The sequence below is a fragment of the Brachionichthys hirsutus genome, chromosome 2, assembly GCF_040956055.1.
Source record: "Brachionichthys hirsutus isolate HB-005 chromosome 2, CSIRO-AGI_Bhir_v1, whole genome shotgun sequence".
Taxonomy (NCBI): Eukaryota; Metazoa; Chordata; class Actinopteri; order Lophiiformes; family Brachionichthyidae; genus Brachionichthys; species Brachionichthys hirsutus.
Window position 1 is genome coordinate 1,109,542 of NC_090898.1, and position 70,304 is coordinate 1,179,845.

The 70,304-nt window shown below is 45.8% G+C and overlaps 6 protein-coding genes across 6 annotated transcripts; 3 read left to right on the top strand and 3 right to left on the bottom strand.

The window, feature by feature from the left end:
* The first annotated feature begins 1,207 nt into the window (after window positions 1-1,207).
* LOC137904943 (natriuretic peptides A-like) lies at window positions 1,208-2,257 on the top strand. The gene is made up of 2 exons (XM_068749164.1): window positions 1,208-1,318; window positions 1,865-2,257. Exons 1-2 carry the CDS (start codon window positions 1,208-1,210, stop codon window positions 2,255-2,257), a joined length of 504 nt encoding a protein of 167 aa, XP_068605265.1.
* Window positions 2,258-17,971: 15,714 nt separating this feature from the next.
* slco4a1 (solute carrier organic anion transporter family, member 4A1) lies at window positions 17,972-31,238 on the top strand. The gene is made up of 11 exons (XM_068750558.1): window positions 17,972-18,812; window positions 20,018-20,108; window positions 20,752-20,873; window positions 20,990-21,101; window positions 21,375-21,529; window positions 23,065-23,335; window positions 25,216-25,375; window positions 25,523-25,698; window positions 26,404-26,468; window positions 26,562-26,710; window positions 31,068-31,238. The coding sequence occupies exons 1-11, from the start codon at window positions 17,972-17,974 to the stop codon at window positions 31,236-31,238; spliced, it is 2,313 nt and encodes a 770-aa protein (XP_068606659.1).
* A 3,059-nt stretch (window positions 31,239-34,297) lies between these two features.
* Window positions 34,298-45,978, bottom strand: slc35c2 (solute carrier family 35 member C2). Its single transcript, XM_068751447.1, has 10 exons — window positions 45,868-45,978; window positions 45,265-45,415; window positions 44,750-44,813; window positions 44,582-44,654; window positions 43,073-43,241; window positions 40,117-40,200; window positions 38,125-38,300; window positions 37,825-37,954; window positions 36,187-36,335; window positions 34,298-34,831 (listed from the first exon to the last, which is right to left on the bottom strand). Exons 1-9 carry the CDS (start codon window positions 45,976-45,978, stop codon window positions 36,196-36,198), a joined length of 1,098 nt encoding a protein of 365 aa, XP_068607548.1. The 3' UTR covers window positions 34,298-34,831; window positions 36,187-36,195.
* A 1,751-nt stretch (window positions 45,979-47,729) lies between these two features.
* taf13 (TATA-box binding protein associated factor 13) lies at window positions 47,730-48,509 on the top strand. Its single transcript, XM_068749976.1, has 2 exons — window positions 47,730-47,804; window positions 47,885-48,509. Exon 2 carries the CDS (start codon window positions 47,889-47,891, stop codon window positions 48,261-48,263), a length of 375 nt encoding a protein of 124 aa, XP_068606077.1. The 5' UTR covers window positions 47,730-47,804; window positions 47,885-47,888; the 3' UTR covers window positions 48,264-48,509.
* Window positions 48,510-50,397: 1,888 nt separating this feature from the next.
* tnnc2.2 (troponin C2, fast skeletal type, tandem duplicate 2) lies at window positions 50,398-53,059 on the bottom strand. The gene is made up of 6 exons (XM_068754110.1): window positions 52,926-53,059; window positions 52,255-52,306; window positions 51,652-51,795; window positions 51,266-51,380; window positions 51,032-51,168; window positions 50,398-50,873 (listed from the first exon to the last, which is right to left on the bottom strand). Exons 1-6 carry the CDS (start codon window positions 52,926-52,928, stop codon window positions 50,842-50,844), a joined length of 483 nt encoding a protein of 160 aa, XP_068610211.1. The 5' UTR covers window positions 52,929-53,059; the 3' UTR covers window positions 50,398-50,841.
* A 1,105-nt stretch (window positions 53,060-54,164) lies between these two features.
* On the bottom strand, window positions 54,165-62,693 carry LOC137899982 (troponin C, skeletal muscle-like). The gene is made up of 6 exons (XM_068744021.1): window positions 62,573-62,693; window positions 60,252-60,306; window positions 59,913-60,056; window positions 59,655-59,769; window positions 55,737-55,873; window positions 54,165-54,476 (listed from the first exon to the last, which is right to left on the bottom strand). The coding sequence occupies exons 1-6, from the start codon at window positions 62,573-62,575 to the stop codon at window positions 54,445-54,447; spliced, it is 486 nt and encodes a 161-aa protein (XP_068600122.1). The 5' UTR covers window positions 62,576-62,693; the 3' UTR covers window positions 54,165-54,444.
* Window positions 62,694-70,304: the final 7,611 nt, after the last annotated feature.

A 70,304-nucleotide genomic window follows, 5' to 3' on the forward strand; every position in this document is an offset into this window, starting at 1 on the left:
AAGACTCCCCAGTCTTCCCAGACACCATCGTTCCAACGGTCCCAGCGGGGTCATCGGCCACCACGCCATGGTACCAGTCCATGATGGGAATTATCTGGCTGCTGACGATCTCAGTCCTGCTGGAGACTTCCTGTCGTTATGACAAAGTCGTTCGCACGCCTCTCCTGATTGAAATGTTCATCTACACAAATGGAGATTGTAGAATCAAGTTTTAATAAATGCGTCATGATCTGTAAAAGAAAACTACTGTCAACAAAAAATATTTGCTATTTACGTTTGGTCAATAGTTTTAGGGAAATAAGCAAAGTGAGATTACAATGTTCTGAGTTTTACAGTGTTCCCGGAACCCCGCCGCCCCCTAAGTTGTGTTCATGGTCAGCGATCATGGACGATGTCATCATTCAAAGAGGTCATGATGACATCACTTGTATCTTTTGGTTGCCGAAGCAGCAATTATATCTTAAAGCGTTTTTGAGTTTTCAGAAAAGCGCTATATAAATAAAATGTATTATTATTATTATTATTATATTTTGGATCTTTGCCAAGTTGCTAATTATGTTCTGACCCAAACCCAAAATAAAAGCGAAGCTTTAATGAAAGCAGAGCGTGGATGTGCTCGGACCTGAAACCTTCCTCACCTCACTGCTACAAGGACAGCGGTAAGTCAAGAACCAAAGCGACCCGACTAAATATCATGCAGACGTTCTACAGGTGACAGTGACGTAGTTCCCTCCTCCCGATGTAAAGCCCCGCCCCCTGCAGCCGCGGGGCAGTATCTTCACCTACTATGGTGTTTTTCAGGCTGCCGGTGTGTACGGGTGAAGTATTTGTAAGGCTGCGTTCCTGTCAATACACACCAGGGCTCCAAGATGGCTGCTGAGGTCATGCTACTGCTGGCTGGTTAGCGTGACGACGCACACACGCACACACACACACACACACACAGTAGAAAGTCAGTGTCAGTGGTTCATCCTTTTGTAGAAAGCCTCAAGTGCATTCTGGCACCTCTGCAGGATAAGGCCCCCGGTCAGATGTTCCTTCAAGTGGTGCCTGGTGGTGGGTGACGTGTGTGTGAGTGTGTGTGTGAGTGTGTGTGTGTGAGTGTGTGTGTGTGTGTGTGTGTGTGAGTGTGTGTGTGTGTGTGTTGGCATGTATATAAAGCGTCGTGTTGCAGGCTCGGAATCGGTTCGAGCAGCAGAGGGGTACCATGAGGACCGCGGTCCTGTGGGGCCTACTGGTCCTACTATGGCAGCACACACCGGTCAGCAGCCACGTACTGGGGAGACCGTCCTCCGAGGGCGACCTGGCCCGGCTCAAGGTAGGAGCTACACCCCCCAGCGTGGGTTCGAGACACTTTATGTGGCTATTGATTGTTACGTGTGTGATCAGGCCTGCTCTGTTAGATTTTAATAATCTGTCTTCCGATTAGAACCTGCAGGAACCTGTTCTACTGATCGTTAGTCGTATAAGCCCGAGGTCCACTGATCCACTGCTGCGCTGTATTTATATTGACAGTTTTACTAACATTTGTTTTTGCGCCATTGAACTCGATGCAGACTAGTTTATGCGGGTTTCGTTCTGCCTGCATTGTTGGACTGTGGGGAACCGACAACACCTGGTCAGGTTCGAGCCAACAACCTTCATGCCGTGGCATGATGAGGCTGAACTCCTGATCCATCTTTTTACAATTGTAATGCTACCATAAAATGAAAGACAATTTTCTACAGTGAATAAAAACATTCAATCACAGTCTTTGTTAAAGGACAATAATGTCTTCATTTTAACATTTTAAAAACCTTTCGTTCCGTGAAGTGCGGGCTCTGACATGACAGAGAGTCACGTCTTTCTCCTGTCCCCTCGCTAGTCCTTACTGGAGCGCTTTGAGGAGACGCTGGCTGAAGCAGCCCAGCAGGAGAACTCCGATTATGAAGTCACAGACCAGGATCCGGAGCAAAGCCAGGCTGGCCGAGGATGGAGCCTCGACCAGGATGGGGACCAAGACCCTCTGACATCAGGCAGAGCTCAGGGGCCGGCCGAGGGCCGCGGCAGGCCGGCAAGCCAAAGAGACCTACTGCAGGACCTGCTGATGACCACCAGGAAACGGGCCTCAAGCTGCTTCGGAGCCCGGATGGACCGGATAGGGAACGCCAGCGGTCTGGGATGCAACAATGGACGAGGTAAGAGTGGAAATGATGAGAGTGACGGGAGTATTGATGTCAAATCCTCCTCAATAATCATGATCAATAATCCATACTAAGTCAGTTGCAGGACACTCAGGTACTCTGGGCCAGACGTTGCATTGCATCATGGGACTCCTAACTTTAACAAACGCTGCTTTGTTTTTCCGGTCAGGTTAGTCTGAAGGTTCCCCGGGACACGGCGGATTGTAGGTTCACGTCCCAAGGAAGACACGGCCAGCGATTGGACACGTTGGGGACAGTTTGTGTCTCTTGTATGGATTTCTCTGTTTGAAGTGACGACTCAGCTGAATGTCAGCTTCCTCTTCTGTTTCTGTAGCGTCTCCTCCTCCAGCAGGACCGGCTGCGTTAGTGCATGTGGTTGATCAATAAAGTGCTTTTCATTAGACCGACTCAGTCGTCTCTCTTTCATGCCATCGAGTCCTGAAAACTCACACAGACAGTAATCCTGACTTCTTAGAAGTGAAGATACAACCAGTGTTTTCATCTTTTCAGAATCAGAATCAGAATCAGTTTATTGTCAGTGAGGGTTCACAGACTAGGAATGTTTCTCTGTGAAGTCGTGCTACATGTAACAGTAATGACAATAATAGATGCTAGCTACAGCGCTACGCTATAGGTGTAGACGCTGTAGTGCTCCACTGGCAGGGCCTGGCGCTCTAATCTCAATGGCCCGTCCCTGCTTCTCCACATAGCGCCTTTTCAAAGCGTCCTTCTGCCACAGGACAGGTGTTGTCAATCATTGATTGCAGGGGTTGGGGCAAGAGTCATGTGATTGGCAAGGCATGGGAACACTTCAAATTAAAAGCACAGCAAACACTTAAAACCCATATGCAAAACACACTAAAAAACAAACAAACAAATCCCATGTAATTTAGCCTGATCACACTATGTGATAAGAGGGTGTCAGTGAGGATGAAGGGAAAGGTCTACAAGAGAGCATTGACATCCAAGCATTGACATCAAAGCAGATGGACATTAAAGGACAAGGTTATATAAGGAGCAATGAATCAGGCATGAATCAGCATTATATTTACATAAGTAAGCGGAATGCAAACTCAACGAGTAAACAGGAACATGGATAAAGGTCTCCGACCTGCTGAACCATCTCAGCTGAATAAGAACGTCAATCAAGATGTTACTCCTTTGACGTCGCAAAAGAACAGGAGCACATCAACGTTTGAGCCACGGGACCCACAATCCAAGCCATATGATCCCAACTGGAGTCCCGGGACAAGCCCCCATAAAATATCCACCGAGGACGTGGTGCTCCACAAGGCTAAGAATGCTTGGAAACCCTCTGTGAAAGCATCTGCTCTCAACCGTAAAGAGGAGGTGAAAGAGCTGAAAAAAGACACAATAGAGAAATCTACCTTGACTGCAGAGCAGGTAGAAAGGAAGTCAAAGGGCATCATTGAAGAATACCTCCACCTCAAAGACATGAAGGAGGCATCAGAATGTGTGGCAGAACTCAACACTCCCTCATTGCTCTACCTGTTTGTACAGAAAGCTGTAGATTTGACACTTTCCCGGCACACTGTGGACAGAAAGCAAATGGGTCTGCTGCTGCAACATCTTCTAAAGGAAAAGATAATGACACCGCAACAGTATTACAAAGGACTCGAAGAGACCCTGGAGGCAGCAGAAGACATCATCATGGATGTTCCTGACTTTTGGCGTTACCTTGCTGAGCTCATTACCCCCATGCTACATGAGGGGGGGGGTATCCCTCTGGGACAGCTCTTCAGGGAGATTTCAAAGCCTCTCGTAGCACAGGGGCAGGCTGGAACGCTGCTGGTACACATCCTCTATGTCCTTAGCAATGAAATGAAGTCTAAGGAGGTCCATGCTATATGGACAAAGGCTGGCCTGAACTGGGATCAATTCGTGCCTGAGGGTCAAGATGTCATCAAGTTTCTCAGTGACAAGAAGGAGTTAAACCAAGTAGAGGGCAACATTGTGGACGTCACAAGGCTCCAAAACGAGGTCAATGACGTCAAAGACAAACACGAGAAAGTCACGTTGGCCGTGGATGAGCTGCAGATTAAACACAGGCAGCTGAAGGAGGACACTGAGCAACAACGGGTGGAGGCTTCTGAGCGGGCGGAGCAGGTCAGCAGGGAGCTGCTCGCCAAGCAGGAGGAACATTTCAAAAAGATGCTCGCCGACCAGACAGAAGCCTTTAGGGGAGAGCTCAGTGAGACAAGGAAGAAGTTTGAGGAGCTAGCTCAAACGTGTGAGAAGGCACAACGAAAGGAGGAGTTCCCGAAACAGGAGCGGAAGAAAAAGAGCTGGATAAAGCGCTGCTGGGCTCGACTATTCTCATGCAGAAGAAAGAAGCCAGCAAATCAGTGACTGGATTGTGGCCAACTTGGATGAGGTGCAAATCACTTCCAAGGAGTTCTACGAATGCTGCTGACTTGTGAGGACAAACAAAAAAAAGAGGAATTTTGGCACACTGAACAAAACTCCGAACTCCTCCACTTGGGGCAGGATCTCCTCCCCGACCTGGAGGGTGCACTCCACCCTTTTCCGGCTGAGGACCATGGCCTCGGATTTAGAGGTGCTGATTCTCATCCCGGCCGCTTCACATGCGGCTGATGAACCGATCCAGTGAGAGCTGGAGGGCGTGGCCTGATGAAGCCAACAGGATCACGTCGTCTGCAAAAAGCAGCGACCCAATCCTGAGGTCACCAAACCGAACCCCCTCAACGCCCCGGCTGCACCTAGAAATTCTGTCCATAAAGGTTATGAACAGAATCGGTGACAAAGGGCAGCCCTGGCGGAGTCCAACCCTCAACCCGCAATGGAAATAGGTCCGACTTATTGCGGACCAAGCTCTGGCACCGGTCATAAAGGGTGGACACCCCGTATCAGGGGGTCCGACACCCCATACTCCCGGAGCACCCCCCACAGGACCAATGTTATAATAGCTTTGGATTGTTTATTATAGTTTAGTTTTAGTTATCACAGCAAATTTTGACTTATGGAATAAACTCCCTCTGAGTCAGAAACAACTAAATTTTAGAGTACATGCGTGACCAACGCATGTACTCCAGAGCTGAGTAAAAGTAACTAATTTCTTTGAGTTAATCTTGAACCCCCTTTTCTGAGTTAAACTTGCACTCCTCAGGTGTTAAAGTTCTACTCTGATATAGAGTATATGTAACACTAAAACAGAGGTAAAATATTTACTCATTACCAGTGTTTAAATGAACTCCTAAAATGTGTTTTTTAGAATTAAAAATTCTGCATTACTTATTATTATTGTTATTATTACTATTATGGAAAAAATACTGCTGGCAATGTACTATTTGCAACAGTTTTTATTTAACATTTAGACCACGTTCAAGGTCACAACAGTACAGCTCAAGTTGTATAAAAGTAGTCAATAACATACAAAATAAATAACAATTTGTCATAAGATCAATAAATACATTACAGCAGTGTTTATGCAACATTGTGTAACGTGAGAAACCACTGAAGTTATTCCTGTTGAAACACATAAAACAAGTTCATATGGATTTCATTCTAATTAGATGATACATTTTTCTGACACAACATGAAATTGGGAATCACATCCGTATGACATTTGGGCATCAAAACACTTGAAATGGAAGCACACACATCTTTCTTGTGACGGGACATTGGAATGACTGATACAGAATTTTGGCACTGAGATCAAGTTGAGGGTAGTTCACTTATAACCTGAGAATTGTTATGTGGAACACAAATATTATCAGTTAATGCATGTATCTTAATCAAATGCCTCCTAAAGCCAGAATAACTAGAGAATTGTAAACAACAACCTGTCTGACCACATTTCAGTCTGAGACTTTTCCCTGGATACATTCCATGAATTCGTTTTAGGTGCCTGAACAAAAGCACAACTGTACTAAAGGATGAAGTGCAGAGGAAGCACCTTAACATTTTTGGATGTATATCAGTTAGAACTTGTTCAACAGCCTTGCTCTCAGCTCTTTGACTCTTGGAGTTTCTTCAGTTCTGCCTATGTCAATATTGTACACAGGTGTCTGCAAAAATGTGAACAGGCTGGCAGTGACGTGCGGTGGGGTTCATGTCTGGTGAGGCACAGTCAGATTTACTAATAAATGAACCTACAGCTTATTCATCATTTGATTGGCAACATTTAATGTGTTTTGTTTAAAAATTCGTACCAGCATTTTTTACATATTGTCACAAACCTGGCTCATCAGTTTATGACAAAACGGGGAGACCACACATAATCTGCATATTTACAAAATATTTAATGAAATTATTAAACTCTGCGTATCAGTGTGTGCAGCGTTGGATGTGTGTGGATGCGTGTGTGTTGATCAGTTAAAGTTTAACTGATGTTTAACTGTTAAACACATGTTCTGAGATGTGTCTATGTGTGGATGAGGGGGCGTGTCCGCGTCCAGCTGGGGCTGCGCCAAGAGAGAGAGAGAACGGAGCGGAACGGAACGGAACGGAACGGCAGAGATATGCCAGCGATGGAGGAAAAGCTGGGCTTCATTTGACAGCTCATGTTCTCCAGAACGTTTCAGAACACTCGTTCCCATCTAATGGACTCTCTGTCAGGCCCAGTCCGCCGCGGTTCTGCTCGAATCGGTCCCAGAAACGGCCAGACGCCGGTCTCACGGGCTCGAAGCAGCAACAGTGCAATATAATATATAAATGGAATAACATCTCTCGGTTCTCCTTTTCCTTAGCTTTGTGTACGCTGATGTTAAGTCTCCGCTGTCCGTCCAAAGCCAGGTCTATCCGGGACGTCCCAAAAGTTTCTAGCGCAATTTGACCATGAATACGCGCGGTCGCTGCTCGTGTTTGGAGGCTTCTTGGTAAATTATTCATGTCGTAATATCCCATCCGAGTCCAGACATCGTCAGAAGTTGAGAAAAGAAGGCAGAAAAAGCAGGAAACACGGGTTCTTGCTTGACGTCCAGACATCCAGACAGCCAGCGCTTCCGTGTTTACAAGCCTGTCTCGAACAAGCGGATCAGCTGATGAGTGCGCTGAATCACTCACTGGTCTCCTATGGGCTGGAGACAGTATTACACATGGCCTCATTCTGCAGTATTTTAATGCCGCTGAACACAAGAACACGTGACGCACTAATTGTATTATTAAAAATGAAAAAATCATAAAATATATAATATAATATCACTGATGTTATATTATATATTATATGATTTTTATATTATATTTAATAATACAAATACATGATTTTTATATTATTTTATATGATGGCAGGTGAGGCTGTGCCTCCCCTGCCTCCCCTGACTGCACGTCACTGCTGTGAAGCGAGTGGGATGAGGACCAGCACATCCAAACCTGAGGCCAGGTTCTCGACCGTAAAAAGGTGGTCTGCCCCCTCTGGGTCGGTGAGGAGTCTTTGCCTCAGGTGAAGGAGTTCAAGTATCCGGGATGGAGGATGGAGCGTGAGCTTGACAGACGGATCGGTGCAGCAGGTGCGTTGTATCGGTCCGTCGTGGTGAAGAAGGAGCTGAGCTGAAAGGAGAAGTTCTCGATGTACCTGTCCGTCTACGTTCCGACTCTCATCTCTGCCCATGAGCTTTGGGTCATGACAGAAAGAACATGATCCCGGATACAAGCGGTCCCAATGAGTTTCCTATGCAGGATGGCTTGGTGCACCCTTAGAGACAGGGGGAGGAGCTCTGTCACCAGGGAGGAGCTCGGAGTAGAGCCGCTGCCCCTCCACATGGAGAAGAGTCAGCTGAGGTGGCTGGGCATATATTTCAGATGCCCCCTGGACATCTCCCTAAGGACAAAATCAACATTACTTCCCATTACAGAAAATTCATTGAACCCTGCAGACCAGGACCCAAACTACTATTTCCCTACGGGCAATTTAAAATACCTGGGCATAAATATTTCACCTAAATTGTCTGAGTTAACCCAATTAAACTTCACCCCACTTCTGGATAAAATCAGCAGTGATCTGAAGCATTGGAATAATCTCCCGATATCCCTTCTGGGAAGCTTAAAATGAAAATGTTACCATAAATCAGTTATTTATTTTCAATGATGACATTTAAACCAACTTCCAACTGCTTCCAATTGTTGGATTCAGCCATTTAGAGGAGTAAATCTAAAGGAGGTCTGGACGCACCAAATTGTTTGCTCTATTTCTTGGCTAACCAGCTACAATATCTTATTCTATGGACGCACCCGAATAGAGACTCTAATTACTGGTTAGAATTGGAACAGAAGGACTGCAAGGATATTAGACTCGCAGATCTCCCCTTTATCACAACAACCATTAAACGGCATAACTGTTTTAAAAACCCGATGATTTCTTCCACCTTGTCCGCCTGGTGGAAAGCGTTAGAAGTTACAAATTCTAAACTGGAACCCTGCATGTTCTCTCCAATCTGGCACAACCCTGACTTTCAGGCCAGGAACCAGCCGCTCCATGTAGGTACGTGGGAACCAGAACCGGCTCTACCCAATGTGGCGCCCTAGGCCAGATTTTAGATGGCGCCCCCCTCCATTGACAATTTACATGCACTTACAAAAGAAATCGAATGCCATTGCTTTTATCATTGTCTTTAATTTGTAAGGTAACATGTCACCAAATTTAGAGACTTAACAAATCACAAATTAATACAAACAACTCTGAAATAGAATATAAAAAAAACACAGCACCACCTCCCTCCCCCAGGGTACGACATTAACGGCTGCTCAACTGCCCGGGGCATGTAGATACTCATTTCGGGCAGAGACTTACTTTATGCAGGCTGCCCGACAGGACAACCAACTTTTATCAAATTATTTATCAAATCCGTACGGAAGCGTAGAAGTGCCAGTGTTGAGAAAATCGTTTTGTCATTTGAACGAGATAATAAAGGTGTTTGAACGTAGATTGAATGTTGTTTGGACGTAGATTGTAAGTCGTTCGAATGACTTCACATGTGAGCTTCATCTGCTAGCACCATGTAGCTGACGGCTGCAAAGTGCCTGCGCGAGTTAATAGCCCGTGCCATTATGGGAAAAGGTCATGTTTTTAGCATTTAGCGTAACTTCTCACAAGTCATTTGATTTTGAATGGCATACTATCTACGTTTGAAAGACTTTATCAAGACGTTTGGACACGAAATCAAAACTAAATACAGGAGAACTTTCTTTAAAATGTCAAAACAGCATAAATTATTTGATGTTGGTGTAACAGGGGGCTCAATGGCAACTGAAGACAGGCAGAACAAAAAGTAAAATATTTGTGGGCAACCAACAAATGGTTTCTAGCATCTAAAACAGTTAACGTGGAACCCTGCTCCCCTTACTGCAAGGCTTCGTCATCAATGCGGCAAGAGTAGCTGGAGCATAAAGCCCAGACATGAGAGGTTTTAATTGAAATGCTAAATTAATTGCAATTCCTTGTAAATGTAGTCATGACATGGTAAGGTTTGTACATTTGGGAAGCTTGGTTTGCAACATGTCACTACCCCTTTTGGGGGAAATGACCCCTGACCAGTATCCACAGTAATTCTTAAAACTCACAGTCACCGAAAGCTGACCTGACTTTGGGTACTTTTGGAAACCATGAACAAATCACAACCATCAATTAGCCCCACATTCATACCCAGATGAATCCCAGGCAGGTGCAAGCTTGACTGAGGACCCTCTTGCTGTGATGCTCCAGCATGACCCACTGTGGGTCAACCACAAATATGATTACAAAAATGCTATAGGGTGCAACTTCAGGCACTCATTGAAAATTGGATACCAGGCTCTAGTGACTCATGGCTGCATCAGCTCAATGTTTAATCTGCAGTGTTTTACACTGGCACCATTAAGTTGCTTTGGGTATTTGGGACAGGAAGCCACTCTCCACTACTTCCTGTCTGATAACGGTGATCTCTGGAAGACCAGGAGGAAACCGCACCAGAAGAAACATGGTGAGGAAAAGGGAAGGTGACGCTCGAAGCTGACCGTCCAGTTATAAAACAAAAACAGCTGGAGAAAATTGAGGAAGCTGTAAAATAATCCATTTAGAAATACTCTTTAGAAGTCAAAGAACATAATGAGACTTGACATGCTACTGTCTCAAATTAAAAAGATAAAATGCTCATTTACCTCAGAACTTGCTGTTTTTGTTTTCGGGTGACTTGATTTAATTTACTTTGTGCGGGTTGTTATTTTTGTTGTATTTATTTCTATATTTTAATTCTTAACTTTCTCTTTTTTTTTTTCTTTCTTTTCTTAGAGCGGAACGAGTGGGCGGTGCGGGGTTACAGGGTTGGGTTTTTGAGTGACGATGGTATGGAGTTATATGAAGCAACTTTATCTTAGATGGTGGTGTATATTTCTTTGTATTTTGATATATTTGATTACAGAGTGCTTGTTATTGTTTATGTTCTGTAACAAAAATTCAATAAAATCTATGTACAAAAAAAAAAAAGATAAAATGCTGTGAGAGTGTGTGTTTATGGCAGAAAAAGGAAAACAGGAGGGCAATACTTAGACAGCAGCAGCATGGCGTGAACGGTGTGACGAGATCCAAGGCCTTGTTTTGACTTTGTGAGAATCAGAGAAAAGGGCCAGAAGCAACATGACAGAGAGCGTGTGAGAAACAGGGATGAGGGGCGGAGGGACTGCAGGAAATCAGCCTCCAGAATGCGTGCTTGGTTCTGTGCCTCTCTCTCCTGCTTATCTCCAAACACAGGCTGGTATCTCTTTCTCTCTGCCTCCGAGTGTCGGCAACACAACTTTGACCTGCTTGCGTCAGCGCAGATATCAAAGGCCTTGTGGGCGTGAGAGAATCCACAGTTCAAACCACGAAGGGGTCGTCTGCACATCTGTAACACAGCTGGAGTACGCGTTCAAATACTACCACTAATAATACTCCGATTACTACTACTGTTGCTACTAGTAATGCTACTATTGTTCGTACTACTACTGTCACTAGTACTACTACTGTTTCTATTACTACTGCTACCACTAATAATACTCCTATTACTACTACTGTTGCTACTAATACTGCCACTATTACTACTACTACTGGGCATGGATCCGACCCGATACAGCTGGGCATGGATCCGACCCGATAGAGCTGGGCATGGATCCGATCCGATAGAGCTGGGCATGGATCCGACCCGATAGACCTGGGCATGGATCCGACCCGATAGAGCTGGGCATGGATCCGATCCGATAGACCTGGGCATGGATCCGACCCGATAGAGCTGGGCATGGATCCGATCCGATAGAGCTGGGCATGGATCCGACCCGATAGAGCTGGGCATGGATCCGACCCGATAGAGCTGGGCATGGATCCGACCCGATAGAGCTGGGCATGGATCCGACCCGATAGAGCTGGGCATGGATCCGATCCGATAGAGCTGGGCATGGATCCGACCCGATAGAGCTGGGCATGGATCCGACCCGATAGAGCTGGGCATGGATCCGATCCGATAGAGCTGGGCATGGATCCGATCCGATAGAGCTGGGCATGGATCCAACCCGATAGAGCTGGGCATGGATCCGATCCGATAGAGCTGGGCATGGATCCGACCCGATAGAGCTGGGCATGGATCCGACCCGATAGAGCTGGGCATGGATCCGATCCGATAGAGCTGGGCATGGATCCGATCCGATAGAGCTGGGCATGGATCCGATCCGATAGAGCTGGGCATGGATCCGATCCGATAGAGCTGGGCATGGATCCGACCCGATAGAGCTGGGCATGGATCCGACCCGATACAGCTGGGCATGGATCCGACCCGATAGAGCTGGGCATGGATCCGATCCGATAGAGCTGGGCATGGATCCGATCCGATAGAGCTGGGCATGGATCCGACCCGATAGACCTGGGCATGGATCCGACCCGATACAGCTGGGCATGGATCCGATCCGATAGAGCTGGGCATGGATCCGACCCGATACCAGAGTTGATCCCTGTGATTTAGCAGTTTTCCTTGCTGTGTACATAAAATAAAGGCTAAAATGTGTCTGTTGTGATTGTTGTTTACTTTCAGCTGGACCAGATGTAACGGAGTAAATATGGATGACGACCGTAACACTGGCATGTCTCACTTTCAAGGACACAATATGTTCTGCTATTTAAGGTAATTATTTGCTGCTAACTTATATTTAAGAAAACATTTAAGTACGCAATACCGTGGGTAATAATATTTAAGGGAATTGCTCATTTCTAGTTTAACATTTCCTCCGGGGATGTTTCTTCTCCACTGACCTTTAACCTTGGCTAGGAGGACTTGATGTTGTCTGCTGGTGCCCAACCTTAAATCGGTCTTTCGACCCTTAACCCTCGACCTGCGGACGGTGAGGGCGCACCCGGCCGTGGCACCAGCACCACCTGCTGGTCAAAGTCGGTCTCTGCGACCGGAGCACCGGCGCCGGTTCCCCGTGTCCGGTACGTGACCGTAATGTATGTGTGTGTGTGTGTGTGTGTGTGTGTGTGTGTGTGTGCTGCTTCACCACACCGAGGACCATGCGTCACGTCACGTGACATTAACGCGCTAACGAAGGGACTACACCCTGTTGCGCATTCGTAGGCTTTTCCCGGATGACGTGTCGCTGCGTGAGAACGGCTGGACCAATCGAGGCTTGGTTGAGGCAAGCCGGGGGCAGGTGGAGGTAAGAAGGATGCGCTCCAGGTAACGACTCGGACTCGGACACGTCATTGATCAGCTCCCCCACGGAGCGTCGTGCGCCGCGTGGAAAACATGGACGGCATCACGCAGACCCATCGCGTCGTTTCATCCGCGGTGCGCGTCTCTGCGCGGTGTCCGCTTCCTCAGACCCACGAGCCTCGCGCGGAACCATCAGGAGCGCTGCGTGGGCTGCGTGCGCCCCGTGCGGCGGCGCGTGCGTGGGGATTCCCTGCAGACCTTTATACTCACAGCCAGTAGCTGCATGTGTGGTTTGATACACGCACACACACACGCACACGCACACACTGGTGCGTGTGTTCCAGTTTGTGGCCTGCACTAAAGAGCCACTTTATATGAATCAGAATCAAACATGAGCTGTCTGTCCTGTCTGTCCTCTGTCCTGTCCTGTCCTGTCCTGTCCTGTCCTGTCTCTCCTGTCCTGTCCTCTCCTGTCTGTCCTGTCCTGTCCTCTCCTGTCCTCTCCTGTCTGTCCTGTCCTGTCCTGTCCTGTCCTGTCCTGTCTGTCCTGTCTCTCCTGTCCAGTCCTGTCCTGTCCTCTCCTGTCCTCTCCTGTCTGTCCTGTCCTGTCCTGTCCTCTCCTGCCCTCTCCTGTCTTCTGTCTGTCCTGTCCTGTCCTGTCCTGTCTGTCCTGTCCTGTCTGTCCTGTCCTGTCTGTCCTGTCCTGTCCTGTCTATCCTGTCCTGTCCCGTCTGTCCTGTCCTGTCTATCCTGTCCTGTCTCTCCTGTCCTGTCCTCTCCTGTCTGTCCTGTCCTGTCCTCTCCTGTCCTCTCCTGTCTGTCCTGTCCTGTCCTGTCCTGTCCTGTCCTGTCTCTCCTGTCCTGTCTGCTCTGCATCCGATCGGCACCGAGCTGCTGCTGCTGAACCAGCCGGAGCCCGTCCTCACCTTGGATGTCCAGAGAGCCAAACATCTTGTGTGGCTTTGCTCAGACAGTAATCATCTGACTTGGATGTTATTTCTCGATGTGGGACGTGGCCCAATCAACAATCCTTCAGATTCGGGTGGCGCCTTTGTGGATCTGGGTTCCTCAGCGCCCTTCACTCGCTTTATTCTGCAGAAATAAGGAACATGGCTGAAATGTTTCTTCTTCTAGAATAACTGTCAAACTCAACAACAAATTGTGTTACTCATGTGATCTCGGTGCTGTTTCATGTGAGGTTGCCACATCAGGGCTTGTATCTAATGTGGAACATGGATTGTTGTAAAGCGAGAACACAGCTGTTTCCGTGGCGATAAGCATTGTGCAGAACTAATCGAGTTCAATTTGAGGAGATTTTCTGACCCAGTTCACAGAAACAGACATTCAAATCTAGAACTGGGTCCGTTATCAAGCTAAATACTTCATCTTGATTTTGTCCTGAAGAAGGCTGTTATAGACTTGCCCTTCGCTGAAGACAGCTGTGAAGGAAACGTCTACAATCTTCTTCTCTGCTCATAGTGACTGAAAGCTCCGGTGCTGCTCGGCTTCTCGTAAAATGAAGGAAGAGGAGGGGAGCTGTGTTCAGCGGGGTAACGTGTGGATGAATCAGAACACCAACCAAACCTCAAAGAGGGTAGAGGCCATTAGGGTGTGTGTCAGCTGAGGAAGAGGAGGGCGAGCATGCCTTCCTCCATCTCTCCGGAGCTGTAGCCAAGCAGAAGACGCTCATCATACCTGAGCGGTGCGCTAATAAGCGAGCTGCTAGCACACGCCAGCGTCATCGCTCTGGAACGCCACACCCCAGAACATCAGCCTCTTTCATGGACCTTGTAATGATCGATCACCTGGTGAGACCTTTTCATTTAGGATGTTTTATCACTAAAAATAAAGGAAAGCATGACATTATATTGAGGATTAGGCACTCCCTGTGTAGAAAAACCACGGAGGGAGAGAAACGAACAATTTCTCAACGTCCTTGACGCAGAGGGAGAGGTGATGTCATTAGAAACGTTCATTCAGAAGAGATACTATGTAAATAATATTTTATAAAGACCCAGAGGCATCTCTCTTCATTCTTTCTTTGACATTTGCAGAGTAGGATCCATTTCCAGTGGGCGTCGCCCTGTGGATAGGAAGCAGCTTTGTCTCAGGTGTCAGGTGTCGCTGCGGAGACTCACATTGTTCTTCGACTGCATCCACCAGTTAAACGTTTGCCGGGTTCTTGCATATAAAAAAGGGAATCACATCAGCACTCTGCCGAAGTTGCTTTTCCAAACCAGTTAGCCCAGTTACTCTTTCCACTTTAACCATTTCACTTCATTGTCGTGGCATCTTGTTGCAGCGGCTTTAAGACTTTCATTTCAGGCCACTGGGAGACAGACTCCCCGACCCTAAAGCAAAGAAGTTCCTGCTGTGCAGATGAAGGTCCCGGAGGTCAGACGGGGGGGCCGCCACCGCCGCTTATTCATATGACAAATTCTCACTCTGATCTCACTTTGAAAGCCGAAATCAAAAGGCAAGATTATGATGCAGATCGGAACAAAGTGAGATCAAATAATCCAGTGAGCTCTGTTCCATTTATAGTCCTGTTTGATTCCTCAGCAGAAAAACAAACAGGGGACTGCAGGGACTTGCCTCGCCGCATTGTCCACAGTGTCCCCCTTTTAACTTCTCAGACAGTCCCACCTCATTGCATCGTCACCTGAAGTGAAAAACACATTGCAGTCGATCAACGAAACCTTCAATTAAGATTTCAAGTGTATTTCATTGCCTGTCATCAGCAATCAGCTGGGGAAGTAACAGCAGAACCCATGACTAACTGGACTAGTTTAAGTTTCTGTCACACAGCGTGAAAACCCCAGAATGCAGAGACGACGTCCTGAAGTACCACAAAACATTACTCAGGAAAGTATATAATAACAGACAGTAGTCAAAAATAGATACTACAACAATACACTGTCTAAAGATCTAAAATCTAAAATCGAACTGGTTGAGATTCGGGAAAAACAAGTAACAAAAAAATACAGCAAAACTAAAATACACAAAAAGGTCATTTACTAAGTGGCGTGCAGGCGCGGGAAAAAACGAGAACCAAAAAACTCTGCCAAACAAAAGAGAGACTACGACCCCACCGTGGTCTCCTCCCGGTGGGACATGCCCTGAGCACCGCACCAGGGAGGCACCTCATCTGGCTGCTCTCAACGCGGAGAGGAGCGGAGATGCGCCGCTCTCGGACAGAGGGCCTCACCCTGTCTCTAAGGGAGAGCGCAGCCAGCCTAGGAGGAAGCTCATTTCAGTTCTTTGGGTCCCTACCCAAAGTTCATGACCCTGGTGAGGGTAGGTTTTTGGTGCTCGGTCGTCTGGTCGGTTGCTTGGTTGTGTCCTGCCAACCTTCTAACCCTGCTACCATGGCGCGTTTTGTGAAGGCTTTGCTACAGCAGGATTGACACACATTAAATATCAAGCTGACATTTTTTCTAATGTGGCTAAGCAGCGCTTTAAAATGAAGTTATAATTAAGTTAAATGATTATTAACAGAATTATCTTTGAATAATACAAAAAATATTCCATAGGTTGGCATTAGCTGTTCTTATTTGTAATTACTAATCAATCAATCCATTTGTGAAGATGTTGTGCGTTGCTATGGTGATGCTATAATGGCTGTCGTGTCGTACAGCGTAAACTAATGCTGCAAGAGGACGCTTCACTGAATGCTTGCATCCATTGATTCTCTGAACCGGGTTGTCCGTTACCGGGTCATGCTGGAGTACGGTATGTAGTATTTATCTAGAGTTCTGACTGGCTTTCAGTCCTCTCATAATCAGCTTTGTTTTGAAAGCGTAAACTGTTCAGAACATGTAAGTACATAGATAACAGCATTTATAAAGCCGGGCCAAAATGCCGTCTTTTTCAGAAGCACTTCTTTTATCCTAGTTTGAATTCATGCTATAATTGCTGAGTTTTCTTAAACATGGAAATGCTGCTGTGAGTTTTTGTACACGAGATGGAGCCACAGGCCCTGAAGCAATAGTTCACCTCCAGTAGGAGGAGCCGTGAGCCGTTCTTACAGGTGGATTATGTGGCGGGAGCACCGCCCTGTTCCACACTGAGGATGTGTGCTTCAGCACTGCTTAGAAGAGGCTTTGAAAGACAGGCTCAGTGGTCGCCTCTGAATCTGATTCTCAGCGTTCAACACATAAATGTCACCAGACCTGTTGATTCTCAGAAGGTAGGAGACTCTTTATGTTTGCTGTGTTTGCTGGTACCAAGTTCCTTTATTGTGTTTATTCATGTCCTTTAGTTTTCTTCTCTTTGTGTCTTATTTTTGACATTAGACCAGCATGTGTGATCCAAATGTCAACCCATGGATTGTTCAGTATTTACGCTGCTGCCATGCCTGTTGTAAAGTAAAACAAGGGCCTTCACGCAGTCTGTCCATCACGTATCCACACCGAACGTAGTGACACCGTTGTCTGTTAACAAACAATAAAGGCTCATTTTTTATTTTGAGTTTTATTGTAGTTAAGCGTTCAGACGTGTTTCACGGTTCGCTTCCTGTATTTTACCCGTCAGTGATTCCCTTAATAGGTAAACGTCTTTTTTTTCACACTTTTAATGGCCTGACCTGGGTGCTTACCCTCTGGCCATTGATTAGTCAAAGCGGCGCTGCCTCCGTCATGTGTCCAGCAGACTCCTGGCTCTAGTACGAACCTTTGAGCAGGTCAGATCTTTCACTACTACGATGATATGAGTAGCAGGTGCTCGGTCTGTCCGTTGTTGTTGGTAATGAAGGCTGTGGCCGGTTTAGCTAACTACCAGTGTGTTATTTGAGGCTTGAGCTAAAGTGTGTGTGATTTGTGTGCACAGACAACACAATGATCATTTTAATCCCATGGCAGATGCACCTATGCACACCTCAAGCTGCCCGCTGTTCTGAAGCATCCTTCATTCAACCATTCAGAGCAGCATCAGAACAGATGAGTTCACATGAACTGATTTGTTCTCTGCTCCTTCCACAGGATGTGATTATCCTCTCCAGTCAGAACTGCCTTTCACCGTTTGCTAAATAGAGCGAGGCACTTCCCCGGGCTGCCGTTAGGAGATCATCAGCACAAGGAACTCCCTCTCAGCTCCGGATGATTCACTGTATGTGGTTCTAAACATATCAGCGCCGTCCCAGTGCCCGTCATCAGCAACATGCCAGTCTTGCTGAAGGCAGATGCCTCCTTCAGCTCCAAGCAGGAGCTCCTGGACTTACATGACTGCCCTCTCACTGGGGGTCCCGCCCTGGACAACCCCAGCCCCATGGACTCCCAGATGGGCAGCCCAGTAAGCTCAGCCCCCAGACGTCCTGGCATCACATGGGCCGATGGCTCTGCTGGACCTCACATTTTCACAGAGGCTTCCCCAGACCATTTATGTAATATCAAAACAAGACCCCATGCAGAGACCCCCACTGGATCAATGACGATATCCACCGACCCAGATCAGCTCTGTGGCTGGGGGCCTGTGACGCCAGAGGCTATCCAAGTCTTCAACACGTCCCACTGGGTTCTGTTCTTCCTGTGCGTGGCCTCCTTCCTCCAGGGGATGATAGTCAATGGCTTCATTAACACGGTGGTCACCTCCATTGAGAGGCGCTTTGACCTGCGCAGCTATCAGGCTGGCTTGATTGTCAGTTCCTACGACATCGCAGCCTGCGTTTGCCTGGCCTTCGTCAGCTACTTCGGTGGGACAGGACATAAGCCTCGCTGGCTGGGATGGGGCATGCTGATTGTGGCGCTCGGTTCTCTCGTATTCGCCTTGCCTCACTTCAGCACACCTCCCTACCAGGTCAGCATGCCCGAAGGGACAGGAATGTGCTCTGCCAACCATACCAGCCTGTGCCAGGACCAGGACGGTGGGGGGCTGTCCAGCTACTGCTCTGTTTTCATGCTGGGTCAGTTTTTACACGGGATGGGCTCCACACCTCTCTACACGTTAGGGGTCACGTACCTGGATGAAAACGTCAACGCCGACTATGCGCCTGTTTACATTGGTGAGTCAGCAGCCATCTTTAAATGTTTCTGCTTCCTGTGTTTGTCTTACGCAGACTTGACAGCAGCTACATTACTGTCTGTGGGAATTGAGGTATTACTGGTTCTACTGGTTTTACAGAGGAACACATATACTGTTAATGGGTGGCTAACAGTCATGCTAACAACATCAGTGAGTGACAACTGGACAAATAGACACTTTAATTTTATAGATTAATTTAAAGATACATCAACTCCAGACAAGGAGGATGGAGGCTAACACACTTCTGTTGATACTGCTAAAAGTACTACACTACCACAATACAGTACTTTTAAAACATGTTATCCCCAACAATGTTGACAGCACAGAATAAAACAGTTATAGAATTGTACAAATACATGAAACAAATTTGTATAACAATTGTAAGACTTTACTGTAAGTTCTGAAATGTTGTGGTTTTTTTTAACTTTAAGATTGTTAGTATCACTTTCCCCCTGTTAAAAGTGAATGCCAGCCACAATGCGATTTTGGCCAAGTTTGGAGCCTGGTTTTCAGGGACACTTTGATGTTGGAGTACCAGGAGGTGCTAGCATAGTCAAAGAGGGGCTGAACGAGGGCTCCAGCAAGCGTCCGGAGACAAAAGCAGACATTCTGCCCAAAACTCTTGTTCTCTGATTGACTTTTTTGATCACCTTAGTTGCCATACTATCACCAGACAGGTATTTGTCAAGAACACAGCCCAAATAGGTAATCTCTCCTTTGCTCGAGATTACTGTATTATCGACTGTGACCCTGAAATCTCACTTAGAGATAAATGTAATCACACTCACATTTTTTTTAGATTACTGTGTATTTTTCAGAATTTGCCACACAAAAATAGTTTATTCCTCCACACAAACGCGTTGCCAGTTATTCACCTTATTCTTATCCACCTATGACATCCAGCCAGCGGTGCTGCCCTATAATGTTGAACAGCTCATTCACTCACCAAATTGCACCTTACATCCTCTCCCATTTCAAACAGCAGGGAAACAAAATGAAGGAAATGGTCTCACCAAACACAAACACCCACAACGTGCCCTGTTTGCTAATGAAACCGCCCCTTTGTGTAGGCTACAAGGAGCCTAGAAGAACAATGGGGCAGTCTTCTGCTGTAGGACAGGAAACAGGATGCACTCCCTCTGCTCTGGCCCCGTGGCTCTGATCTCTTTCTCTCTGTCACCACAGGGATCTTCTACACAGCGGCCATCTTGGGTCCAGCAGCAGGATACCTGTTGGGAGGATACGCCCTCAACTTTTTCACCGAGATCCATCTGACGTGAGGATTCATTGGCTGGGAGAGTCGAACAGATTAGAGCAGAGCACACAAAGGTCGAAGCTCATTTTGGGTTAGGGTTAGGGTTAGAAATGTGTTGGTAAGGCGGTACATGTTTCCCCGGAATGTAGCAGAGACATTCTATAAGTATGTACCCCTCTGTGTCCAAGTCTATAGGGGGCGCCCCGTCTCTCCCAAATCTGTAATCCAGTCAGGACTCAGTAGCAGAATTGGAACAGCTTGCGGATGAAACCACCTTCCCCTAAAGAAAGTAAAAGAACATTAGTATGTTTCTTTATTTTACTTCTGACATAGTCGAATGAGGTGAAAATGATCATTTTCGTTATTTCACATTCATCTAGGAGTCCTTCACTAGCACCCTGTGGGTGGAGAGGAAGTGAACTGACTGCTAATAGCGTCTTGTTCCTGTTTACTTGTTGCAAAAAGCCTTCAGTGCTTTTCATCAGTAAATGTTTAAAATAATGGTTCATCCCTAAACAACACTATTTTTTATAAAACCAAAGTTTAAGTGTTCGTTCCTTCAGTCTCTGCTAGATTAGAACAGACTTCTAAAGGACAGTGCGCAGAATAGGACAGGAAACGTCCCATGATCCCATGTCTGTTTGCACTGCGTGTGTCTTTACAGGACAGAGATGTCCCCAGACGACCCACTGTGGGTCGGAGCTTGGTGGATTGGCTTCCTCGCCGGAGGAGCAGCAGCTCTGCTGGTAGCGGCCCCCATCCTGGGCTACCCACGGCAGCTCCCGGGTACCACTCGTCCCCACTCCGCATCTTCAGACTCTATTGAAACAGGAAGCCGCTTAAACCATCAAATATCAATTTGATTTATTAACAGGTGATTTCTTCTTCTTCTGCATCTGCAGGCTCGCAGGACTTTGCGGCCATGCGGTTGTCTGAAGCACACCAGCTGAAGGATGGGAGCCACACCCCAGCCTCAGACCCTGAGTTTGGGAAGACGGCCAAAGACATGCCGAGGTACTGCATGTACCCCACAAACAGGGATTAATACCCAGTGGGTGGTTTAACAATGCAGAACTTCCTTCCTGTCCGGTTTCATCCTCTGGACTGTCCTGCTCCCCCTCCCTCCACGGTCCCAGCTTCCCAGGACTGGTCTGGATCCTTATCATCTTGATGAACAATCCCCGCACGTTCCCAGTGCAGCGTTGTCCTTCCAGTGTGTGTTTATTGTGGGCGTGGCTTAGCTTAATTTCAGAAGAAGCTTCATACTGTTCTTCCTCATTCCCTCAGATCGGTGCTGCTTCTCCTGAAGAATCCTACGTTCCTGTTCCTGTGTTTGGTGGGGGCGACTGAGGCCACCCTCATCGCCAGCATGTCCACATTTGGTCCAAAGTTCTTAGAGTCACAGTTCGGTCTCAGCGCCTCAGAGGCTGCCACATTGTTCGGTGAGTCATATAGATCAGCGGTCCTCAACCTTTTTTGCTCCACGGCCCGGTTTCATCTAAGACAATAGAAAATCCCGCTTCACAAAGGCATGAAGTTAGAAATGGAAGCAGGACAGGCTCGATTCAACAGGTTTGTTCACAAATGGGTCGCGGATCCATTCTTTTGTGGTCGGGAAGTACCGCTCAAACTCTTTGATCTACACAAATAGCCTATCACATGAACGAGACCTGTCAAGATGCACAAACGCATGCAGTCGTCTGTGCGTCATTACGCACAGAAGTCACTTTTCAAAATAAAACCTCTTCAGACTGATAATCAATAAAAAAAATCAAACGTTCTGTGCGGCCCTGTAAAACATGCCTCACGGACCGGTACCGGGCCGCAGCCCGGTGATTGGGGACCACTGATATAGAGGATATATGATGAGGATGAGAAGTCCAAAGTTTGACCAGCTTGGTCAAGTTGTTCTATTTCTAATCTGTACTCCGCAAAGACAGACTTGTTTGGTCTTGACTTATTCTATTTCTAATGTTGGTGACATTAGTTCTCTATAATCCCAGTCTTTAATTTCATTTGTCGCAGAAAACATGAGGAGGGTGAGTGCATCAGTGGGTCCAACTCCGTAGATAGCATTTTCCAGGACCCAAAGCCCTTGAATCGTAGTAGACAAACGCTGTGATTGGGTATAAATGGTCCGAGGCGCTCTGATGACAGGTAAAAATCCTGTATAGGAAACAGGGACGCCAACGTGTCTCGACTTTACCGGGATGCCCAATCATACCGTTTTTCTGCTACGATTCAAGGGCTTTGGTTTTCTTTTCGTTTTAATTTCATTATTTGACCATGATATTGCATCATTACCACATAATTTCACCAGAGGTGGCATATGTCAAAAAATGATGGAATTCGTACAGTCTCTTATTTTAGATGATTCTGAGAGATGGTCACTAAAAAGAATTCAGTGTTTATCCAGTATTAAAAGTTTCCCTCTAAGTAAACTTGGTTGTTTATTAATTTGTTGATAATTAGACGGCTAAAGTCTTCAGATTGGAAAGGCGTCTGTCAGGAACAGCAGCATGACTACCCCTTGGAGTCCAGACAGGATGTTTGACTTTATTTGTACTGTAATAAATATATTCATCACCTTCACACTAGTAGTGGCGGTGGTGACAGATGACTCTGCTGAGACTGTTGAGTCTGATGAAATGATGAATTTGGTGAATCTTGAAGACCTGTCCATGATGGTGAGGTGGGGGGTATATAAGGCAAATATATGTGTGAGAGGTGTGAATAACAGAATGGCATACTCTCAAACACCTGATTGGACCTTTCCACAGGTCAGTTGGTGACAAGTGTTATCACGATTTGGAAAAGAAGGGGCATCATTCTTAGGGTGGCGTTATGAGTGTGGAGTCGCACGAACTCCAGAGAGATGATGACCAAAGAAGGAATTCTATTATGGAATAGTTCAAGTCTTATTATTACTGCTCATGTCAGGTGCATTTTCCTTGACCCTGTTCCTCTTCCTACCCAGGATACATGGTGGTGCCAGCAGGAGGTGGTGGCACCTTCTTGGGTGGCTACATCGTGAAGAGACTCAACCTACGCTGTCGAGGGATCATCCGTTTCTGCATGATGTGTTCAACAACCAGTCTCCTCGCTATCTTCATTTTTCTCATCCAGTGCCCCAATGTTCCCATGGCTGGGGTCACATCGCCATACCAGCCTGGTCTGTTGGAGGAGCTCAAACTGGACCAGTACAAACACCTCTATGAGCCTTCCAGCAAGCTGCAGCTTAATAACAGGTGGCCATTGTTTAGCATTTTGATGTCGTGGTAGTTGGGTTCCAAGACCCACCGCGAGATGGGAAAAATTGCCAAGTAGAGGCGAGACAGTTATGATATGATGTATGCTAAATGGACTGCACTTGTAAAGCGCTTCCCCACCTTCGCGGTGCTCAAAGCGATTTACAATTAGGCCCCGTTCACACTCCAGTGGGCGACTGCTGCCGTGCTGCCAGGCCCACTGGGACCAGGGACACACGACATACGGACAGTCAGAGCTGTCCGTATGTCAGTGGTTCAAATCCCAGCACGGGTCGTCCAGTGGCCTACTGGTCACTGGACGACCCGCTCTACCAACTGAGCCACAGCCCATGTATATTTACGTATATATTTACACTTTATTACGAACCTGTCCCACACATGATCAACCCTCCCTGTATTACTGCAGACTGTATTACCCTATTCCACGCAATTACATGAACAGTAGAGTTGTATAATGGAAATACAAGACGTATTAAACATATTAAATACATGAAATACACAACCATGTAAAACAATGTACAATACGGTAGTCCCTCATTTTCCGTGGTTATGTTACGGGTCCCGGATTGGTGGCCGCATTAACAAAAAGAAAGTCTGTAAATCCGAAACGAATCGTTCGAGCAAGAATCAGACACACCCTTTTCCTTCTCTCTTCATTTGGAACTCATTTATTTGTACAATATATATATATATATATAAACAGAGGGATCACACTCCTCAGCCTCCCCGGTAAGGTCTATTCAGGGGTACTGGAGAGGAGGGTCCGCCGGATAGTCGAACCTCGGATTCAGGAGGAGCAATGTGGTTTTCGTCCTGGCCGTGGAACTGTGGACCAGCTCTACACCCTCGGCAGGGTCCTTGAGGGTGCATGGGAGTTTGCCCAACCAGTCCACATGTGTTTTGTGGATTTGGAGAAGGCATTCGACCGTGTCCCTCGGGGAGTCCTGTGGGGGGTGCTCCGGGAGTATGGGGTGTCGGACCCCCTCATACGGGGTGTCCGCTCCCTATATGACCGGTGCCAGAGCTTGGTCCGCATTGCTGGCAATAAGTCGGACCTATTTCCAGTGCGGGTTGGACTCCGTCAGGGCTGCCCTTTGTCACCGATTCTGTTTGTAACTTTTATGGACAGAATTTCTAGGTGCAGCCGGGGCGTTGAGGGGGTTCGGTTTGGTGACCTCAGGATTGGGTCGCTGCTTTTTGCGAATGACGTGATCCTGTTGGCTTCATCAGGCCACGCCCTCCAGCTCTCACTGGATCGGTTCATCAGCCGCATGTGAAGCGGCCGGGATGAGAATCAGCACCTTTAAATCCGAGGCCATGGTCCTCAGCCGGAAAAGGTCAAGTCAGGAGCTCGGAGTAGAGCCACTGCTCCTCCGCGTTGAGAGGAGCCAGATGAGGAGGCTCGGGCACCTATTCAGGTTGCCTCCTGGACGCCTCCCTGGTGAGGTGTTCAGGGCACAGCAAAAATGGTCACAATGGGGGCCAGAGGATTCAGTTGCTCTGCCCCTAAACTCTGGAACTGGAACCTTATCTCCATCAGCTGGACTCTTTATAATAATGAAATCACATTTACTGTGATTTCATTGTGTTTTATACTTGATGTTTGATTTTAATGTAAGGTGTACTTGGGTGTCATGAAAGGTGTCATCAAATAAAATTAAATATTATTAATTATCATTTTGAAATGTCAATTTTTTTTAGTTAATTAAAAAGAAACGCTAGTAACAGGAAGAACTTATTGATTACTGATTTAGTTAGTTGAAGGTAAGAAACATATCCGTTCTTGGACCATCCCATTTCTGCGGCCACTCCCCTAATTTCTGAGACCCCTCCCCCATTACTTCTCTTTGTGTCTGCAGCTCCTCTTTGGAGGTCAATCTGACAGCGGACTGTAATGCCGGCTGTAATTGTGTCAGAGAGCTGTACAACCCAGTGTGTGGGACAGACGGCATCATGTATTATTCTCCTTGCCACGCCGGCTGCACCGCCCGTAACACCACAGACGCCGCAGGCAGAGAGGTAGGGCTTATCATTCCTGCTAACAGGTACGGCATCCAGTCCTCGACAAGCAGCATTCACGGTCATTCCATTTACATGTGCTGACTTCCAAACCGGCGAAGGTGACCTCATGGCTGCTTTGAATGGCGTGTGCCTGTGTTCTTGTAGGTGTACGCTGGATGTAGCTGTGTGGGGGGTAATGTGTCAGGAGGAGAGGAGGGCTTCGCTCTGGAAGGGAAGTGTGGCAGCTCCTGCCAACACATGCCAGCTGTCCTGGCCTTACTCTTCATCATCATCAGTTTTACCTTCCTTTGCAGTATCCCAGCACTAACTGCAACTCTCAGGTGAGCGCCCACATCACTGCTACAACCCCAAAGCAGTTTGGACTCTGTGTAAAATGTAGATACTGTAGAGACAAAATGAAGGCAGATTGCTGTCTTTACTCAGTGAAATAGTACTCATAGTCTCTCCTAATAAGACCAGGTTTTCCCCAGAATGTCTGCCAGTTATCTATGAAGCCCACGTTGTTTTCCGGACACCACCTAGACAGCCAGATTGGGCAGGGGGCCAGAGAAAACTACGGAGTCCGACATCGTCGTAGCAAAGCTACACACTCAATATTAATTTTTGATGCCAAGGTCAGCTACTGGTAAATGTTCTTGTTGTGCCGCCAAGTGGCCAAAAGTTGGAATTGTAGCTTTAATCTTGTGAAACCTCTCGTCTGTGGCCTCCTGAGAAAACCGCCATCAATTTTTTTAATGTTTTTATTTGTTGTTGTTGTTGACAAGAAAACCTTGCAAATATATATTATATTAATCTATGATATACTGATCTTGATCCTCCTATTGCAGCTGTAAGTGAATGGAAAATATCAATGCATGTTCTATAGGGGCTACAAACCACTCAACAGAGCTGCTGTTTGCTTTGCACCCTGAACAAAAAGCTTGCTGCTATGGTTGATGTCTTTAATAATGATCTCACTAGAGCGTCAAGCTTTAATGTGACCATGCAGAGATCCAGTGTTGCCTGACTCACTCTATGCCGTTCAGGTGTGTGCCACACAGCCAGAGATCCTTCGGACTTGGCATTCAGTGGATGGTGGTGCGTGCGTTTGGTACGTCGACTGTGTCCTTATTTATTTATTTGATTATACTTTTAACCCTGTGAAACACAAACGTCATAATCTCATCCAATCTTTGTGTATCAGGTAGCATTCCAGGACCCATAGCATTTGGTTCTTTGATTGACATCTCCTGCTTACTGTGGCAGGATAAGTGTGGTGAGCAGGGCTCCTGCTACCTCTATCGGAACTCAGCCATGAGCCACTACACAATGGCAGCAGGCATCATCTATAAGGTAATACTATACATCATCTCAGTGTCAGGCAACATGAGCGGAACCAGCACTCACTTTTCAGTGTACAATAATTTATCTGCTATGTGATGATAGAGCACTGAAATTTCTTCAAATATGAAGTTGCTAAATCTGAGGTTACACTATCAGTGTAACCCTCTTCAGCCTCACAAACGCTTAATAACGCTGTATCAGACTCGTGAATGCTTAATAACGCTGTATCTGACTCGTGAATGCTTAATAACGCTGTATCTGACTCGTGAATGCTTAATAACGCTGTATCAGACTCAGGAATGCTTAATAACGCTGTATCAGACTCATGAATGCTTAATAACGCTGTATCAGACTCAGGAACGCTTAATAACGCTGTATCAGACTCGTGAACGCTTAATAACGCTGTATCAGACTCGTGAACGCTTAATAACGCTGTATCAGACTCGTGAAAGCTTAATAACGCTGTATCAGACTCGTGAACACTTAATAACACTGTATCAGACTCGTGAACGCTTAATAACGCTGTATCAGACTCAGGAATGCTTAATAACGCCGTATCAGACTCGGGAACGCTCAATAACGCCGTATCAGACTCGGGAACGCTCAATAACGCCGTATCAGACTCGTGAACGCTTAATAACGCCGTATCAGACTCAGGAATGCTTAATAACGCTGTATCAGACTCATGAATGCTTAATAACGCTGTATCAGACTCGTGAACGCTTAATAACGCTGTATCAGACTCGTGAACGCTTAATAACGCTGTATCAGACTCAGGAATGCTTAATAACGCCGTATCAGACTCGGGAACGCTCAATAACGCCGTATCAGACTCGCGAACACTTAATAACGCCGTATCAGACTCGGGGACGCTTAATAACGCCGTATCAGACTCGGGAACGCTTAATAATGCCGTATCTGACTCGTGAACGCTTAATAACGCCGTATCAGACTCGTGAACGCTTAATAACGCCGTATCTGACTCGTGAACGCTTAATAACGCCGTATCAGACTCGTGAACGCTTAATAACGCCGTATCAGACTCGTGAACGCTTAATAACGCCGTATCTGACTCGTGAACGCTTAATAACGCCGTATAGGACTCGTGAACGCTTAATAACGCCGTATCGGACTCGTGAACGCTTAATAACGCCGTATCTGACTCGTGAAAGCTTAATAACGCCGTATCGGACTCGGGAACACTTAATAACGCTGTATCGGACTTGTGAACGCTTAATAACGCTGTATCGGACTCGTGAGCGCTTAATAACGCTGTATCGGACTCGGGAACGCTTAATAACGCTGTATCGGACTCGTGAACGCTTAATAACGCTGTATCAGACTCGGGAACGCTTAATAACGCTGTATCAGACTCGTGAACGCTTAATAACGCTGTATCAGACACGTGAACGCTTAATAACGCTGTATCAGACTCGTGAACGCTTAATAACGCTGTATCTGACTCGTGAACGCTTAATAACGCTGTATCAGACTCGTGAAAGCTTAATAACGCTGTATCAGACTCGTGAACGCTTAATAACGCTGTATCAGACTCGTGAACGCTTAATAACGCTGTATCAGACTCAGGAATGCTTAATAACGCCGTATCAGACTCGGGAACGCTCAATAACGCCGTATCAGACTCGGGAACGCTCAATAACGCCGTATCAGACTCGTGAACGCTTAATAACGCTGTATCAGACTCAGGAATGCTTAATAACGCTGTATCAGACTCATGAATGCTTAATAACGCTGTATCAGACTCGTGAACGCTTAATAACGCTGTATCAGACTCGTGAACGCTTAATAACGCTGTATCAGACTCGTGAACGCTTAATAACGCCGTATCAGACTCAGGAATGCTTAATAACGCCGTATCAGACTCGGGAACGCTCAATAACGCCGTATCAGACTCGCGAACGCTTAATAACGCCGTATCAGACTCGGGGACGCTTAATAACGCCGTATCAGACTCGGGAACGCTTAATAATGCCGTATCTGACTCGTGAATGCTTAATAACGCCGTATCAGACTCGTGAACGCTTAATAACGCCGTATCTGACTCGTGAACGCTTAATAACGCCGTATCAGACTCGTGAACGCTTAATAACGCCGTATCAGACTCGTGAACGCTTAATAACGCCGTATCTGACTCGTGAACGCTTAATAACGCCGTATCGGACTCGTGAACGCTTAATAACGCCGTATCGGACTCGTGAACGCTTAATAACGCCGTATCTGACTCGTGAAAGCTTAATAACGCTGTATCGGACTCGGGAACACTTAATAACGCTGTATCGGACTCGTGAACGCTTAATAACGCTGTATCGGACTCGTGAGCGCTTAATAACGCTGTATCGGACTCGGGAACGCTTAATAACGCTGTATCGGACTCGTGAACGCTTAATAACGCTGTATCGGACTCGTGAACGCTTAATAACGCTGTATCGGACTCGTGAACGCTTAATAACGCTGTATCAGACACGTGAACGCTTAATAACGCTGTATCTGACTCGTGAACGCTTAATAACGCTGTATCAGACTCGTGAACGCTTAATAACGCTGTATCTGACTCGTGAACGCTTAATAACGCTGTATCAGACTCGTGAACGCTTAATAACGCTGTATCAGACTCGTGAACGCTTAATAACGCTGTATCAGACTCGTGAACGTTTAATAACGTTGTATCAGACTCGTGAATGCTTAATAACGCTGTATCAGACTCGTGAAAGCTTAATAACGCTGTATCACACTCAGGAATGCTTAATAACGCTGTATCAGACTCGTGAACGCTTAATAACGCTGTATCTGACTCGTGAACGCTTAATAACACTGTATCAGACTCAGGAACGCTTAATAACGCTGTATCAGACTCAGGAATGCTTAATAACGCTGTATCAGACTCGTGAACGCTTAATAACGCTGTATCTGACTCGTGAACGCTTAATAACGCTGTATCAGACTCGCGAACGCTTAATAACATTGTATCAGACTCGAGAATGCTTAATAACGCTGTATCGGACTCGTGAACGCTTAATAACATTGTATCAGACTCGTGAACGCTTAATAACGCTGTATCTGACTCGTGAACGCTTAATAACGCTGTATCAGACTCGCGAACGCTTAATAACATTGTATCAGACTCGAGAATGCTTAATAACGCTGTATCGGACTCGTGAACGCTTAATAACATTGTATCAGACTCGTGAACGCTTAATAACGCTGTATCAGACTCGTGAACGCTTAATAACGCTGTATCAGACTCGTGAATGTTTAATAACGCTGTATCAGACTCGTGAATGCTTAATAACGCTGTATCAGACTCGTGAACGCTTAATAACGCTGTATCACACTCAGGAATGCTTAATAACGCTGTATCAGACTCGTGAACGCTTAATAACGCTGTATCAGACTCGTGAACGCCTAATAATGCTGTATCAGACTCGTGAATGTTTAATAACGCTGTATCAGACTCGTGAATGCTTAATAACGCTGTATCAGACTCGTGAAAGCTTAATAACGCTGTATCACACTCAGGAATGCTTAATAACGCTGTATCAGACTCAGGAACGCTTAATAACGCTGTATCAGACTCAGGAATGCTTAATAACGCTGTATCAGACTCGTGAACGCTTAATAACGCTGTATCTGACTCGTGAACGCTTAATAACGCTGTATCAGACTCGCGAACGCTTAATAACATTGTATCAGACTCGAGAATGCTTAATAACGCTGTATCGGACTCGTGAACGCTTAATAACATTGTATCAGACTCGAGAATGCTTAATAACGCTGTATCAGACTCGTGATTTAATGATGCACGTTGGCACTTTCCTTGCTACACCTGTGAAGGAGGCTGAGGATTGTGATCCCCCTGTAGTTGGGCCACACCCTCATTCTTGAAAAGGAGAAACAGGCGACATCCAAAAACAGGCAGGGCAGGTACACGATGATCAGTGTCTCGAGTGCTGCAATGGAGGAACGGCTCACGACAATCTGGCAAGCGTCTGGTGTCTGAGCTGAAGGGGTGTGATGAAGCAGACGGATCCAAAGGGGCCGGCACAGGTGACGAGAATGAACTGATGACCAAGGAGGAGACCGATCTGTGAAAACAGGACATCTTGTTCTGGGACGTGGAAAATATTAAACTAGACTAGATAGCCACTGCGACAGCTCCCGACAGCATCGCTCCTGGGATCATTCAGGAACTCAACCCTCCCCACACCACCACAATAAAGTTTCAGTTTAAGAGGGAGTTGTTATTATTAAAAGACTATACCATTTTCAAGTTTACGTACAAGCTGACAGCTGCTGATCCTCTGAATTTCAGACCCTCCTGACGTCTGTTGTCCGTCCTCTTCTTCAGGTTTTGGGGTTAAGCTTTTTCTTGTTAGCGAGCATCTCATACCGGCCTCCTCCGGAGTCGCCTCAGAGCAGCTGCGGGAGCACCGACCATGGAGGAGGGGATGGGAACGACCTGTCTGTTAAAGATCTTCTTGAAGATGGCATCATTGTGAACCAACATGCCAGGCTATGACATCATCACCTCCACCGACTATCTGACAAAGCAAAGCACACAAAAGTACACAGAAGGAGGGACAATCTTACTGTGACTGTATCAGTGTGAAAGGCTGATGATGTGTCTTTATGTGGTTAGAAATACACCTATGTGTATTAGATGTGGCATATGAATCATTTATGAGGTGATACTGTATGATGGATTACTCTGATGTATGTTCTGCACACAGATAAAGTTTTTACACTGGAGGCTCGATAGGACAGAAATAATGAAGCCAAATTCTTTCCATATCATGTCATATTCTAATATGACATAAAAGATTTTAAGGAACTTTCAAGGAAATATTCTCTAGCAGGAAGGAAATGTTCTCTAGCAGCAAGGAAATGTTCTCTAGCAGGAAGGACATGTTCTCTAGCAGGAAGGAAATGTTCTCTAGCAGGAAGGAAATGCTCTCGAGCAGGAAGGAAATGTTCTCTAACAGGAAGGAAATATTCTCTAGCAGCAAGGAAATGTTCTCTAGCAGGAAGGAAATGTTCTCTTGCAGGAAGGAAATATTCTCTAGCAGCAAGGAAATGTTCTCTAGCAGCAAGGAAATGTTCTCTAGCAGGAAGGAAATGCTCTCGAGCAGCAAGGACATGTTCTGTAGCAGGAAGGAAATGTTCTCTAGCAGGAAGGAAATATTCTCTAGCAGCAAGGAAATATTCTCTAGCAGGAAGGAAATGTTCTCTAGCAGGAAGGACATGTTCTCTAGCAGGAAGGAAATGTTCTGTAGCAGGAAGGACTTGTTCTCTAGCAGGAAGGAAATGTTCTCTATCAGCAAGGAAATGTTCTCTAGCAGGAAGGAAATGCTCTCGAGCAGCAAGGACATGTTCTGTAGCAGGAAGGAAATGTTCTCTAGCAGGAAGGAAATATTCTCTAGCAGCAAGGAAATATTCTCTAGCAGGAAGGAAATGTTCTCTAGCAGAAAGGACATGTTCTCTAGCAGGAAGGAAATGTTCTGTAGCAGGAAGGACTTGTTCTCTAGCAGGAAGGAAATGTTCTCTATCAGCAAGGAAATGTTCTCTAGCAGGAAGGAAATGTTCTCTAGCAGCAAGGAAATGCTCTCAAGCAGGAAGGAAATGTTCTCTAGCAGGAAGGAAATGTTCTCTAGCAGGAAGGAAATGTTCTCTAGCAGCAAGGAAATGCTCTCAAGCAGGAAGGAAATGTTCTCTAGCAGCAAGGAAATGTTCTCTAGCAGGAAGGAAATGTTCTCTAGCAGCAAGGAAATGTTCTGTAGCAGGAAGGAAATATTCTCTAGCAGCAAGGAAATGCTCTCAAGCAGGAAGGAAATGTTCTCTAGCAGCAAGGAAATGTTCTCTAGCAGGAAGGAAATGTTCTCTAGCAGCAAGGAAATATTCTCTAGCAGGAAGGAAATGTTCTCTAGCAGCAAGGAAATGTTCTCTAGCGTTCTCAAGGCTTAGCTTCATTAAAGGCTTCAGAGAACCAGTCATCTTCATCAGTGTCTGCCCGGGATCCAGAGTGGATCGGGCTGCAAGGGTTCCCAACTTCGGCCGCCACCCTACTCACAAAGCACCCAACCCTGGACATAGTATCCACCATGTCTCTCCGGACTGGAGGAATACGTTGCATTTGTAGCAGTGCATCCAGATTCGTTGTGTCAAACAGCCAAAATAGCCCATAACCACATCATCATGGCAAACCTCAATAAAAAATGAGACCAATATGACATTTAAAAATATGCTTCACAGATTTGTCATATTTATTTGGAAATAAATTATTACAACAATGCTATACTTGACACATTACAAAACAACTGAAGTTATTCAGCTATAAAGCAGAGTCACCGACTATCACAAAAAGTTCTTTGAAGTATTTCTGTTCTTGGTTACTGTGACATTAACAAGGCACATTATGGTGATATTGCATCCCTTCAACTATTTCATGTAATGTTATGACATTCCGTTGAGCATCTAACCCTGCAGAGAAACAGCTGACTGATGTTACAGCTTGATATTCATGTAGCGGAGCAAGGTTCTGAGGTACATTCTATTAAAATGACCATTCAGCAGTGTTCGAATGCAGGCATAAAATGGTCCTGATGGAAATTATTCTAGATGTATCGTTTTCATATTTAAAGCTTCATCGACAATATGACATTTACATAGGGCCGAGACATTTGATTCATTAAAGGACAGCTATTCAGCAAATCATTTGACATCTCACTTTGAACAGAACAAAGAAAGGGCAAATATTCCCGTTTTATCTGCCTCATGGGGCAGCGCCAGAATATCTTTGGTTTCTTGGACTGTTGGTTGTACAAAGTCATCAAGACCAGCGGTCCCCAACTTTTCCCCTTTTTCCTGCCACGGACCGGGGGGGGGGGGGTGTATACCGGTAATTAAATTTTGACTTTTGTTTCTTTTTATTAATTTTTGCGAGTTCACGGCTGTTTTTTTTAGCAACGTATCAAGAGGCGATTGTTGCGTTGGAGAAAATCCAGTCGTTTTTCAAACTATAACACCTTTTAGACGCTAATAATCGATACAATGGAAATTGTATTCATTAGGTGTTCTTTCTTTGCGGCCCGGTAACAAATGCCTCACGGACTGGTATCGGGCCGCGGCCCGGTGGTTGGGGACCCCTGATCAAGATGTCACCTGAGGGTAAGAAAATAGACCAAACCATTATCCTATTAAATAGGAACAAGAAGAAGAAAAAACAGTTGCCAGTTTCAGCTGACCAGAGCTGAAAGATCTACTTGTGGTTTAGCTTATATTATCAATAAATAATCAGCTGACAAATGGCTAAAAACATCTCCAAAACCACGAAACTGTATGACAGACTGGGTTTGAATGGCCTAGCCGGGGGTCGCAAATGAGCTCTGGCTATAAATCCTATATGCTGAGCATCTTTCCACAAACGTTACACGCGTTGTAATGACTATTGCTGTAATGCTGATGTATGGTTCCTGACAAATAAACATAATAAAAGAAGTGTGAACACAGATCTACTATCAACTCATTTTTACAGGTAATAATTTAAAGACATCACTTTATTGAGAACTATACAACTGAGGATGCTGCAGCATCCCAACTGAAATAGATAGGACATTTCAAAATAAAGTAGAATATGTGTACAAGTACAAAGACACAAGAATTACAAATATCACCTCAGTTCAAAGACTAGATGTATAAGAACAAGCAAAATAAAATAAATCACAGTAAGACATGATGAGATGTAAAGCATGTGTGAAATGTCCATTGGTTTCCGAGGCGATGTGAATAGACAATAGGTCCGTTACAAATAGTCCATGGGCCAGAGCAGATACCGGTACCACCTCAGGTGGCAAAGCCTTCTCGGTAGCAACCTGTTTGCTTGACCCAACCTGTGTGGTAGCCTAATTTCAGGACATGCTGAATCTGGCAATAAATTCTGAGCTTTCCAGTTCCATCTGCTCATGCATGTCTAGAATGACACCTGAATGGTCCGACGGAGCCCTGGAGACTTCAGTCATATCGATTGTACATTTGGTTTCAAAATACGACTAGCAGAAATAATTATTCTTGTATTTTTTTCGAGATTGCGGTCCAGTTCACCATCGCCGTCCAAATCTGAAATGTAAAGGAAAATACATCGAATTTTTACAAGACAAGAAATATTGACATAGAATTCCCATTTATTATAACTCCAAATGCATTTTATATTTGCAGAATTAATACTCTAAAATCTGAAGATGGATCCAATCCCAACTGAAGAACCAAAGGCGGCACGCCTGGATTGTATATTCACTTTCCTTCACAAGATAAAGACAACAAATTGGTATCTCCACAAGATTTATAAGACATTTGCTCCGTCAGCTGATGCGGTTTTGTCACTTGTCTTGCATGAGCGGCTAACAGTCAAAGGATTGATCGAGTGTTTGATGTCTACGGGGATAGATCCAACAGAGGTGCCACCAGTGGAACACAATGGGAGGATATTGCACGAGACTAGACCATAGCATCTGCCAATAGAGGAAATTCCTCAGCAATCCTGAAAACAAGACAAGTCTGATGAGGTTTCTGATGAGTGAGTGAAACATTCAGGATAAAAGTGCAAGAGAAGTCACTGTGTGCAACAGTTCTAGAGCTGATTTAATGAAGTTGATACAAAGATTGATTCAGTTTCTTGATCAGATGCATTAATATTTGATACAATCTGTTCAAGTAAAACGTTTTGCTCTCAGCTTTGGTGGTTTTTGTGTGACTAAGCTGCAGCTCTGAAACGGCTATCACATCAAGATATTTTCTAGGGATATAGTCCCTTTCAAAATATTTGACTAGAATTTTCCCCCTTTGGGTGGAACCGATAAGTGAAAAACCTGATCCGGTTTTTATTTTTGCAAATAGCATCTTTACAAATTGGGTTTGGGGGTCTCTGGAGATTTGGGTCAGATGAATAATTTCACGTTTGTTGTATTTTAAACTTGTTCCCATTGTCTTCAGCTTTTTGGTTGTGAAGCTCCAGAATTGTTCTCTGGATAAAGAAAGTTAACGTGTCTTTCCATCTAAATAATGAAATAAAACATTTGTCCCACTGGTCCCTCTTAGCTGGAGACCAACACGCTGATATTTCCCAACATAGACAATTGTAAACCTCATTAAGAGTTTCTCCAGCTTCTCAATACTTCATTCTCCAGGACTGTGTACCATTAATGCTACAAACACATGAATGTATAGATCAAGTTATTTCCAGGCGAAGAAAGCAAAGAAAAAACACACAGTCCCTTTAAACCTATTAACCATACATCATTTATTAAGCCTGGGATGTGCTGCTACATCTTTAACTCCTTAAAGGCAGAAGATCATAACTGTGTTATTACATTTGCGCAGCTGGTAATGCGTCCCAAGCCTGGCCTGAAGACATGACGGGCTCTTCCTCTCTTTGTAGCAAGATGATGAAACTTAGATTTTGGAAGCTCTCATACCTGGTCATGTCAGTGCAGATTGATCTCATGCTCCTCGGCATCGTTGCAATCATCAGCCGAGTCCTCTCTTTGGTCTCTGCCCTGCCACAGTAAAGGCAGCTCCAGCTCCGGGCTTTTACTGCCGAGCTGCCTTAAAGAGGGGCCTTTATCTGACGGAAAGGAAAAGGAGCATTTGTACTTCAAACTCTTTTGTATTTTTTACCTTTATTTAAGCAGGAAAATAACCTGTTGAGGTTAAGAACCTCTTTTTCAACGGGGTCCAGGCCAAGACAGGCAGCAGCAGTCACAAAACACACATTAAAAGGTTACACAGTTAAAACACGAGCAAATACAAATAGTAAAAATATGTAAATAGTAAACATATATGTTTAAAACGGACTATAAAAACAAGTGCATGCTGTGAAATCAGCCTCAAAAACTCTTAATTTAGATTTAAAAGTGCTCATTGGAATGAGATTAGTGAGTTTCCAGTCTTTCTGCACCCTGTTGCATGCAAAAGGAGCAGAGTGGACAAAAGCCTTTTTACCCAACTCAGTCCGGGCAAATGGGGCAGAGGACAACGAATGATCATGGGACCGAAGTGAGTAGGAGTCAGCAGGCATTTGTACTATTAAGGTACAGATGTAGGTCGGCAGGAGTTCTAGTATTGCCTTGTATGTGAGTATAACTCAGTGGTGTGTGGACGCTTTACAGTTAGGAATAAACCTGAGAGCTCAATGGTAAACAGTGTCAATAATAGGAAGACGTTGAGCAGATGCATTCGTGTACAAGAGATCTCCATAGTCCAACACAGACAAGGACGTTGCGTTTTGCATTGAAAGCAAAGCACACTTTGTCTCTGAAATAAAAACCTCGCTTTAGCCTCAGCTTCTCCACATGTGGCTTAGAAGAAAAGGAGCCATCAATCAAGACACCCAAGTGTTTAGACATATGAACCACCTCTATCTCATTGCCATCAAGAGTAGACACAGAGGGGATTCATTTGTGGCCAATTCCTTGAGTTTGAAAATAACATTAGCTTTGTCTTGTCTACATTGAGAACCAGGTCCAGGTGAAGAAATAAATGCTGGCCTGCAACAAAGGCTTTCTGCAGAGACTCAACTGCCTGAACAAGAGTCGCTCCGCAGCAGTAAATAACTGTGTCATCAGCATAAAAATGCAACATTATTGATATAAATAATGAATAAGAGTGGCCCTAACACAGAACCCTGTGGTACTCCCTTGCGGACAGTAGGAAAATCAGAACAGAGACCATCATATTTAATGCACTGAGTCCTATTACTGAGATAACTTGTAAACCAAGCAAAGTCCTGCGTGCTCTGAGAGTCCCGAATGAAGGAGTCCAAGTTTGAAAATGTCATGGTCAACAGTGTCAACCGCATCACTCTTTATTGACATGTCAATAAAGAGTGATGCAAAAATTGTGCATGAAAAATATTTGCACCTTCACAAATGATTGATTATTGAAGGAGGGAGCAGGAATACAAGTCACTTTCACAATGTTCTTGTAGTTTAAGCATCAGCTGCAAGTATATTATTTTATGTATTTGAAGGGTCAGGAGGGAATTAGGTATTTGATTGACTATTGACCTGCGAGAATTAATCCAAACTTAAACGTAACAAAAAACAAATATTTACTTTTGGAGTAATACGCCTTCAGTCCCACATGTAATGAAATACCACACAGACACACAGCGAATCCCAGCCAGTTAAGGAGGCTCAGTTTGTCCCCCATCAGAGATGAGGCCAAAAGCAGAATACACACCTCCTGTCAAAAATCAAGAAAGTGGAAATCATATGTTAAAGATCAGAGGCTGTGCAAGAAATGTGCACTAACGTTCACAGATAAAATTCCAGGGAAACACAATAAGCTCCACAGCCATGGCTTCTCTGGTTTTTCTTCGATTGATTGGCTGAGTGACACAGAGTTAAAGATACCTTAAATATCCCAGATATGGACAAAGTGAGGCTAGAGGTCCGGGACACCAGCAGGAACTCTGAGAACCCTAAACCGAAGGCCAGCGCTCCACCGACACTCAGCGTGAAGAGAGAATACAGCAGAGGAGAGAGCTCCGTCACCCGGAACAGCTTCTCTGAGGTGCTGAGGCTGAGCCCTGGAAACAGAGAGAAGACCGAGTCCTCAGGGTGCAGGTAGCCCTCCTGCAGTCAAAGACGGAGGCCCTGTGGGCTGTTCTTTCAAGGTCCCATATTCTACCCATTCTCCACAAGTTAACGCAGTTCCCAGATATTGTACGAAATATTTGTGCCAGTCTTTGGTTAAAATAGCAAACAGGACAGCGTCCCTCGTTTCTGTCTCAAACAGATGCTGCAGGACAGCGTCCCTCGTTTCTGTCTCAAACAGATGCTGCAGGACAGCGTCCCTCATTTCTGTCTCAAACAGATGCTGCAGGACAGCGTCCCGCATTTCTGTCTCAAACAGATGCTGCAGGACAGCGTCCCTCATTTCTGTCTCAAACAGATGCTGCAGGACAGCGTCCCTCTTTTCTGTCTCAAACAGATGCTGCAGGACAGCGTCCCTCATTTCTGTCTCAAACAGATGCTGCAGGACAGCGTCCCTCATTTCTGTCTCAAACAGATGCTGCAGGACAGCGTCCCTCTTTTCTGTCTCAAACAGGTGCTGCAGGACAGCGTCCCTCATTTCTGTCTCAAACAGATGCTGCAGGACAGCGTCCCTCATTTCTGTCTCAAACAGATGCTGCAGGACAGCGTCCCTCTTTTCTGTCTCAAACAGATGCTGCAGGACAGCGTCCCTCATTTCTGTCTCAAACAGGTGCTGCAGGACAGCGTCCCTCATTTCTGTCTCAAACAGATGCTGCAGGACAGCGTCCCTCATTTCTGTCTCAAACAGATGCTGCAGGACAGCGTCCCTCATTTCTGTCTCAAACAGATGCTGCAGGACAGCGTCCCGCATTTCTGTCTCAAACAGATGCTGCAGGACAGCGTCCCTCATTTCTGTCTCAAAGAGCTCCGTCAGAAACGCTCTAAACCCAGAAGGTACGGTCATAGCGAGCACGTGTGCTACCATGGTAACAGTGAGGAGACATTTATAGCACACAAACATTTTTGCCAATTTTTGCCAGAACATTACCACCAAAAATAAACTTGATCTACTCTGTTCTTCTTCTTCGACTCATGCAGGAGACAGAGGGATGATGAATATATTTATTAGCTAGAATGTTAGAGCAGTACAAGTACAGCCAAACAATAGTATGTAATACAGTACAAGTACAGCCAAACACTGTCTAAGAGGAGCAAAGAAGCCCTTGCGGTCTTGTTTCCGTTGAAAGTCCTTCGTACATAAATCATCCAGTTTATTGATGTGCTATCAGAACCAATCGTCCCTAGTTTATTCAATAGGATTGAATGGTTAACGGGGTCAAAGGCCTTCTGCAGGTCCAGCATGACCATGCCGCAGTATCTGCCCGAGTCTACTTCACGCTTAATGTAGTCGGTCAGATATATGAGGCATGTGTCAGTGGAGTGGGATGTTCTGAAGCCCGATTGGAATTCAAAGAGCAGGCTATGCTCGGCGAGGTAGCGGTTGATTTGCTCCTGGATTATTCTCTCCATGACCTTTGACATGGAACAAAGGATGGAAACAGGGCGGTAGTTGCCAGGTTCTAATTTGTTTCCTTTTTTATGCAGAGGGATAACCCGCGCCGTCTTGAATTCCTGTGGGACGTGGCACTGATTGATGGATACATTTATAAGATCGGTTACTATGGGAGCATAAATTTAGTTACTATGGGAGGGATGAAGTGAAGCTAGCAGGCAACGCACTGCACTGTTTAATCCAACAACATGTTTCTGGTTTCATTCTTGCTGACATTTGTGCAGATTCCAATCCCGCTGCACGGAAACAAACGGTCCTTGTTATGAGGGTAACCAACGGTGTCCGATTACGCCTACCTTCATTGTACAGGAAGAGGGGAAAGAGCCCAATGATCATTATAGGTTGGAGGTGGTACATGGCGTCTATCGGGTTCTGAAGACCTAGGAGGAAAGGAGAGGAAAGGAAAGGAAAGGAAAGGAAAGGAAAGGATTCAATTCAATTGTATTTTTATCGTGACAGATCAAAACAGGGAAAGACTACAGAGGAGAGAGAGAGATTACTGACATATATTTATAACATGAATAACCAGATAAAGGGGGAGGAGCTCAGTGTGTCATGATGTTAAGCCACCAGTGCTGGTCTATGACAGCATATTGATTATATTGATTACTGTATCGATTAACTATAAGCTTTGTTAAAAAGGAAAGTCTTTAGTCTACTCTTGAACATAGAGATGGTGTCTGTCTCAGGAACCAATCAGGGAGCCGATTCCACAATAAAGGAGCTTGATAACTGGAAGCTCCGCCCCCCTGTTTGCTCTTGGAAATTTTTGGAACCACGAGCAGGCCAGCATTTTGGGACCGCAGGGTCCTAGTGGGGCGATACGGGATAATCATCTCTGTAAGGGAAGGAGGGGCCTGGCCGGTGAGGGCTTTAAAAGTGAGTAGAAGGATTTTATATTCAATCCGTTTTCTCTCAGTCTGGTTCCTGTTAGAACACGAGCTGCTGCGTTCTGGATGGTAGAAGATTCATCATGAACACGTACAAACTGAAATCTATCAGATAAATATGATCTAAACCAGTTTAATGCAGATCCTCTAACACCAACAGATTGTTCCAGCCTCTGTAACAGAATCTGATGATCTATTGTGTCAAAGGCTGCACTGAGATCTAATAAAATAAGCAGAGACAAGTCCATTATCAGACGCTATTAAAGGTCATTGGTGACTTTAACTAATGCTGTCTCTGTGCTATGATGAGCTCTGAAACACGACTGGAAAACCTCAAATAACTGATTGTCTTGTAAGAATTCACACAGCTGACTGGAAACTGCTTTCTCTAGAAGCTTTGACAGGAATGGAAGGTTTGAAATTGGCCGATAGTTAGCCGAGACATCAGGATCCAATGTTGGTTTTTTGAGAAGCGGTTTAATGACTGCTGTTTTAAAAGACTTGGTACATAGCCTGTGAGTAGGGATAGATTAATTATATTTAGCAAAGCAATACTGATTGAGGGGAAGACTTCTTTAAGTAGCTTAGTTGGGACCGGGTCTAAGAGACAAGTGCACGGTTTAGATGAGGCAATAGCTGCACTCATTTGCTGCAAGTTAATGGGGGTGAAACTATCCAAGTAACCATCAAGAGTAACAGTCGTATCTCTACTTCCATCGCTCAGGGAGGGGTCAATGCCACACGAAGGCAGACGCTGATGAATGACGTCCCTCATAGATTCGATTTTGTAAGATCACAATGAAGCTTTAACATGCACACTGAATGTGCACATGGGATGAATGCTGCCTTCCTCACACATTTGAAAGTTGGAAAATCCAAACTCTTGCAGAAATTCGGTGTCCTGATTTACCCAACTTGAAGGTGTCCTCTATTTTGACTGGAGACAGTAATATTACAAACAGAATGTAATTAAACGTAGTTTACTATTACTATTATGAAACATGATATGTTTGCATTCTCAATATATTTGGGAATCTGACATCTATAAAAATGTAAATGAGCCAAGTCATCTACTGACGTTTTGCTGAGCATGACATGCTACCGACATGGTCGAACATCGTCCACGTTGTTTTGTGTTTTGATCACGTGATCAAAGGGTTAATAATATAATGTAGCTCCTATTTGACCCTTCGCTTAAATGTACAGTGGAATCTCAGTTCTTGAACGACCATATCGAGTTCCAAATGCCTCCGAAGTCGAACAGAATTGCGGAGTGAACACACGAGTGGAGCAGAAGCGAATCGAAAACTCTCGAACGAAGGCGGAGTCGACCGAGTCGCCCTGCCGTAGGAGAACGACTGTGGCAATGTTTTGCTTTGTGTTTGTGTTGTTTCTCTTCGTCTCTTTAGGAGTCGTGGATCCAAAGAAAGGCTACTGAAGAAAAGAGGGAGAGAGCAACTGTGGAGTATCCCAAACACTTTCCAGTTTACGTTCTGCCTGTCCACAGAGGTTTGGACCAAACGCAAGTCGTTGAGTTTCTCAAGCACGCCTGTAGCTCCGGGCTGATGCGTGTCGCGTTCACCTCGGCTCCGTCCCATACCTGGGCATGCATGTCTACCTGTTTAGACTGCAGGAAGTGATTCAGGCTTTCGTCACCATGACATATCTTTGACACTCGGCGTAAAGTGAGTCCTTTAAAGTAGGGCGCCGGTCCGATTGTACACAGATATGCGCGTCTGCATTCGACACAAGCGAATCTCGTTGCTATTTGGCTATCGGGAAACACAGCTTGGAAAATCTGGCTTTTGTCTTCACATGATTTGTATGAAAAGTGAGCAGCAGCATCCCCAACTTCCATGCAGCACACTTACCATTTACTTGGGGTACGAGTGGGTGCCGGACGGGGGGATAAGGTGTGGGAGTGCGCCGTTGCACTCCTACACCTTTCCCGTCCTACCCCACCTGCCTGTTGTGAGTGGATTTGATCTGCACCTTGCGACGCACGTCACGCGTGACCTGATGAGAGCGGCGGCTGATCTGATCAATGTGCGTTACTTTTCAATCCAAAATATTTATTGAACCATTTTCAATATAAACGTCATAGGCAGTAATTAATGTCATCATTAAGTGAGGAAAAAAATCCTTTACTTTTCCAAAACGTTTGGGGTGAATTTATGTTTCCAAAACAATAAAGTTCATCCGCTGCTCCATCAGGTTAAAGGCAGGAGGATTATCGAGTGAAATCTCTGCACACGGACTATTCTCAAAATGCTACAGCTCACCGTCATCTTTCTATTTCGGTGTTTCGGTGATTCAGGGTCTCTAAAACGTTCCAAAGCAAACCGACTGTGACAAAACTAACCCAGCTCTGCCTTCTGCATGAGGACCTGCGTGAGGGTCCAGCGGATGCCCCCAATGAAGGATGCCAGAAGCACCATGATGAAGCCCTCCAGGTTGAACTGGGTTGACTCAAACGTAAACATAAACAGACCACAGGAGATCAGCAGAACCACCAGGATCAGGAAAGGGTTCTGGTCCAGGAGAAGAAGAGACAAAACAAAGAAGTGAGAGAACGCGACAACAAAACACATTCTCGAACGTTGTTACGGCCCCCTCTGTGGCTGCTTTTTAACGCCGGCTGTCGGAGCTTTCGTCCGAATGGCTTCAGTGGGGGGGGGCGTGCACAATAAAATCTCGGGTGTGGCAGTCCAGGCGGCTGATTTTGAAGCGACTGGGTCTCCGGCGTTGGCGTCGGTGCGTTCAGGTACTCGGGTTAGGGCTGCTAACCCTAACCCTAACCCTAACCCTAACCCTAACCCTAACCCTAACCCGAACCCTAACCCTAACCCTAACCCCAACCCTAACCCTAACCCGAACCCTAACCCTAACCCATGTGTTATTTATTGATGCAGAAACGATTCATTGGGATTGCCGCCTTTGAGCGAGATATTTTGGGTGTTAATCTTGAAAGATATCGTGTAAAGAACTTTGAACTGAACTCGCCGCCCTGGTTTTTGTTGATTCTGGCAGCACCCGTCGGCCCCGTCTCCTTAGTTCATTTATTTGTTTCTACTGACTGCATTCATGAATAACTTTTTACCGATCCAGCATATCTAGTTCACGTGCATTCCCTTTTATCCCCCACGAGCCTAAAAGTAGGCTAACGAGAGTTTTGATGAGAACGTCGCTGGTGTGGTTCTCGCTGAAGGCACGGCTGACCGTCCAGCTGCTGGTTTACATCAGGCCCTGAAACGGGGAACGGAAGGGGAACAGCGGCTGTTCCATTCCTTCTCAAGGGGTACGCGAGGCGAGGTCCTCTTCCACCAGCCAGAAAGCAACTGGTACTTTATGGGCACAGGTTTAGGCAATAAGAAGAAGATGAGATGATGATTCTGAGGCCATCCGAGTTCTGAATGAACGCTGTTTTAGGATAGTTCCGTCTGTGTCCTGAGGACAGATGTTGGTTCTGGAGGACCTGATTTAATTAGGCTACAGCTGTGAGAGCTCAGCTTCACTCAGCTCTACCAGATGTGACTGGCCCACCTCCGAGAAGATGTGGCCCAGAATGGCTGAAGGATCTCAGACAGAACATTGACGTCTGAGGAAATTCCCCCAGTTCTGTCTCCTTGCAGCTGCGGGGCAGCTTTTCCCACTATGAGCATGGATAAAGGCAGATGTTGCTCCAGGCTCTGCTACACCCGAGCATGAGAATGAGAACCAGACCAAACCGGACCTGTTCCAGGATCAGCACCTCCTCTTGTCAACAGACAGCCTGTTTGCTCAGCAGTTTATTCTCTGAGACAACATGTTTAACAAAGCAAGACGAGTTTCTGTCATGTCCATGTCCAAAACCGATGAACGGGACACTTACCGGCTCCTCCAGTTTCAAGAAGAGCGAGAAAAACAGGATGAAGAGCACGGATGACGATTTGGTCATGGTATACCTTTTGAATGAGACAAAATATAACAGAATGGAACACTCAAATAAGTGCAAAGCGGAATTTGTGCTCGTGTCCTTTTTAAAAAGCTACGAACTTACAAACTAATGGTGATGAAGAGGAAGCTCCAGTTGGACAGCCCGACATCCAGGGCTGTTGCTAAGGCTGGGAAAGGAGAAACAATTAGGAAGATAAACACATTCCTGTACCGCTAAATTGGAAAATAATCCAGTTTAGATGAGGAGGTAAACGGTGAAATGTCAAGTTTGGTTCTTTAGAATGGTTTACAGTTAACCGAATAACAGGAAGAAAAGGTTCATCTAAAAACGAGTGGAAAGACGTCTTCGTCTGGAGCCTGACAGCATGAAGGCAGCAACATTAGCGTGTTAGCTCCACGCACCATGCTGCCTTAGAAAGCGCTCCAGACTAGCCATTAGCAGGGTGGCGAGCAGATACTGGCTGCACTGATGCTACAGGTGATGCCATCCAATAGGAAAACCTATTTAACCATATATGAAGCAGATCAAAGCATCCCCGCAGCCAGTGAGCATCTTTGAACCCTTAGCATCCTTCCTACACGGAACGTTTCCATTTCAACACAGTGTTAAATTCTCACCTGTGGGAGACACTTTACGGAGGTAATCCTTCCAGCCCAGAACGATTCGGGGTTTCCCTGTCCAGCAACGCATCGTCCACCGCGTCAGAGCGGACAGGCAGAAGATGATGCTGAGGTGGACCAGCGTCATGAACAGGGGGTAGTGGAAGCCCTGGAGAGGAGCAGATCGTCACTGAGGATGACCCCCCTCGACCCAAACACTGGCCTGTCTGCCCTGCGGATCACAGCCAGCCGACTCGAGGTGCATACACCCCGGAAGCGTCGCCACGCGAAGGACAAACAACCACTAACGTAAACAAATTGGTGGAACCAATTCCCCTAAATTGCATTATTTGGGAGGCGGAATGAAGCAGTAGAACCCGACAAAAGCCACGCAGACACAGGGAAATCAGGTGGGACTCGAACCCGGCACCTTCTTGCTGTGAGGCTCCTCACAAATCGCCCCACTCTACCAACTGTGGGTTGATGGTTCGAATCCCAGCTCTGACTGTCTACGTCCCACTGGAGGGTGAAGCGTGACGCGCTTTGGGCACGGCTCAGGTGCAGAACGCGCCACAGTGAGCATAACAGTGTAATAATTACCCTGAAGCCCCATTTACTCACTTTCATCAGCCATTTGTTATAGAAGGTGATGCCGATGGAGAAGACGTAGTAGAAGAGAATTAATCCAACAGTGCGGAGCGCCCGGCAGGTGAACTGGACCGGACACGCCATGGAGGAGGAGCCGGACGCTACAGAGGAACACTCGCCTCCAAAACGGGCCTGCAGAGGGGAAGCGGAGGAGCCAGGCTAGCTGATTAGCTTAGTGCTAGCAATCAACCAGGTTAGCCATGGCCCGACGTTAAACACAGCTACACAACGTTAGCCATGGCCCGACGTTAAACACAGCTACACAACGTTAGCCATGGCCCGATGTTAAACACAGCTACACAACGTTAGCCATGGCCCAATGTTAAACACAGCTACACAACAAACCACAAACTTATTAACTGTTATTTTAGCACTAATGAGAAGACAGCATCGGCTGTAACAAGGCAAAACGTAAATCACCGACATTAGCCGTCGATGATTTACGTAATAAGGACTTTCAACGGAAACAAGACCGCAAGGGCTTTAGAAATGCTCCTCTAGACAGGATGTTTGCTGTACTTGTACTGTAATACATGCTACTGTGTGACTGTACTTGTACTGTAATACATGCTACTGTTTGACTGTACTTGTACTGTAATACATGCTACTGTGTGACTGTACTTGTACTGTAATACATGCTACTGTTTGACTGTACTTGTACTGTAATACATGCTACTGTGTGACTGTACTTGTACTGTAATACATGCTACTGTGTGACTGTACTTGTACTGTAATACATGCTACTGTGTGACTGTACTTGTACTGTAATACATGCTACTGTGTGACTGTACTTGTATTGTAATACATGCTACTGTGTGACTGTACTTGTACTGTAATACATGCTACTGTTAGACTGTACTTGTACTGTAATACATGCTACTGTGTGAGTGTACTTGTATTGTAATACATGCTACTGTGTGACTGTACTTGTACTGTAATACATGCTACTGTTTGACTGTACTTGTACTGTAATACATGCTACTGTGTGACTGTACTTGTACTGTAATACATGCTACTGTTTGACTGTACTTGTACTGTAATACATGCTACTGTGTGACTGTACTTGTACTGTAATACATGCTACTGTTTGACTGTACTTGTACTGTAATACATGCTACTGTGTGACTGTACTTGTACTGTAATACATGCTACTGTGTGACTGTACTTGTACTGTAATACATGCTACTGTGTGACTACTTGTACTGTAATACATGCTACTGTGTGACTGTACTTGTACTGTAATACATGCTACTGTTTGACTGTACTTGTACTGTAATACATGCTACTGTGTGACTGTACTTGTACTGTAATACATGCTACTGTGTGACTGTACTTGTACTGTAATACATGCTACTGTGTGAGTGTACTTGTACTCTAACATTCTATCTAATAAATATATTCATCATCATCAGCTGGGCTGGAAGCTAAATGGCTAATGGCTGCACCTCCGGTACAAATGGCGGAGTCCTCTTACCATATGCATTCATTCACTGCTCAGAATCCTCGGCTCCCAAGCTAATGCTAGTTAATGCTAATGCTAGTTCTAAAAACATCCGCTTCACTGCAGAATCCAACGACTTCCTGAACATCTCGTTCAGAATCCAGCCCGGACTCACGTCAGGCAAGCGGCCGAGTGACGCCATTCCCCGTCGGCCGAGCCGTTCAGTCAGTACTCCGGGTGTAATCGCATAGCCAAGTAGCTACGTCATCGATGTGCCGAACCAATCAAAACCAGAGTTGGGCGGGTCACAGTGGTAAGATGTAGTTGAATGGGAGCAACGCCAGGGGGCGGTAGCTTCAAAAAGCAAGCTGCCTTATTACGAAACTACTTCCGCAGCCAAGGGGACGGGAAGCAGGAAACAGGAAGCAGCAAACAGCGGAGGGCCGCCGCTACTTCGTAGCTAGCTACGGTAACCAATCCCAGCATTACGGCCGTTCTGACGTCGCGTTAACTGCAGTGACGTTCGCCTCAGCCCGACTCTTTCTCCAGCGGAATGGCGGACGAGGAGGATGAGACCGGCTTCGACGAGGAGGCGGAGGAGGGGGCCGCCGGAGGAGACGTGTGCCACGGCAGGAGGAAGAGGCTCTTCTCGAAGGAGCTCCGGTGTATGATGTACGGCTTCGGAGATGACCAGAATCCCTACACAGAATCCGTGGACATCCTGGAGGACCTGGTGATCGAGTTCATCACGGAGATGACCCACAAGGCGATGTCCATCGGGCGGCAGGGCCGCGTCCAAGTGGAGGACATCGTCTTCCTCATCCGGAAGGACCCCAGGAAGTTTGCCCGAGTCAAAGACCTTCTGACCATGAATGAAGAGCTGAAGAGAGCCAGGAAAGCCTTCGACGAAGCCAATTACGGCTCCTAACGTGGCCTGGATCAATTGTTCGGCGTTAATGATTACTATTGACTTGCTATTGAGAGCTCCTATCCGGAGTCGGTGTTGAGGATGAACATGTTTTAAACCCTTAATCCCTGATGCTGTCTTTGGGCTGTCCATCAGACTCATGAGCAGAAAACGCTGCCTGACTATGAAGCGGCGTGGCCGGAGCTCCCAGCTTCAGCGGATCTCTAAATGCTTGTAAAAGAGCTTCACATTAAAGTTGTCATTGATTCTGGGAAAGTGTCGTGTGTTGCTTCAAACGGATCCGTAATGGGCCCGTTTGATCTAAAGTAAGGCTGCGGAGGCTCTTTGTGGGGTCCAGAGTCCCAAAACGACTGAGACGTGTTGGAGCAGCGTTCCTGTTCGGTTCCTAGAACCAGTATTCAGAACCGCTGCTGGAGGAGCAAAGCGTTTAGCCTGCACACTGTTGGGTTGTTTAGTTTTTACAATGAACATTGTTACAAACTATGTTTCTGTGTGAACATCTTGGCCTTTAAAATAATGTAAGTTTTCCGATGAAAGGTTTTTAAAAGGCTGACATATTTCCCCATTGCCGAGAACCACGACGAAAATGAAAGAACGGTGTGGAGAAAAAGCGCTTCAAATCTGTATGTAGGCGAAGAGCAGCGACACAGCAGGTGAGCGAAGGCACGGAACGACTTTGTAGGTCTCACAAAGGAGGTCCAGGATCTGGTTCTGTTCTGTTAGGTCACATCAGCTATGGAGTCTTGAGCATCATCTCTTACAGGAGCAACACAAAACATTCAGGAAGTACAGCAGCAGCGTGAAGAGACGATAGACAACGGTGCTGAGGGGGGGTCCAGGTGTTCCTGTACGCTGCGCCGTCTCAGGGGCACCGGGGGCCCTGTGTGGTGGGGTCGGCCCCCACCTCTATTGATCTTGTGCTGCCATGATTAGTGCCTCCGTGTCTTTCGGTCCTGCCTTTTCCAGCCACTGGGATGTTTTTAAAGGGCGCATCAATTTGTCGGTGGTTCATGCCATGCGGGGGCGTGTCCTTCAATGACGGCCCCTCTTGATGTACTCTCGGGGGGGGTAGTTTCCTCCTGGATGCTCACGAGTCCGCGGCCTCCCTTCTGCTTCGTGTTCAGCCTCTGGATGCTGGACTCAGGGTGGAACCCTCCGTCCATCGTGAGGAGCTTCCCAGCAGCTTGTGTCTCCTCCAGTGGTCGCATCCCGTTGGTGTTTAGAACCTTCCTTCCTGAGTGGTGGAGGAAGGTTCCTAGCATCCTGTTGGTGTTTAGAACCTTCCTTCCTGAGTTGAGGAGGAAGGTTCCTAGCATCCTGTTGGTGTTTAGAACCTTCCTTCCTGAGTTGTGGAGGAAGGTTCCTAGCATCCCGTTGGTGTTTAGAACCTTCCTTCCCGAGTTGTGGAGGAAGGTTCCTAGCATCCCGTTGGTGTTTAGAACCTTCCTTCCTGAGTTGAGGAGGAAGGTTCCTAGCATCCCGTTGGTGTTTAGAACCTTCCTTCCTGAGTTGTGGAGGAAGGTTCCTAGCATCCTGTTGGTGTTTAGAACCTTCCTCCACAACCCGATGATGGCACTGAGTCGGAGGCGTTCTTGTGGCGTTCTTGTGGTGTTCTTGTGGCGTTCTTGTGGCGTTCTTGTGGCGTTCTTGTGGCGTTCTTGTGGCGTTCTTGTGGCGTTCTTGTGGCGTTCTTGTGGCGTTCTTGTGGCGTTCTTGTGGCGTTCTTGTGGTGTTCTTGTGGTGTTCTTGTGGCGTTCTTGTGGCGTTCTTGTGGTGTTCTTGTGGCGTTCTTGTGGTGTTCTTGTGGCGTTCTTGTGGCGTTCTTGTAGTCGGGGCCGTGCACAGCTTGGTGCAGCTGGCCTTGCGGTCTCTGGCCGCTGCCCGTTGCTCCACTACTGGTGTTGTTGCCTTTCCCTTTGCACCCTGCTCATGTGTTGATGCAGGTGGCTGCTCTGATGCCTGATAGGAGCTTCCACGTGGTGCTGAGGCAGGTCATCGGCCGGTAGTTTGATGGTCCCTTTGCACCCGAGACGCCGATCTTATTGCTGCAGTTTAAAGACGGCTGCTTTTGATCAAACTGAGCTTGTAGGTTTATTTGTATTCCTCAAAACAAAATGTTTACACAGACCATAAATATGAGCGACGGGTGTTAGTTCATTTATTCTGTTCACTCAATTTACTTCTTTGTACAGTGAAGTGTTGACCGACTTGGTCTCAGCAGCAGATAACAAGCTGCCGTTCTATCCGGACTAGATCCAAATCTTTACCAGTAGGGGGGGGGGGTCGCTGGTGACAAGCTCCTTTTCATGAAATTCGATCCACACTGCAGCCTCCAACTGATTTCTTCATTCCATTCACAAGCGAGCTGGGGAAGGGTGTCGCCCAGCTGTCGGCCCCCACCAGGTGCCCTAGCTATCTGTCTTTAAGGATGGAGGAGGATGACCAGATGGACAGGAGGGAGGAGAGGTGTGTGTGTGTGTGTGTGTGTGTGTGTGTGTGTGTGTGTGTGTGTGTGTGCGTGTGTGTGGGGAGGGGCTGAGGAGATCTATGGCAGGAATGTCCAGGAGTCGTTCAGGTTTTACTGCACATTCTCCATCATCTTGAGGAATTCTGAACGGGGACAGAGAGTTAACGTTTGTTCATTGATCATCAGAGGTAAACATCTGAATACGACGGGGGGGGGAGGGGGGGTCACCGGTAACTAATGTGTGTTCAGGTCGTAACGACGCTTTAGGATGAATCCAGAGGCATCATCATTGTGTATGTACCGTCAAAATCCAGCATGCCGTCGGCGTTTTTGTCTCCGTCCTTCATCAGCTCATCAATCTCATCCTCTGTGATGGGCTCGCCAGTGCTGCGGATGATGATGGCGAACTCCTCTCTGTCGATGTAGCCGTCGCCGTTTCTGCACAGAAGACACACGCATGTGGGACTAGAGCCACAAACACGTGCACGAGCAGGAGACAACAGCCTGGTGCACCCGCGCAATGAGGTGGACGCACTTGTCGAACACTCGGAAGCACTCTGCCAACTCTTCCTCGCTCTTGCCGGCCTGGTCCTCCTTTAGCAGCCTCACCATCATGACCAAGAACTCCTCGAAGTCTATGGTGCCGCTTCCTGAGGGCGACACAGCAGTGACACGGCTGAGCAGGGCTCGGCCAATCAGAGGTCCGACCCAGCGCCATGTGCATCACCAGGGCCCCCAGGAGCCACAGTCAATGCTGGAAATCAACGGCCCCCATTCATAGCCCCCAAATAATATCTGTGTGTGTGTGTGTGTGTGTGCATGTTTATTTGAACTGCTAAAAAAGAGTAACAAGAATCTCAGCCGTGCATTGGCTGTGCGTTAAAGACGATCAAGTATTGATCAGTATTATCCATGACTCACCGTCCTCATCGACCTCCTCGATGATCTCATCCAACTCCTCTCTTGTCGGGTTCTGGCCCAGCATCCTCATCACTTGGCCCAACTCCTTGGTGCTGATGTCGCCGCCGCCGTCGGTGTCAAACATGTCGAAGGCAGCCTTGAACTCTGACGAGCAGAAAAAGGACAAAAATATGACAAGAACAAGTGTGACCATCGCGTGAGTCCAGATGGAGCAGAGCAGCGTCTGGTTCCGACAGAAGATCAAAGCTCTAGAAGCAGCTAAGTGTAAAACAGAAGGTTCATCGCTAGGGCTCGGTTCCATTTGAAATGAGCTTCTTTGATGTATAACACGATAAGCAGAGATTCAAACGGGATTCTAAGCGTATATCTTTTAACTTTATATTCAGAATTGGAAAAAAAAACCCAAATAGTTTATAAATAAATTTGCAACAAATAATTGAAATCACACACATTGACTCAAAATAACAACCGAATAGAAGCACAGATTTTCAACAGAACATAATTTGGTGGAAATATTTTGGATGAATTAATCATTTTGAGAATGTGGCGTTCAATGACACATTTATCATGTGATGAGTAAGTCAAGACTTATTCTGGACTCACCGGCCAACATTTCCTCACTCAGGTAGGAGCGAGCCTCTTGTTGTGCGTCAGTCTGGAAGGAAACAGGGACCAGTTCACTTCAGCATCCACCACAGGCCTCATTTCCATTTTATTGATCAGCCATACAGGAAGACAACTCAGGCAAATGAAAAGAAATGACTGATCATGTCTATTCTGGGCCTGGTGTAAACAATAATATTAGGCCTAGTTCAATACTATGAATGTCACACGAATAAAAGGCTTTTCCTACACATGAGACACGTTCTAGATTGTTCTAGTCATGGTGGCTGCTTGTTGAAGGGCTGCGGCGTGCAGCTATTTCAGGCTCAACGCATTAGCCTGGCTGTAAATGGCCTGCAGACATCCAATCCTTTGGAATCTATCGCCTCAGCAGAATCCACACCTTCCCCACTCCCAAGCTCAACCCCCTTCCCGGATCAGAAGTAAATGTGACAGATAGCGGATCAAAGCAGGAAGATATTTATTCAGACTCTACTCGTAAATGTCAGATATTTATTCTGTAGTCTCATATTTAGGGAATAATATTGTCAAATTCAGCAGAAGGAAACAAGATTCTCAAACTTAAACATACATTTATTAATCACTAGCCTTCACAGCTATCCTTTGTATTATTATGGATTATCAGATACCGCTGAATTGTTTGGTCTTACCATGTTTGCGGATTCGCTTTCCCCCCCAAATATCCAAGGAAAAAAAAGCCCGAAGGAGTGGTCAAGCCGTGTTGACCCCAACAGAGAGACTAGACGTCAAGTGAAGGCTCGGATACATTTTAAACGGGGCAGCCAGGTCCCGCCCTCTGCCTCTCACAGGCCTCCGGATTTAGTACCCTGAACTTTTAGGGTTCTGGGGTAACCGTCAGCCAATCACATTTTGGAGAAGAAAGCTCTTGTTTCTTGAAGTTGCAGGATTAAGAATGTGAAAGAATTAGAGTTGGAATTTTGTCATTTTTGTTCCAGGTAGAAAAATCAGTCAAGATTCGAGGAAAAAAAAATGATGCAGAGAATATTTTCGCCTGTTTTTTTTTTTTGCTGAGATTATCAGACAGGATGCAAGAAATACTTCTGATACACGAGATAAAATTATATTGAACATAATTGTGCTGAATATATGAGGGTCAAGAGGAGCAGATTATGGATCTCCTGAAATAGCATTTAGTGAAAGAAATGACAACAGAGCTAAAGATGAGGAAAGTGTTGGTTTCTATTGAGAACGGCCGAGAGAGAACCAGGACTCAAACATTTTAAAGTAGGTAATGGGCTTTGTGATGAGGGCATTTCAATGCGAGTGTGAAACTCAAAACCAGGAGAAAAACGCCTTGGGTTCAGTCCCCCTCCCCTCCAGCCGTGCCCTGAATAGCAGGCGGATTTTAGGCTGCGGGGGGACAGAGGAGCAAGGCGACTGCCGAACATCCCGGAGCCTCGCTGCCTGAGGAGCAGAACCGGGATCCTTATAAGGCAGGCGGATCCTGAGGGGAGAGGGGAGGACGGGGAAAAAGAGGGAGGTGGTGGGGGGCTTCCAGGCTATATACCCAGAGGAAAACCCACTTTTTCCAAAGGAGGAGCAAACTCCATGCTCCACGACCACCTGAAGACTCTCGTGCTGCCGACTGCTTGGCTTCATACTGGGGGCCTGCTAGCGTGCTGGGGGGCCGCTACGGGAAGATCAGTGACAGCTAACTGGATTAGAGATCAATCTAAACCTGATCAGTAAAGATTTCCTCCGATAGGACAGTTTGTAGTACTGAGTGAGACTGAGGTCAGGACGACGTATGCAAACAGAGGCAGGGATTGGATAAGACCAAACAAATGGAGGAGGGTGCATGTGCAGGACAGACGAAAGCAGAGGCCAGGAGACGTGTCAGCCATGTAGGGTGCAATAATTAGCAAAAATCAAGAAGGACAAAGTGGATTTATTTAGAAAGCACGGAACAGCGGGGAGAAGAGGAGGGCGGGGCTCCAAGGCTAGGTGGTGTAGCATTTCACAAGGACAGCTGGGCCGGGTGAAGGAGGCTGCCTTCGTCTTAAAAGGTTTCAACAGATATTTATAGATACCCCACGGAGCCTCGGGGTGTCATATGAGAGGGGGTCCGTTTTAAAGTCCCAGCAGTGGATTTAGAACGGGCAGAGTTTGCTTTGCATTCTCTCGGAAGAAGGGTCAGATAGAGTCTCATCACTGGACGCTCTCCATCATCTTCAGGAACTCTGAAGACAGAAAGACAGGGGGCTGCGCTTAATCAAACATTCCCCCCCCGATCAGTCACGGCAATCAATCGGCGATTGAACAGATGAAGGAACAGGAAGTAGCTAAAGCCTGACAGGGTTACATGGTGATCATGTGATGCACCTGTTTGTTTATTCGTTACCTTTCTCTTCATTAATCAAAATAAGGTTCATCTCTTCTTTGTCTCTGCATCTCATCTCTCACACACAAACCAAAGATGAGATTAAATATCTCCTCATGAAAGTCGTTTACTTCTTTACTTCTGTGTAGTGTAGTCATGTAGTCTTCTCTGAAATGTCACGTGCTGATTCAATTTAATAATAATAATAACAATGCATTTATTTTATATCACGCTTTTCTACATTATTCATTCACCCCAGACTTGGTAAGATGACAGGGTGAGGCTGCCAATCTGCACCACCACCAACATTCACACAGGCAATGTGCGTGTCTGCGTGAAGTGCCTTGCCTAAGGACACAACGACAGTGCACACATGCGCCCGAGCTGGGAATGGAACCGCAGCCTGCAAGGTTTGACTGTGGCAAATATGACTTCTGCCTTGCACTATTCTTACTGCAAAAAGAGCAGCTAAAAAGCAAGAAGTCAAGAGTGGATTTGAGGAGAACAGGAAAAACAGAGTTAGAACTGCCGTCTCACGTTGTGTCTCTTGACAAATGGGTAAATATTAGTGAAATTATGTGTCTATGCATAATTTTACTTGTCAAGGAATTTTAAAATAAGTTGGATAATAAGAAGGCAAGAAAAAAAACTTTTAAACAAAATGATTAATCACCAGGTCGAGGATTTGAAATCATTTGTGGTTTAGGCTCGATTGAAGGGGCGGCCGTGGCTCAGTGGGCTGGGGACCGGTTCACTGGTTCGCTGGTGGCTGGAGAGGGGCCAGTCTACCTCCAGAGCACTGCCGAGGTGCCCTTGAGCAAGGCACAGTCCCCCCCCCCCCCCCCCAAGCTGCTCCGGATGCACCAATCATGGCGCTCCCTATTGCCCCAGAGAGGGAATGGGGGCCCTGCATGCGTGGTTGTTTCCAGGGCCCCGTTGTAATACGGTGTAAACACGAATAAAGCTTTCTCTCTTTATCCTTGACGCATGTCCATCACACTGCTTCTACTGATCACGTTCGATTAGACGTGATTTTCTGCAGTGTCTCTCCTCTGTTTCGTACAAACAATCATGAAGACAAGTGAAGAAACTCTCCTCTTCATTAGTCGCTTAATCTTACCATCAAAATCAATCTTCCCGTCTTTGTTTGTATCTGATTCCCCAAACATCTCATCAATGTCTTCCTCTGTGACTGGCTCGCCAGTCAGATGCAGGATTTCACCAAACTCTTCCCGGTCCACAAAGCCATCTCCATTCCTGTAAATCAAGATCAGGAAAGCAACATTATTCAAGCATGAAGATTCATCCCTGACCTCCAGCCTCTGTTCTGCAATCAAACGAACACACGTTGTTTCTGTATTCTCTAAGAACACTCATTAGCCCTTTGAAAGGTTTCTATCCAGACACGTTTCCAGTCTCATATTCATTTAATGGTGAGGAAAATCCAAATGAATGCTCATTTTGCACAACTGATAAGAATTAGGAGTGTGTTGTTCAAATTCTCCAGTTTGGACAGCATTACAGTGTGGAACAATATTGGTGAGCTAAGCGACGCGCTAGTCTACATTAAATCAGTGGCAGCAACGCTTTGGCTGTCCTCTGCTTTGATAATTACATGCTGCTGTTCTATGACTTCATCTATTTTATTCAGGATTTCAAGGATAATTGCACAATGTAGACCCAAATGCTTCTTTATGCCTATGCTGCCACCTTGAGGAATGTAGCCATATAAACTACAAAGGAGCTAGTAGCAGTAGTTAAATACATTTTCCACTAGGGCAGGGAATCCCAAAGATTTTTACACCCTGACCCCAAAATGATTGTTCCAGAGACTTGTGACCCCCACTATCCCAGGTCATCCAAACATAAAGCACACACTATTAAATGTCCCATGTTCTATCCTTTTTAATGTTATGTTAAAGTTAATGCAGTTTCCAGACACTTATATAAAATATCTGAGCCAGTCTTTGGTCCAAACAGCAAACAGATACTGCAGGACAGCGTCCCTCATTTCTGTCTCAAACAGGTGCTGCAGGACAGCGTCCCTCATTTCTGTCTCAAACAGATGCTGCAGGACAGCGTCCCTCATTTCTGTCTCAAACAGGTGCTGCAGGACAGCGTCCCTCATGTCTGTCTCAAACAGATGCTGCAGGACAGCGTCCCTCATGTCTGTCTCAAACAGATGCTGCAGGACAGCGTCCCTCATTCCTGTGTCAAACAGATGCTGCAGGACAGCGTCCCTCATTTCTGTCTCAAACAGATGCTGCAGGACAGCGTCCCTCATTTCTGTCTCAAACAGATGCTGCAGGACAGCGTCCCTCATTTCTGTCTCAAACAGGTGCTGCAGGACAGCGTCCCTCATTTCTGTCTCAAACAGATGCTGCAGGACAGCGTCCCTCATTTCTGTCTCAAACAGATGCTGCAGGACAGCGTCCCTCATTTCTGTCTCAAACAGATGCTGCAGGACAGCGTCCCTCATTTCTGTCTCAAACAGATGCTGCAGGACAGCGTCCCTCATTTCTGTCTCTAACAGATGCTGCAGGACAGCGTCCCTCATTTCTGTCTCAAACAGATGCTGCAGGACAGCGTCCCTCATTTCTGTCTCAAACAGATGCTGCAGGACAGCGTCCCTCATTTCTGTCTCTAACAGATGCTGCAGGACAGCGTCCCTCATTTCTGTCTCAAACAGATGCTGCAGGACAGCGTCCCTCATTTCTGTCTCAAACAGATGCTGCAGGACAGCGTCCCTCATTTCTGTCTCAAACAGGTGCTGCAGGACAGCGTCCCTCATTTCTGTCTCAAACAGATGCTGCAGGACAGCGTCCCTCATTTCTGTCTCAAACAGATGCTGCAGGACAGCGTCCCTCATTTCTGTCTCAAACAGATGCTGCAGGACAGCGTCCCTCATTTCTGTCTCAAACAGATGCTGCAGGACAGCGTCCCTCATTTCTGTCTCTAACAGATGCTGCAGGACAGCGTCCCTCATTTCTGTCTCAAACAGATGCTGCAGGACAGCGTCCCTCATTTCTGTCTCAAACAGATGCTGCAGGACAGCGTCCCTCATTTCTGTCTCTAACAGATGCTGCAGGACAGCGTCCCTCATTTCTGTCTCAAACAGATGCTGCAGGACAGCGTCCCTCATTTCTGTCTCAAACAGATGCTGCAGGACAGCGTCCCTCATTTCTGTCTCAAACAGATGCTGCAGGACAGCGTCCCTCATTTCTGTCTCAAACAGGTGCTGCAGGACAGCGTCCGTCGTGTCAGATACCCTCAGTGTGCTGCCCCAGCGCACCACAGCAAACAGGATGGACTAGATAATAATAATAATAATAATAATAATAATAATGAATAATACATTTTATTTATATAGCGCTTTTCTAGACACTAAAAGTCGCTTTACAGAAAGTACATAAGATAAAAACAGCAAAGCAATACAGCCATTAGCATCTTAGCTGGAGGACACACCCCGCGTCTGGTCAGAGTAGCTGCTAGTCTCTGTAGCCTGCTTACATTCTTACAGCAGAATGTAAATGGGGCATCTGATCAAGTCTGTTAAAAACAATCAATGACTTTAGAAAGGTTCTTTTTATCTGACACAATAATGCAATGAAATTAAATGAAAATGCCTCAAGTTGAGGGCTTTTCTGAGCACCTTTTGGTGAGAAAGAGATTAATTAGATTAATTAATTACAGATCAAAATTAATTAATCTCTCAAATTCTTTCATCACTTGACAACAATAATTATATTTCTATCACTGTACTACGTGCATAGTCTTAACTTCTTCCACGTTTTGTTGAGTGGAGCGCTTGTTACTCACAGAATTTCCCTCTGGGATCAATAAAAGTATTCTGATTTTGATTCACGTAGGACTCCTGCTAGTACACCCTCTAGGTGAATCGTGATCAATTTTGGTGCAATGAACTCAACAGGGAGTGAAGACGATGCAGGCTGAAGGGCTGCAGTTATAAATAGACCAAGCGAGTTCTACCTCGGTTTCAGTAACGACAACAGCAGTTTATGTACCTGTAAGGTACAATTAGGGTACCTCCAAGCCTCCCTCCTCCTCCTCCTCGCACTGCTCACCGCTGTTAGCGCTATCGTCTACAGTAATACTGTATATCATTGTGTGTGTCTATATAGCAATTAAACTCATGTTTTTACATTGGTATTAGCGTTGATTTAAGTGTATCCGGCCAGAACGGATACAAAACATTGTTTTTTTACGTTATTTTACATGGAAAAAATACATTTGAGTTACGAGCTCGGTCCAGGAATGAATTATACTCGTATCTCAAGGTATTATTGTAATTGGTCACTGGTACTTGTACTGTTGGTACTGCCCACACTGGCTGTGTTTACATGGACAAAATGTATTTAATCCGATCAGAGTTTGGAGTAAAATTGTGATCGGATGCACCGTGTTCATGGACCATAAAAATATTGATCCGATTAGGACTTGCGTGTTCATGCATCAAACTTTCGATTGGAATAAATTATTTTAACATGCGCAATTTGACCAAATATACCGGAAATAGTAGAAGAAGAAGAAGCCGTAGCGACTTCCCTTGTAAACAAAACATGGCTCCGCCCTTTTGTGCTTCAATCGTTAGCGTTATTTCACGTGTTTTTCACGTGTTTTCCCCATTTGCGGTTTTAGTTTCCACTTTTAATGTCTCCGGCAACGTGTTTGTCTCAGATATTGATCAGTTCTGTCTTTCGCTCGCTCTGCTTCAACTAGCTTCTGGGAATAGCATTAGCACGTTTAGCTGACGTAGCGCAGTAAGGACGGCTTGTACCGAAACATCGGAATAAGTGTTTTCATGCGCCCTGATCGGATCATCAATCGGTATAAACCACTCCTCTCAATCGGGATAGAATCTTCATCGGCTCAAACTAATCCGGTTTGGGTGTGTACATGAAGCATTTTTATTCCGATCAGGCTTTTAATCAGATTAAATGTGTCCTTGTAAACGCAGTGATTACATGTGATGACAGTTCCTGAAATATTCTGCAGGCTGGAGAGCTCAGTGTCATACTTGTCAAAAATACGGAAGCATTCGGACAGTTCTTCTTCACTCTTTCCAGCCTGGTCCTCCTTTAACTGCTGCACCATCATGACCAAGAACTCCTCGAAGTCAATGGTGCCACTGCCTGAGGAGAAGGGAGGGGCATAAAGGAGTGACGGGATGTTCGACATGCTGACCCGCCTTAAAGCTGCTTTTGTTTAGTATTCATGCATTCAGCTGTAACGTCTGTCCGGTTGCTTTCTGTTTGAAGATCACTCAATGACTCACCGTCCTCATCAACATCCTCGATGATGGCATCCAACTCCTCCCTCGAGGGGTTCTGGCCCAGCATCCTCATCACTTGGCCCAACTCCTTGGTGCTGATGTCGCCGCCACCGTCGGTGTCAAACATGTCGAAGGCAGCCTTGAACTCTGACGAGCAGATGGGAGTAGTTCCAGATTGGACACGTATGACAAAATCAAGGACAAATGAGTTAATGGCTCTCGTGCATTACACAACATTAACATGAAAAACACTGAAAGTAGCTGTGTGCAGCACATTCCAACAGCAATATCTTGAAAGCTGTCGCCCAGATGAAGGAGGAATCATTGCTGCGGACATCTGACCTGCAATCATCTCCTCGGTGAGGAAGGAGCGGGCGTCACTTTGTGCATCGGTGGGCTGAAGGGAGGAGAAGGAAAGATGCTCTGAGATCAGCGGTGGGAGAATAGAAGGATAAGAGGACACTAAACGCGATCAGCTGAATTGTTCGCCAATACCGCGGTACCTGAAAAGGCTAACAGAGTGAGACCTCATGCTTTAGTGTCAGCATTAGCATCCCGTAAACTGTCATACTGATTACTATGCTATATAGATGGAATGAATCCATTACGCTTCCTAACCACTGGGCCATGACCCGGTACCGGTCCAGAAGGCATTTGGGTTACCGGGCCTCACAGAAAGAATAATAATTGTTATAATTTCCATTGTATTGATTATTAGAATCGGACAGGTGTTTCATTTTTAGAAACGACTGGATTGTCTCCGACCTAACATTTACCTGTGAATCTTCTTGTCTTGGTCCCGTGATTCATTACTCAGAAGAAATAAAGCGTAAAAAAATAGTGAAAATGAGTAAAATCCAAACGGAGAGCTTCTTGGAAAAGGAGGAGCCGGAAGAGGAGCCGACAACCACCAAGAAAATAAAGCTTTTACAGACAATACCAGGAGTCATGCTTTAAAGATCGTAAAGCACAGGGCACTATGGGTAATGCAGTCTCGGCAGGATGTGACGTAGTGCGCGCTCAGTGCTGTGAAGGCTCTGATAAGCAGCGGGGCAGATTGTGAAGGATTAAAACGTTAAAGTCCCGGAACTCTGTACCGGTGAGTACCGGCCCACGCACGGATGACTCATGATGTTCCAATACTATGCACATAATCCACATCTGGGAGATTAAGGGGAGCACGGGTCAGTAACCATGGTGACCGGGGGGGAGATGCAACTGAGATGAAATAAAATTGATTCGATTAGTTTACATGGATTTCATTCGTCTCTGAATGTAAGAATTTATATTTAGACAAATAAAGAAAATATTTGCCATTCTAAAAAGTCATTGTCATTAATCAGTCACCAACTACTAACCAGAATCACCAACTCAGAATCGCACACTGATGCCAAATTTAATGACACAGATCAATATAAAGAGACAGCATTTAATAGAATAATTATAATTTTGAAATTTGCAACACACATTAAAAATAAGATAAATCATGGCCCGCACAATAAAAAACAATCGTACAGCTCATTTTTTAGAAATTGTCACTCGCAACATTGAATTTTCAAGGACTGCAGTACATTTTTGCTAAAACGTGTGTTTCTTCTCATTGTAGCGTAGTAAACGGACATAAGTGTCACTTTGAGCTTCTGTTGTGTGGCCTGGTGACAAGAATAGAATAGAAAGCCTTTATTGTCATGGCATAGTGTCGACACAATGAGATCAGGAGCGCTGCTCCGTCCGGTGTCTCAAAACAACAACATTCAAGTGAGAACAGAATTCAGTCCTTGCAGGATGTAACACATAAGTTTAAAGTGATGAAACAGTGCATGCAGAGACTATAGACAGTGTCTCCATTGAGAAAACCAAAACCAAAACGGGAACCCGAACCCACTGACAAAGTGACAGCCAGCGGATAAAAATAGCTCCACGTCAGGTAAGAGGTCACGAGTAATCCCCGGCCAGCTGTCTGCACAAGTTCCTGATGGCTTTTCACACGGGATTAACAGGTTCCGCGTATTCTGAGCAGGAAACTGCTCCAAGTCACTCCTGCTTCAGTCTGAGTTCATCCATCACTCGTCCCAGTCTTTATTCCAGCTTGTTTTCAGAGCCACATTTTAAGCCGGATTCTGTGACAATCATTTACACACAACAGGAAGTTCAACTTTCCATGCACGCATCTATTTTACGACTCATTAGTATGCACACAAGCTATTTAGGAGATGACATTTGGGAGAGGATTTGGGAAGGATTTTCTCAAGGTGAAGGACCTACATTAGGACACAGCACGTCTTCTCACTCTCCTCAGCTGTGTGCTTCCATCTAAAGTGTTGCTGCTAGTCCGAACACCAATCATATTGGGTTTAGAAAGCAGTGAAAGGAAACAATAGTAGATTCAGAGTTCATCTGTTTCATCTGAATCTACTATTCATCTGAAGTTTCCAACAGCAGCTGAGAACATTCATCCTCGAACGTCATAATAAACGTCTCAATATTTCAGGATTGTCAAATGTTAAAGCTTTTTTTTTTAATCCATCCTGCAGATGAGGACTCTGGATTGTGGGTTTTCTCCTTTCAGATAATAATCTCCTTTTTCATCTCCTCTTGGGGTTTTATCCTCATCAACAAACCAAAGGAATTCCTCGTTATCTTTTCGTTTCCCCGGCTCTTACCATGGCGGCGGCTGCGCTGATCAACTCCCACCAGTAAACAGATGTTTGGGAAAGAAGGTGTCCCTGCGTCACACAGTTCAGGTGGGACAGTGTCCCGACTCCCCCCCATAAGTACCCTCTGCTCCACTACGCTTGTAATGAAAGGGATCAGGATTGGACATGAACTCTATCCTCAGGCAAGGGACAGCCAATCAAAGTCAGCTTTAGTTTGCCAAACTCCGGATGGACACCCCCCCTGCGTGGTGCGCTCTCCAATCACCCACATTTAGATGACACCCCCCCTGCGTGGTGCGCTCTCCAATCACCCACATTTAGATCAGAGGCAAGCGCAGTGACATTCACGGAGGAAACAAACGGTGCAGGCGGTGGCAGCTGGCGCTTATTTTGGCACAATCAACTGAGCGTCTCGGTACAAATGGACACAAGGCAGAGTGCACACACACACACACACACACACACACACACACACACACACACACATTGTCACTGAGCATGTAGAGCTTGTCCACCCTCTCACCCTGTCCTCGCCGCTGACTTGACCTTGCACTGATGTTATCTGTAACTGGGCGCTCAAAACAAACAACATCTTCTCATATAGCCACACACAGACAACCTAACATTGTAATGTCATCAAGGAAAGAGTAGTTGGACAAAACTCCATCAGATTAGAAGAGAAAGAAGCTGTTCAGGGACAACAAGAACAAGGATCTTGGTAGAAAGAAGCCCCTTGATTCCCCAAACCTTTTCCTGTGGGGGCCACATAACGTTTCCCTTCTCTGATGGGGGGCCGGGGTCAGTTCGTACAGGAAAAGTGTGACGATGGCAGTGTGACGATGGCAGGGGGGCCTAAACATTTATTGTTTTCAGACAGCCAGCAAATAACCCGTTATTCACAGAAAAAAAGTCAGTAAATAAATAATAACCCTATTAATAAAATAAAAAATAACCAAATAACCCTTTTCGGGTTCGTCCCAGCATTTGTGTTGAGCAGCTTTATTTTTTTTTTACTTGTTTTAGAAGAGTCCCCAAAAAAGAACTAAATCTGAAGGAAAAACAAATACATTGTGAATGCTTTATAGTAGTACATGAGAGAAGGTGTGGTGAACAGCGACTAAGACAAATATTACGTTAGGACGTTGCGTGACCTTATAGCTAATAATATGAATAACAGTAATTAAATAAGTAGTATAAAACATGGCGGGTGAAATGTTTTAAACGATGTTATGGATGGAGGCAGCCTTCATTTCCCCACCGGTTCTCGTTAGCCGGGCTCCTCTATAAGAGGAGGATGTTTCCCTCATTGGAGGGGTGACAGCCAGAGAGCCACGCCTTCAGTGGGCACCTCTGTGAGAGGGAGAGAGAGGAGAGAGAGAGAGAGGGAGAGGGAGAGGGAAAGAGAGAGGGGAAGAGAGGAGAGGGAGAGAGAGAGAGGGAGAAGGAGAGGGAGAGGGAGAGGGAGAGGGAGAGGGAGAGGGAGAGAGAGAGAGAGAGAGAGGGAGAGAGAGAGAGAGGGGGGGGGGGGGGGGGGGTGATTTTATGTTTGATGTTCTGCCCCCTCTTCGTCTCCCCTTTAAACATGACTCCATGTGAGCCCAGTTCTTTTTTCTTTTTTTGTCTCCCTGTTTGCTGGAATTCGTGGCCGGCTGAGTTCTCGTCTCCCCCCCACCTTCCCCCCCCAGGGCCTTTCTTGTTCTTATTTTGTGAATGTGAGTTTTTGTTTTGCTTCGTTACTGAGTGGGTACTGCTGTCGCCTCACAGCAAGGAGGTTGCGGGTTTGATTCCCATCTGCGTGGAGTTTCTATGTTCTCCCCGTGTCTGCATGCGTTTGCTCCGGCTTCCTTCCACCAAAAACACGCAACTCAGGAGAACTGACAGGCAGCCGCTCAACATAAGTACTCGCAATTAAAAAACAATATATGATCTTATATAAAGAAGAATATACCGTATTTTCCGGATTATAAGTCGCGGTTTTTGTCATAGTTTGGTCGGGGGTGCGACTTATAAATCGGAGCGACTTATATATGCTTTTTTTACAAAATCTATGAGCGCAGAGACAGTAGCCTACACATTTCTATAACAGGTGTTACAGGGAACTCTGTGACCCGTCAGAATCTGTCGCGGTTTCTGGAGGTTCAGAGTTATCTGTCACACCTGTTATCTAAAAACACCAATTAGAAGGGCTGAATGAAAATGGGGCCGAAAAGAAAGTCATATTCCGTGGCTTACAAGCTTCAGATAGTGAAATATGGAGCCGAAAACGGCAATCAAGCAGCAGAAAGAAAGTTTGGAGTGAGCGAAAAACTTGTAAGGGACTGGCGAAAAGCGGAGGTTACGCTTACTGAAATGAAGAAAACAAAGAAAGCTAATCGCGGGCGACAAGCTAGGTGGCCGCAGTTGGAGGAACGAGTTCACGCATGGGTGCTTGAACAACGTGCTGCTGGGAGAGGTTTGTCAACGGTGCAGTTGCGTCTCCACGCCCAAGTGGTTGCCAGGTAGGTGAATATAAACGGCTTTGCGGGAGGACCTTCTTGGTGTTACCGCTTCATGCAACGCAAACGCCTCTCTATCAGAGCTAGGACGACACTGTCCCAAAAACTGCCAGCGGACCTCCAAGCCAAGGTTGACAGTTTCCGCGCGTTCATTGAAAAGCATGTAAGTGATCACAACGTGACACCGGATCATATTATTAACATGGACGAGGTCCCCCTCACTTTTGACATCCCCATGGGCCGAAGTGTTGCAGAGAAAGGGCAAAAAAGTGTGAATATCGTTACAACTGGTCATGAGAGATCACACTTCACAGTGGTGCTGGCATGTTGTGGAGACGGATCAAAACTGCCACCGATGGTCATTTTCAAACGAAAAACCATGCCAAAAATCCAATCCTCCTCAGTTGAAGTCGCCGTGAACGAGAAAGGGTGGATTGATCAAGAAATGATGAACTTGTGGCTTACAAAGTGCTACAATAAGCGACCGGATGGCTTCTTTAGAGCACGCAAAGCTCTGCTTGTGATGGATAGCATGAGAGCGCACATCACACCACAGTTAAAAAATAAATTCAAAGTTTTCAACTCCATACCTGCCATCATCCCTGGAGGCTTAACCAAAATACTCCAGCCACTTGATATCTCCGTGAATAGGAGCTTTAAGTCAGTTTTGCGTAACCTGTGGGAGCAGTGGATGACGGATGGAGAGCACAGCTTCACGGCAACCGGGAGAATGCGCCATGCAACTTTCCTGGAAGTCATTGAATGGATCGACAAAGCATGGGCTTCAGTGACAACCGCAACCATCCTGTCGGGATTCAGAAAGGCTGGAATAATTGGAACTGCAACTGACGACGAGTCTGATGTAAGCGACGTAGAAGAGGAAGCGGCGTCTTGTCTACCTGCCGAGTTGGGGGAGTTGTTCAAAAGTGACACCGAGGATGAAGATTTCCTTGGATTTCGTGATTCGGAGTAAAACCTGATATTTTGGTAAACTTGTTAGCATGTTCTTTGTGCTATATGTTGTTTGGTGTTGGATTTTATCAAATAAACTTTCCCCAAAAATGCGACTTATCCTCCAGTGCGACCTATATATGTTTTTTTCTTCTTAATTATGCATTTTTTGGCTGGTGCGACCTACAATCCGGAGCGACGTATAATCCAAAAAATACGGTATATATATGCTCAGCATCCACATTTAACACACCACTTCTTGTTTAGATTTTTTTTTGCCTTTATTTAAACAGATATATGTTTTATTTTACCCAGAATTGCACAACACTTTGCCGATTTTGCTGGAATGTATCTGACATATTTTATGGTCCGAGATCACAGTGAGAACGTTGGCTTCGTGTGCTCTTTCTATTTTGGTGTTGTGTATTGTGGGACGGTTGCACCCCGACCTCCCTCCCCCAGCGGTCGGTTCGAGGGTCTCTAGCAGCGCGGGCCAAAGCCTGTTTCCGGACCCAAGCATGGAACCGTCAGACGATCTGTTGGAGAACAGCCGGTAAACCGACGCAGTCACTGCGGCTCCGGATGATCTGGATATAATAAAGAATATAAATGCTTTGAAGCCAGAAAAGCAAAGCTAATTTATCCTTGAAGCTCACCGGGCTAGCCATCCACCGCTGGGACGCACGCTCTGGTGCTTGGTTCTACTAATGTTTGTGATTGGTAATCTAATCTCTTCCTCTCAATGGCCCCCGCGTGGCGAGTTGTTTCAGTACTTTTAGGATGAGATACTGGCTCCGCAGGAAGTGGATGCAGAACTTTTGTCACTGTGCGGTTCGCTTGGGCTTTGTGAAACTGAAATGTCAAAAGTCTACTCGCATGGTTCCCTGATAACATTTTTGGTTTGCAAAACGTGAAGCCCCTCCTACTTTCTATGTTAACAAGCCGGTAAGTTTTTATCGACTGAATTTTAAGGCTTTCGGGGTATTTTCATCAGTGTTGCTCTTATGCTCTTTCTCTAAAGACGACGGTGGCACAGGTGGTTGAGAGGGTCGTCCTATGATCGAGAGGTTGGCGGTTCGATTTCCGGCTCGGGCATGTGTGTTCACTGCCATTGTGTTCTTAGGCAAGACACTTCACCCACATTGCCTGAGTGAATGTAGTGAGCGAGTGAATGTCGGTGGGGTCAGGAGGATGGCTCGGATTGGCAGCCTCGCTCCTGTCATCTTACCAAATATGGAGTGAATAAATAATGCAATACCATGTAAAGCGTCTTTGAGTATCGATGTAAAATCAACGCATTATTAAAGTTTTCTCCAAACTGGCAGGTAGTTGCAGTTTCAACTTGATGACACGTGAAGGCATCTTGGCTGTGTTCTCTACCCATTCCCAGCTTGGGGAGGGGTGGTAGCTTTTTCTAAAAGACTGAGTGGCTCCTCCTGGGAATGTCCAGGAAGGAAGAGTCACGAGGGGATCGGAAGAGGAGGAGCGATTTCCCCTGTTCAGCGTTCACCTGCTGTAAGTGTAAAGTGAATCTCTCGCCCAACTCGATGAGGGGGAGCTTTAAACATCCCAGAGTCGGGGAGCTCAACAGCTGACACTGTCAGTCGGGGGGGGGGGGGGGGGGGGGGTCACATGAGCTGCATGGATTGGAAGCTGGACTCTCCTGTTGCCCTCAGGGGAAGAGAATAATTGTGACTGAGATGGGTGAGAGGAGATTCAGAGAGAAAGCTGAGCTGGTAAGAATGGAAACACAGAATAGTGGAGAGGTCATGGGTTCATGCAAGGATTTTGGGAATGTCTGTAATCGACTGAAACAGTCAAAGGAAGCTTTGTTCTCTGCATTTCACTCTTCCTTGAGCAGCAGTAGGCAGCCATCGTGGCTAGGCTCATGTAGCTTACGCAAGCATACATCGTTATATATATAGCAGGCAGACTTGAACTACCAACCTCCTGATAAGCGGACCCCAGAGCCACAGCCGGTAATCTCTGCCTTTCATATTCTCACTGTCAGTACATGGACCAAATGTTTATTGCACACCAGATTACTACCTGGATATTAGGTCTGGTACTGAAAACATGAAAGTCTTTGCTTTAAACTAAACGCACCGTTGCCCTGGGCTCCTGGTCGCTACTGCAGCACTGGGTCAGTCTGCAGCCTTTGCTGACTCAAGATGATCTGTTTGTGCTAGAAGCAAAGACAGACATCTTCTGTCTTTGCTTTATTCCATGTGATGAATGGCATCAGATGACGGCGCCTGACGCACACAAGATGAAAGTATTCCATAATGCCATTGTTGACGCATACGTCTACAGAATGTTTGTCAAAGTGAACAGCGTGTAGAAGCTAATCGAATGTTTGAGTCGCTCCACGGTTTGGGGATGAAACGGCTGAAGACTTTGGGTACTTTCAGTTGCACACTGAGCTCATGAAAGCCATTCATGAAAGAGTCATCAATTTAAATGTAAACCAATGCAATTTGCAAATCACAAGAATTGTGTCCTTAATTTACTCAAATACAACTTTGACACAGGGTTAGGGCTTAGCGGTATCAGGGGAAGATCCGGGAATGTTGGGTGGGCTCGGGCACAGGGGACCATAACATTTTAATTCTGTATTCAGTATTAAGTTTTTTAAAAAGGGAAGGGGTTAAAATAACTGTTAGAGTTTAACAAAGAGAAGGGGTAAGATTGGGGAAGCGGTTGGGGACAGGTATAGAGGGGTCTGGCAAGCGGGGGGAAGGTTAAGGTCAGGAAGAGCACTAAGGGTTAGCCCATGTTACAATAACTTTACCAAATGAATGAAAGGAGGGTTAAAGGTCGGGCTGTTCTGAGTCCCCCACACGTACTCGGTGGCAGCATGAACTACAATTGTACAAATAACATTTTTCCTTCGTAGCTTCATTGAATGCCAGATCGGTGACCCCTGACCCGAATGTTTATTGGTAATACATTTGGTTGGTTTGAAAAATGGCTCTTCCCATGAGACCTGTTTGACATTGTTTTGGACTTTGTTCTTTGAGAGAGAGGCGTGAACTAATACATCTTTAAGATTTGTATTTCTCCTATAGGCCGAAATGAGTCCCAAGTTCTTTAAGGCCTCCCGGAAGTGGGCCTTGATTGCAGAGCCGAGCCTCACCAAATCCGTAGAGTATCTACAGACAAGTGGGATTATAGGTAACCCCTCAGCCCCTACTTTGTCCTCGTTCCCTTTTTGAAATGACTTGTTGACCTGTGGTTTAATTGTTCTAAGGAATCTCTTGGCAGAGCCCCTTGTTCTCAGCTCCACATCATCCGGGAAGGTGCATATTCTGTGGAACCTGATGAGCTGCGATTTAATCAAGCCTGCATACGTGTGCCTGGGATGGATGCGTTAGGGTTAGGGCTGGATGGTTGCCAAGAGTACCTCGTTGATTTCTGCACCGACATGTCGATCAACCAATAGGCGAACAGACACACTTAACACCGGCCTCTCATTTGAATAACATTTTTGCTGCATTTTTCGTCTGCAGCATGAAAAAAATTAATATAAGAGCAGAGCGGTTTTATTTATTTATTGATATTTAATTATATTTATATATTCATTTATTTCCACAATTTAAAATTTTTGAATCTTGTTTTATATTTTTGTATTTATATTAACAGTTTTTAATTTTATTTATGTATATATTTATTTTCATTTATTTTTATTTGTGGCAGTTTTGGTCCTCCATACTTATTTCCTGTCTCGTTTAATTTATACAAGGCAACATTGTAAACTTCTATTACTTTTGAATAGAAGATTCTGATTCTTATGCTCACCGAAGCGCTCCATGCCGCCCTCTTGTGGCCTTTTGTGGAATAAAACCCTAATTGTTTAATTTAATGTTTATGTGTGCATATTTATGCTGATTGTAAACTTCTGATGCACACTGAACGGTCCCATTGCGCCCTCTTGTGGCCGTTTGTGGGTTATGGTTGGGTGTCAGGGGAAGCTCCAACATCCTGGAATGATGGGTGGGCACGGGCGAACGTAACATTTTAATTCTTTTTCTAGTATTCCTCTTTCAATAAATAAAGAAGAAGGGGTTAAATAACTTTAAAGCATTAACAAAGAGAAAGGGTAAGATTAGGGTTAGCAAAAAGGAGGGAAGGTTAAGGTTAGGGGAAACATCAATGGTTAAAAAAACTTAAAGAAATGAACCGAAAAAGAAGAGAAGGAGGGTTAAGTTTAGGGCCAGGGGAGGGTTGGGGTCAGGTATGGAGAAATTCAGCAAAAGGGGAGATGGTTAAGGTTATGAAGGACATCAAGGGTT

Coding starts and splice junctions, on each gene's coding strand:
- LOC137904943 (XM_068749164.1), top strand. CDS start 1,208: ATGAGGACCGCGGTCCTGTGGGGCCTACTGGTCCTACTATGGCAGCAC. Junction 1,319..1,864: donor GCGACCTGGCCCGGCTCAAG/GTAGGAGCTACA, acceptor TCCCCTCGCTAG/TCCTTACTGGAGCGCTTTGA.
- slco4a1 (XM_068750558.1), top strand. CDS start 17,972: ATGCCAGTCTTGCTGAAGGCAGATGCCTCCTTCAGCTCCAAGCAGGAG. Junction 20,109..20,751: donor TTCACCGAGATCCATCTGAC/GTGAGGATTCAT, acceptor GTGTCTTTACAG/GACAGAGATGTCCCCAGACG. Junction 21,530..23,064: donor AGAGGCTGCCACATTGTTCG/GTGAGTCATATA, acceptor CTTCCTACCCAG/GATACATGGTGGTGCCAGCA.
- slc35c2 (XM_068751447.1), bottom strand. CDS start 45,978: ATGGCGTGTCCGGTCCAGTTCACCTGCCGGGCGCTCCGCACTGTTGGA. Junction 45,416..45,867: donor ATAACAAATGGCTGATGAAA/GTGAGTAAATGG, acceptor GCTCCTCTCCAG/GGCTTCCACTACCCCCTGTT. Junction 43,242..44,581: donor TCTTGAAACTGGAGGAGCCG/GTAAGTGTCCCG, acceptor CTCCTGGACCAG/AACCCTTTCCTGATCCTGGT.
- taf13 (XM_068749976.1), top strand. CDS start 47,889: ATGGCGGACGAGGAGGATGAGACCGGCTTCGACGAGGAGGCGGAGGAG.
- tnnc2.2 (XM_068754110.1), bottom strand. Junction 51,796..52,254: donor GAGTGAGGAAATGTTGGCCG/GTGAGTCCAGAA, acceptor TCTGCTCGTCAG/AGTTCAAGGCTGCCTTCGAC. Junction 51,381..51,651: donor CGAGGAGGTCGATGAGGACG/GTGAGTCATGGA, acceptor TGTCGCCCTCAG/GAAGCGGCACCATAGACTTC.
- LOC137899982 (XM_068744021.1), bottom strand. Junction 59,770..59,912: donor CGAGGATGTTGATGAGGACG/GTGAGTCATTGA, acceptor CCTTCTCCTCAG/GCAGTGGCACCATTGACTTC. Junction 54,477..55,736: donor CGGGAAGATTGATTTTGATG/GTAAGATTAAGC, acceptor TTCTGTCTTCAG/AGTTCCTGAAGATGATGGAG.